Raw genomic sequence first — 67,199 nt, 5'->3', positions numbered from 1 at the left:
GTTGAGGATCTTATCTTGAGATTTCAACATCTCTGCTGAGTTAGCTATTTTGATCTTAAGTATACTCCTACTGAGGATAGTGGATAAATTCTTGGATGGTCTTGCCGAAAGCTTATAAAGAATTTCGTCATGGATTGCAAGAAAGAGCTGATTATGCATCTCTTCGTATAGATGGTGTTATATCCACATTAAGAAACAGAGAAATGAAGGATAAGGCAAAGGATCTCCAAGACAACTTCACACAAGATCCATCTCTTTATCATGCCACTATGAAGAATCCTACAGCTGATATTAATGCATTCTTTTCTGGGGTTGGTTCTTCTGGCACGAAAGAGGGTCCTAATTGTGTTAGGATGGAGATGATTCTGCAGGTTTCATGGCTTCTGATGCTGGTTTCAAGGCTCGAAAGACAAAGAGAATGCCAAGCCTGGAAATTGTCGTTTGGTAACATTTCATCTACTTCTGCTGGTTACAAGTCTATGCCTATGGATATGAAATCTGCTGAGGGAAGGATGAATGTTTTGCCGCAATGTGTGCTGCAATGAAGCTTTTGTTGCTGGGAGGATCACGGATCCAGCACTCATTGATGAAGATTGACCAAATAGATCCAGATGATGTTGAAGAAATGGATCTGAAATGGAATTTGGCGATGATCACCAGGAGAGTGCAAAGGTTTATGCAGCGAACAGGTCGACATATTGGGGGTACTCAGGGCTTTGACAAGTCAAAGGTTAAGTGCTATATTGCGATGGCTTTGGACATTTTGCCAAGAATGTCAACGACCAAAGAGAGATGTCAACATTACCCCTACCCGTCAAGATAGAGGTGGTAATCGTCCTTTTAATCAGAATGCAAGTAGAGCTCTCTTGTTGACTGAAGATACTACTGGAAATAGCAATGACAAGGCTATCGTAGCTGCTCAACCTGATGGTTCTTATGTCTGGAATCTTCCACAGGATGAGACTAATAATGCTTATTTGGCCGAAATAGTTGATGATATGGCTCAATAGCAGATTCTGTTGAGGATTTCTTGGACACCTCAGTTTACCACAGTGATGAGCCTGTATGAAAATGCTCAAAGCTCGAACTTGGAATCTTCTACTCAGGTATATGACACTGATTCTGAGTCGGATGAAGAGGTTGAGGTTGCTGATACGAAAGATTCTGGAGAGGTGAACGCTGCTGAGAACAAAGACGATTCTGCTACTGAAAAGGTTGAAAAGACGATTGAAGAGCAGATGAAGGAGTATGAAATTCCAGCAGGCATGAGTGTGGATGACTTTGTCGCGTACATGGCAGACTGCAAAGAAGCAGATCAACAGGTATCTTATTCTCTTCGTACTATTGTTCATGTTTGCAAAATTGTAATCGAATGTTTGATGAAATTGAACAAAAGAATGAACGAATTAAGCATTTAGAATCTGTTGTTAATGCTGCTCATGAAGAAAGAGATAAATGATTAAAAAGATTTAACTGTCACTGATAGAGAAAAATTTTTAAAGGATAGGATTAAATCTTTAGAGTCTGACATTAATGCTATGAAAGACAAAGTTAAACATGCTTGGCTGTAGAAAGAGTAGTGGTGAAGCTTATGCATTATTAGCTAAAAAGTGTGCTACTATTGAGAAAGAACTGGCTGATGCTAGAATAGAAATAGTGGACTTACAAGCTAAGGTTGATTCAGCTAGACATGATGAGCTTTTGATGCATATGCAAAAATTTGGGGACTCTCCATCTACGAGTTCTGACTCTGCTAAGGTTTCTTACAATAGCATGCCTCCTCCTTTCAACAATAATTATACTCCTGTAGAACCTAATATCCCGGAAGTCCTACTTCAACCTAGTGTTGATGTTGGTAAATCTCAAGACTCGTCTCCTAAGCCTACTTTGACTGAGGAGACAGCAGCATCTAAAGGAGTTTCTTCTCAACCTACCAAGGAAGAGAAATTGAAAGGTGTCGTCCTAGATTCGTCCACTTCTTATGGTCAAAAAGACAGTATTACTCACTTTACACTTCGTAAGAGTAGTAGGGTCTACACTGAGTTAGAATTTCCGTTATCATCATTGACCCTAAGAGGATTGATAAAGTCTGGGATGTTGATATTAAGGATATGAAGCGATTAAGTCAGTTGCGTCAAACTCCTTTACCTAAGCAGTCTAGGGATAGTCAATCTGAAGATGAATTAGTTGTTAATGTCGAAGCAACTAAGGCTTTGAAGCATATCTTAATGCCTGCTCGAAAGAAGTCCCCAAGTAAGTCTAGGATATCACCGACCAAACGAGACCATAAGGATAGTAGAAAACAAGTAAATCAGTGGACAATAGTGAATCTGTAAGTACCAATAATAAGGTAGATACAAAGAAAAAACTAAGGTCCTCTCTTGCTTTGCTTGTCATGAAAAAGGTCATGTTTACAGTGTATGTCCTAATCGACCTCGGAGATTGGGTTCTCCTTCAAAGGTTTCCACCTCGGAAGGAAAAAGGGGGTTGGGTAATGATAAACAGGTTTATAAGGCTAAAGAAGTTCAATCTTCCACAAAACCGTTTACTATACCTCAACGACGTGAATCTCCACCAAAAGGTTCTTCTCCTATGGGACAAAGATTCACTACCCTCAGTGGGAGTTCGAGTCGGTCACAAACATCTCCAAGTCGTAATTCATTTATAACCGACTTCACTCGAGTGTTAGACCCTCTTTTGGCCTTCATTCCCAAGACCTTCTCCAACGAGCGGTCAGACGTCTTCTCCAGTGAGAAGACAAGTTGAGAATCAAGTCACACCCACGGCTTCTAGCAATGGATATTGGACTGAACTGATTCTCAAGGATGAGAAGGGACGACCCAAACCTATGAAGGTTGGGTCCCCAATGATAACTAATATTTCTCATTTTATGTGCAGGGAGTTCCTAGGAAACCTATTCATTTGTGGTACCTTGACAGTGGATGCTCCAGGCACATGACAGGGGACAAGAAGCTCTTGTCCAATTATACTGGTATAAATGGGTCATATGTTAGTTTTGCTGGTTCCAAGGGCGGCAACATCACCGGTCAAGGAGATGTCGTCAATGGACAACTAACTCTAGAAAGAGTTAACTATGTGGAACAACTTACTCACAATCTAATGAGTGTCTCACAGATCTGTGATAAGGGCAACAATGTTCATTTCACAGAAAAGGAGGCATACATCTTGAAGCCGGGTTTTGTTATTCCAGAAGAATGGATTATGCTCAAAGCTCCTAGGAAGAGAGACATCTATGGTTTATTTTAGGTGTTGATAATCCAAAGGAGCCCTTTGTTTGTTGAGCAAGGCAAATGAGTCTGAATCTCTCCTATGGCATCGTAGAATGGGACATATCAACTTTCGGAAGATGAATGAACTTATCAGTCTTGGGTTAGTTGATGGTGTGCCTGTTAAGAAGTTTGGGATGGAAGATAAGTGTGTACCGTGTTTGAAAGGGAAGCAACATAAGAATCCGCATAAATCCAAAGTACTCAACTCTATTTCCAAACCATTCGAATTACTTCATATGGATCTCTTTGGTCCTGTGAACAAACGAAGCATTGGAGGGATGTCTTACTGTTTAGTGATCACTGATGATTACTCGAGGTACTCATGGGTATTTTTTCTGAAGACCAAGGATGAGACTGCCGAACGATTTATGGATTTTGTCAAGCAAGTTGAGAATGTCCATGGAGTCAAAGTTAAGAGAATCAGGAGTGACAATGGTACTGAGTTCAAGAATAATACTATTACTGTATTTTGCTTGACCAAAGGAATTCAACATCAGTACAGTGCACCATATGAGCCACAACAGAATGGAGTGGCTGAACGGAAGAACAGGACGTTAATTGAGACAGCCAGGACGATGCTTGCTGATTCAGGGCTTCCTATTACTTTCTGGGGAGAGGCAGTGAATACAGCTTGTCACATTCTGAATCGGGTTTTGACAGTTAAACGGTTTAAGAAGACTAGTTATGAACTATTGCACAACAAAAAGCCCAATTTACAGAATGTTGAGCCTTTCGGTGTTCCGTGCACTTTTCTTAAAACTCTTCCTCAGGGAAATTTGAACCTAAATCTGAGGAGGGTTTCTTTTTGGGCTATGTTCCAAGTACACCGATTAGGCGAGTGTACAATCAGAAGACTGGCAAAGTAGATCTTGGTACAAATGTCGTAATTGTCAGTCACAAACCTGCTGTACACCTTGGTCCTGCTAATCATTTTGATTATGATGGTGTCTTCACTTCTTTTCGTGGTCCTGTTTCTTTTGCAGGTGTTCCAACAGTGGAGGATGTCGTTACTCTTCATGATCCTTTGGATGGTGGACCGGTTTCTGGTTCTTCTTCTGGTTCCTCACCAATAGTTGAGCCTACCTCTGAATCTGGAGAATCTAGTGGGACAAAAGTAGCAGATTCAACCTTAGAGCCTGCTCCTATAGTTCCTACTGATCCTTTGCATGTACCTCTACCTGATTCTCCTTTCTATGATACTGATGACACGGAAGGTGAAACTCAGGAGGAGCCTAACACTCCAGATTACAAAACTCCAGAGCAACATGTGCAGACGAATTTGGGAGATGATCTTTCTGTCGATAAGGTTCCTCAAACCAGAGTCCACAAGGATCATCCAGTCAAGCAAATCATTGGTGATGCTTCTGCCTCTGTTCGCACGAGGAATCAATCTAAGAAACCGTCGTGTATGTTTGCTGAAGTTAAGGATACTGGGGCAATTACTTGGTACTTGTATTACTGCTTTATCTCTCAGGTTGAGCCTAAGAATGTTGGAATGGCTCTTAAGGAACCGTCATGGGTTGAGGCGATGCAAGAAGAATTGGCTCAGTTTCGGAAGCTTGAGGTATGGAAGTTAGTTGACTTACCTCCGGGTGAATCTCCTTTAACAACGCGTTGGGTTTTTCGTTGTAAACGCGATGACAGAGGTGTAGTCACTCGAAATAAGGCTCGATTGGTGGTTAGAGGATTTGAGCAACAAGAAGGTTTTGATTACGATGAGACATTTGCACCTGTAGCTAGACTTGAAGCTATTCGATTATTTCTGGCATATGCTAGTTATAAGGGTATTAAGGTGTATCAGCTTGATGTAAAGAGTGCCTTCTTGTATGGTGATATTAAAGAAGAAGTGTATGTCGAACAACCTGCCGGGTTTGAGGATCCAGACTTTCCTAATAAAGTATATCGTCTCGATAAGGCTTTATATGGTTTACATCAGGCTCCTCGATCGTGGTATGAAAAATTGTCAACACATTTGAAGGAAAGTGGTTTTACCAGAGGTTCTATAGACAGCACGTTGTTTATTAAATGGAAAGGGAAGGACTACTTGCTTGTACAGGTCTATGTCGATGACATCATTTTTGGTTCATCTGATGACAAAATGTGCAAGGAATTTGAACAGAGCATGAAGGCTCAGTTTGAGATGAGTGCTATGGGGGAATTGGATCAACTAAAAGATGGTTTCTTTATACATCAGACCAAGTATGTTAAAGATTTGCTTACTCGGTTTCGCATGTCTGATGCTAAGGATGCTGTTACTCCCATTAAGACTAATCATGGGTTGTGTCCTGATAAGCCTAATGATCCATCTGTCGATGCCACTCAATATCGAGCTATCATTGGATCCTTGATGTATCTGACAGCCTCACGTCCAGATATTACCTTTGCTGTTTCTATGTGTGCTAGATATCAGGCTAATCCGAAAGAGTCTCACTTGAAAGCTGCAAAAAGAATCCTTCGTTATGTGAAAGCCAAGCCTCGTCTAGGTCTTTGGTATCCCATGTATGGTTCTTTTGACTTTGTAGCTTATACTGATTCGGATTATGGTGGTGACAACTCGGATAGGAAATCAACGTCAGGTGGATGTCAGCTTTTAGGGGGGAGAATTGTATCGTGGCAGTGCAAAAAGCAGACATCTGTTGCACAGTCATCCTGTGAAGCAGAGTACATTGCTGCTGGATATTGCTGTTCTCAGGTGCTTTGGATACAGCAACAACTGCGCGATTATGGTATGAATATCTCTAATACTCCTATTTGTATTGATAATAAGTCTGCCATAGATATTACCAAGAATCCGAAAAACTTTAAAGTCACCAAGCACATAGATATAAAGTATCATTTCATACGTGACTGTTTTGAGAAAAAGCTTATTCATTTAGAAAAGGTTATTACTGATGATAATCTTGCTGATTTATACACTAAAGCTTTTGATGGACCTCGTCTTGAGTTGTTATTTCAACTCAATGGTATGAAGAATGCCGAGTAGTTTCTCTCAAAGAACTTAAATGTATTTTTCGTGTCTTTGTAGTATAAGTTGTACATAGATAGTGTCATAAAAATACAAAAAGAGTTGTCTTAGTATAAGTTTGTATATATCTAGTGTCAAGAAAAATTCAAAAACATTGAAAAATCGAAAATCCAAAAAAAAAAAAAAAAAAAATATGAATAAAGTAAGGTTACTGCGCTAAATGAGTAGAAGTGACGATACTTTAGCTTTTAAGCCTGCTTAATCGTAATATAACTGCTTAGTTCAGTGATTACAATTTGGGATATATCGGTAGACACAAAGTACCAAGGTTTCCTTCAATCTGAACTTAAATTATATAATGTTCTTGTGGGAAACATATTCAGATATATGGCTGAGATTGCTTGCTTTTCAGTAATGAATTGATCTAGTCCTTAAATTTTGTGAAAGATCTAGCATTACTATAAGATTTGTTCAATGAATAGGCACGAACCTCTACCAATCATGAACATAAAAGTAAATGTGATATTGTTATGCAAATCAATTATATGCAAATTAAGGGGCTAATGTGGTCTTTGAGATTCGGACAAGTATGTCCTCGGGGTATCTTTGTATACCTAGCCTACCTAAAGCTTCCAACTTGGGATAGGTTGTCAGAAAGTTCGCTACATGGATCTCATAGAAAATCACGGGTTCCTTATAAATCATGAAATGCAGAAGCATATATGTGAAATCACAAAGTAATTCAATTCAGTTATCCACAAAGTGTCTCATGATTGGTTAAGGATGTTCTTGAATATATTGAATATTTTTATCTTAGTGCTTGTATCGATTACGAAAGTATATCTGAATGTGGGTTACATAAGTTCGCAAACTATTCAAATGGCATATTAGGCTACTCGGGTTACATGGTGACTGTCCTTGGCCAGGGTATGTCGAAAGTGTCATAACTCAATGGAAACTGGATGTACCGAGTGTTTAAGAGGACAAACATACCGGTAATCGCTGTTGGGTCACGGTTCAGAACTTATAATAAGAGAATTATTTCTCACTCGCAGGCTTATGTAACATGCTATACTGATCTAATCAGCAGTAATCATGCTTAATGTGAATAATGTATAAAGTCTAGTTAATTAGAATTTAGATTAGTTTATTATTCTGCAATTTTTATTCTGTGTTATTTTTCTTTTTAATTGAGTCAAAATAGTATTTTTATAAGTTCTTATTCCACGAGAGATCCTATTCAAATTCTGAGTATATTTTTGCTGAATTCCTTCATGTGAATTTTAATGAGGTTGTGTAGACTGTTCACAAAGAAGATTTTCTAATATGGACAATAATTTGTTTAAAGTTTAGAAAAAGATCTTTTCAAGTGTAATGTGAAATGTCAAAGTCATTTGAAATCTCATGATTTTCACTTGTCACCAAATTATTAATCGGTTTGTTTAAATTTGTGTGGTGACATTTTAGGGTTTGACAAGAAATGACCTCCCTTGATCTTTTGTTAGATTTTTAGTTATTTCATATTTGTTAACCCTGATTGAGTATGATTGTAACTTGAATTTTCTGCATTATACTGTTTTGTTCTCAATGCGTTGATGAGTTTTGTGGTAAGTGTGCAGTGTTCAGGTTAAGAAGATAACGTTGGAATGCTGACTTCTGTTACTGCATTGTTATTTACATGGATGATATCATTACGATAAGATCCTTGGTGTGTAGTGATAATATTTGTGATGCAGATTAGAGCATGTGAAGGATGAATACATGAACTGGTTTTTGAAATGGTTATTTATTTATGATTCATGTATTTAATGAAAATAATCAAATTTGATATTAATTTCCTTTGAATTTCATGCTGTGATTTATGACATACTTTTGGAAACTTTACTAAGTTCTTCAGTGAATTTTTGTTGGATAGTTCATTGTTTGTTAAGTTTTGTAGACGGCATTTAGTATGGGACTTAAGTGTTTCAAGATGGTTTGCTGTCATGCATATCTATGATCCAAGGAAGTTCTCGGTGTCATAATCATACTGGTAATGAGGTTCATATTTAAATTGATTATTTTCAGGATAGCGTTTAAACCATGGGTTTTCATTCAAGATTATAATGTTCCGTTATCTACTTACATTATGATTGTGAATTTGGGTGCTAAGCCAGTTTTTAGTACAAGGCATGAACAAGTTGCTATCTAACGAGTTTTTGCTATGTACAGATTGTGATAAAGGGTTGTGTTTTGGAAGATTGCTTGGATGAAACTCTGAAATTTTTGCTGAACTACGAAATACTTTAGATTTGTTCTTACGAAGATAACTGCTATCTTCTTTCGACACACCTTTGTTCAAACGAAGTTTATCTTCGTTTGGCTAACTTCGTTTGTGAAGTTATGCCCGACCCATAGTTGGCCCATTGTTAGTTCCATATATAAAGGGGTTTTTCTTCGTTATTTCTTTATCAAACGAAAAATACTCTCATTTTCGAGCAAAACCCTAAAAAAAAAAAACACAAACTTTTTTCTCACTTTAATTCGTTTTCTTGATTCATTGTCCAAACTGAGATCTAAGTAAGTTTTTAATGTTCTTTTCATTCACGAATATGATTCAGGTTCCATGTATCTTCGATTTGATTTGTGTTGATTATGTTTATAAAATTGTTGTAATCACTCACCTGGTTTGATCAAACGAATTTAGACTTGTGTGAACGAATTTAGACTTTAGTTCAAAACGAATTTAGATGTGTGCACATGGACTTAGATTTTGAATTGAACGAATTTAACTTGGGTAGAAACGAAGTTACTTTTATGCCTTACGAACTTAGACCCAAGTTGATGAGGAATGAATTTAGCTTAACACCCTTAGGTTTATTCAAACGAACTTAGACTTCGTTTATAGGTTACGAACTTAGAAGATAAGTTTTATAACTTACGAACTTGCATGTACAGTTTAGTCTTAACAAACTTAAACTTCGTTAGGTGTTAATTTAGGTTTAATTCTTACGAACTTAAGACCTATTTTCGTTTAGTTATTATTTACGAATTTAGCTTCTATCTTCGTTCTGTCTACTTAACGAATTTATTGGTTATCTTCGTTCAGACTTGTTTTGCGAAATTAAGGATTAGGGTTTTTCACATTAGGGTTTTTTCAAATTAGAGTTTTTCAATTTTGCAATCCATTTATCATGATTATTTATATTTGTTTCGATATTGTGATTGGTTTTGCAGAAATGGCTCTCACTCCTCGTCAATTTGTGAAAAAGCACAATCTTGCACTGAACTTAGATCCAGATCAACATAATTGCGAACATTTTCATGAAATGTTCAACTACATTGCTCGCTCGCGATTATTTTTTGCTTTTTGTGATTCGCCGAGACTGATTCAGCTGTATATTAATTCCTTCTGGTCTACTGCTCATGAAGTTATGGTTGATGGCCAAGGTTTTGTACGAGCAACTGTTGAAGGCACAACATTTGATTTCAATGCTGAGTCGCTCCGCACTATTTTGCATCTAGGAGTAGAACCAGACGTAGAAGAAGAGGAAGATGTTGAAATGACTTACGAGTTCGACCTCCTTCTTCGCTGCTTTCAGAGAATGGGATTTGTTGGCCAGGTCAAACTTCCTTTTGACAAGAGTGGTTTTCAGGGAAGATGGAGGTATCTGGCGTATGCATTGCTCGTCTGTTTGAGCAATCGCAAGGCTGGCTTTGATCAACTATCTGCACAGATTGCGTCGCAGATGGTTGCTTTGGTATATAATCGCCCTTATCCTTTCTCCCGATATTTTTATCAAGAGTTTGTTGATCAGATTAATGCTAGGGGGAGAAAGCGATTTCTTCTGTATCCTCGATTTGTGATGGCTATAGTTAGACATTTTTGTCCAGACTTAGAATATGACCAAGGTCCTCGCTACGTTCTTCATGCTTGGCCTTCGCGTCTTTTTGCTGATCTAGCGGCAAATACGAGTAATGTGGCTGGTCTCCATGATCCACCACTTTTTGGTCACCTGATTAATCCAAACTATCAATCTCGTCTTGAGAATGATATGTTTGTGGATGTTGCTGATGACGATTCTGATTCTGGTTCTTCAGCGAGTTCTGTTGATGGTGTTGAGAGTTCTGGGGATGAGTCTACTGGTTCGGATGTTGGAAATGATGATGATGATGTTGCTAGTTCCGACGGTTCTGCTGCTACAACTGCGACAGACACAGATGATTCTGCTGCTGCTGAATGTCGAACTAAGATGATTCATGATATTGCGGCTGCTTCTGAAAGCGATCATTCGCATCAGTCGTTTGATCAAGCGGGTGTTTTGTTTCATAGAGAACGCAGAAGCAAAGCTTGTCACGCTGTTCCAGTAATTTCAGATTCCGCTAACTCAATTCCTGCTGCTGAGATTGATCCTGATGTTGCAGCTCAGCATGATTCTGAATTGAGAGAAATCTTTGAAGATATGGAAGACCCTGTGAACAGAGCAAGTTCGGTTACTCCAGTGAAGAGGCAAGGGAGTATTGATCTTCAATATACCAGAATTAAGCGTCGACGTGTTGTTGAAGCTTATCTGTAGCAATGCCTGATCCTCAAAGACCGACTGCTGCTGTTGCTCCTGTTCTTGGTCGTCGTGTTGATCTGTTGGAGACCAGGGTTCGCACTTTGGAGTCTGAACTCACTGAGCCTCGCGCTGCCTTAACATTTTTGATCAACTGGGTCAAGAATCAAGGGGGAGAAGTTCCTGAAGAAGTTTGCAGATTGTCAGCGGTTCAACCACGACGTCAGAATGACGATGATGATGCTGATAATGCTGCTGAAAGGAATGTTTCTCGCCCAGTTGAAGATAGAGGAAAGGGTGCAGCGATCGAGGGGGAGACAGGAGGTGATACTTCTCAGCAAGGTGCTTCTAGTTCTGGTGTTGGTCCTTCTGGTGCTCCTCGTGCTGGTCCTTCTGGTGCTCCTCGTGATTCAGGTTTCTAATTTTGTCTATGATAAAGATCGTTAGATATAATGTATAATTGATTGTGTGTAATAAGTTATGACATTTTATGTAATGAAAATGTAATTTATCTTATTTTAATACAAGTACATTTCATCTTTATTATAATTATCATGATTATTCTTTTATTCTGGTGTTCATTTTGTGTAAATTTAAATAGATGATCCAGATTATACAGATTTATTCTTTGATGGTGATGAGCTCGAGGAAGGCGAATTTGTCCCTGAACCAAATCTAGATATATTCAAGAAGCCTTATGGGTTTGACGAAGTATGGGACTCAATTCCTGAAGATTCGTTGATTGATGAGAATAGAGTGCTGGATCAGCAGAGATCAGATGTTAGAGAAAGAATGCTTCAAGTCCCATTCAGCAGCCTAACTCCAGTTCTACATTTTGTTGTGTATGCTAAGAATGGTGATGTGTCGATTCCATCTGAATATGAGATTAATGTGACAAGACCATTCAATTCAAATGATTTTCCAGTTTCTCTCAGAGATGATGATTCATTACATATTGTTGATCGACGTGTTCCCGAGAAAAGAGTAAATGATTGGATAGTACATAGGGAAACGTGGAAACCGAATTTGTATTGGACTCATATCTCAGATAAAGATGCTGCAAAGTACAAGACAATCATCTGGAGTTGGTTTTATGATGATGAATTGAAGTTGTTTGTGCTTAAAAGACCAGAGGGTTGTCAGTACTTAGCATGGTGTGAGAGACATTTCAGAAGTTTGTGTGAAGAAGATTTACATGAGCTTGGAAATAACTGGATTATCAATCCAAGCGATGATGGCTTAGCTGATGTGGTTGGTAAGAATCTCAGAAAAGATTTCTGGTTAAGGAAGAATATGAAAGATTCTGATAAACCACAGTTTAAGATCGAGCCAAGATCGAAGAAAAGAGTGGTCAAACCAGATAAAACAGTTGAGTTTGTTCAACATGATATTAAATGCATGATCAAGGTCCCTGCCAAGAAATGGGCACAAGATGTCTTGGACAAGATGGATAATTGGGAAATTGATCGAAATTCTGGTGAAGCCAAGATGTATGCAGATTCAAAGAAGCAGATTTTGTTGAGAAGAGTTTATGATCCGATGCAGCTTGTGAACTTCTCGAGAAATGATCTGAGAAAGCTGTACGATACAGAGTGTTCGTTTTTGCCATTTTGGAAGCATGAAGAAAGTAGATATCGTAAGATACTTCAGCTCTGCTTACATGAAGATATTCATGCAAATAGCAAAAGATTGTTGTTTGATGAATGATCAGATTTTGAAGACTAAGAAATCGAAGGTGCTGCTGTCAAGGGGGAGTTTGTTGATGTACGTTGATGTGACAACAGCAACTTAGATTTGATATGTCGTTTAGATTGAGACATTATGTTAATTTATGTCGTATCTATATATGTAATTGATAGATTATGGACTTTATGTTACGGTAATGATCGATTACATGTTTTGGTGTTATATATATGTGTGTTATGTATGATGTTTGTTGTGTGATATACAAGTACAAACATAATATGTGTTAGGATTCCTTAAGATGAAATACTTAGGAATATAACTAAGTCTTGTATCTAACGAAGATAAGGTATATCTTCGTTAGAGGCAAACGAAGATAAACTTCGTTTGGTACAAACGAAGATTAACTTCGTTACATGGGCTGGGCAGCTAAGTTCGTAAGAACAAAGCCCAGCAAGCCCAGTTCGAATCAAAACATATATATACGAATGAATACTCTAAAATAATCATCACGTTCGACATACAAGTACACCAGACACCTAAGTTCGTTCTATATCTTATAGAAACGAAGATAGCATAATACGGCTGATTATTTACTTGATAATTAGCGATATACCAGTTTACTAATCAAACTAGTTATCTCGTGAGGATTCCGCACTCACGACATAATCATAGACGATCTCGAGAGCGATCTATAGCTATCGAGGGACTCACACCATGTGATCATTCTGTTTAGATTTATTATATATCTGTAATATCTGAAGCATTTTATGTGCAGGATGATGACACTTCGTGGTGGACAAATTCAGGAGCAACATGTCATGTGTGCAAGGATCTTCGATGGTTCAAGGACTTTAAACCAATTGAAGATGGATCTTTATTGAAGATGGGCAATGTTGCTACTGAACCTGTTAAAGGAATAGGATTTGTTCTATTAATATTTACTTCTGGAAACTCTTTACTCATACATAATGTTCTATATGTACCTGGAATTCGTAAGAACTTAGTATCTGGTATTGTATTGAATAATTGTGGATACAAGCAGGTCATTGAAAGTGACAAGTATATCTTGTCAAAACATGGAACCTTTATTGGATTTGGATATTTGAATGGAATGTTTAAATTAAATTTGGATGTTTCTTCTTTTGATAATTCTATTTGCATGACTTCTACCGTCTCTAGCAATAATTTTAGCAAATCAGAATTATGGCATGCTAGACTAGGACATGTACATTACAAGAGATTACTTGACATGTCAAAAATGAGTCTAATACCTTCTTTTGATGTTAATAATGAAAGGTGTAAAACTTGCATGTTGACTAAGATTACTAGACAACCTTTCACTAAAAACGTCACTAGAGATACAAAGGTATTAGAACTCGTTCATAGTGACTTGTGTGATTTCCATTCTACTCCATCACTTGGTAATAAAAAGTATGTGGTTACTTTTATTGATGATGCTACTAGATATTGCTATGTTTATTTGTGTCACTCAAAAGATGAAGCTCTTGATAAATTTAAAATTTACAAAGAGGAGGTAGAGCTTTATCATGGTGTGAAGATTAAAACCCTTCGCACTGATAGGGGAGGCGAGTACTATGATCCAGTGTATTTTTAGTCCACTGGAATTGTACATCAGACCACAGCTCCTTACACTCCACAGCAAAATGGTATATCTGAAAGGAAGAATAGGACATTAAAAGAAATGGTTAACTCCATGTTATGCTATTCCGGCCTTAGTGAAGGTTTTTGGGGTGAGGCTATGTTGACAGCCTGTCATTTATTGAATAGAGTTCCTAACAAGAACAGCAAGGTAACCCCTTATGAACTTTGGCATAAAAAGATCCCAAATCTAAGTTATCTTAGAGTTTGGGGCTGTAGAGCAGTGGTGAGACTGACTGACCCTAAAATTGATACCATTGGTCAAAGAGGTATAGATTGTATCTTCATTGGTTATCCTGAAAATTCTGTTTGTTATAGGTTCTATGTCATAGAACCTAATGACTATGTATCCGTGCACTCTATTGTTGAGTTAAGGGATGCTGATTTTGGGAATAAGGATAGGTTCACATCTTTACCTAGACCTGGAGACACAGTGGCAAGTTCTAGTGGCACTAGTGGAAATGAACAAGTGACTGAAGCACCTCCTGAGCCTAGGAGGAGTGAAAGAGCGCGAAAACCCAAGTCATATGGGGATGATTTCCAATTGTATTTGGTGGAAGGATCAAGGAATGGAATTGACTTTCAATATCAATATTGCTTTAATGTTGATGATGATCCTAAGACCTACAGTGAAGCTATGGCTTCAAGGGATGCTGCATTTTGGAAAGAGGCAATCCAAGATGAGATTGACTCTATTATGCACAATAACACTTGGAAATTGGCTGATTTACCACCTGGGTGTAAGCCTTTAGGTAGTAAATGGATCTTCAAAAGGAAGATGAAGGTGGATGGAAGCATAGACAAGTATAAAGCTAGATTGGTGATCCAAGGCTTTAGACAAAAGGCAGGTATTGATTACTTTGACACCTATGCTCCTGTTGCTAAGATTACCACCATTAGGTTATTGTTAGCACTTGCTGCTATACATAATCTTGTAATTCACCAAATGGATGTTAAGACTGCCTTTCTAAATGGTGAATTGGATGAAGAGATTTACATGAAACAACCTGAAGGATTTGTCATGCCTGGTAATGAACATAAGGTTTGTAAGTTAGTGAAATCTCTTTATGGTCTGAAGCAAGCCCCTAAGCAATGGCATCAGAAGTTTGATGAGGTGGTGTTGTCTAATGGTTTTACATTAAACCAAGCAGACAAGTGTGTCTATAGCAAATTTGACACTTTTGGTAAAGGAGTGATCATCTGCTTGTATGTTGATGACATGTTGATTTTTGGTACTCACCAAGATCAAGTTGATAAAACTAAGGAATTCCTGTCATCAAAGTTTGATATGAAAGACATGGGGGAGGCTGATGTGATTCTTGGAATTAAGATCATACGTGGAGAACATGGTATTACTATCTCTCAATCTCATTACATTGAGAAGATATTGGATAAATTCAATCACAAAGATAGTTCTCCAATGAGTACTCCTATGGATCCTACTCTAAAACTCGTGCCTAACAAGGGAGTTGCAGTGAATCCACTTGAATATTCAAAGGCTATTGGATCTCTCATGTATGCCATGGTTAGTACTAGGCCTGATATAGCCTTTGCTGTTGGAAAGCTGAGTAGGTACACTCACAATCCTGGTTTGATTCATTGGCAAGCGATTAATCGAGTATTTAGATACTTGAAAGGAACCAAGGATTTTGGTTTGACTTATACTGAATTTCCTTCTGTTCTTGAAGGTTATTCAGATGCAAGTTGGATTACTAATTTGGAAGATCACTCTTCCACAAGTGGCTGGGTATTCCTTCTTGGTGGTGGTGCTATATGTTGGGCATCAAAGAAACAAACTTGCATCACTAATTCGACAATGGAATCTGAGTTTGTGGCATTAGCAGCAGCTGGTAAAGAAGCTGAATGGCTAAGAAATTTGATATATGAAATTCCATTGTGGCCTAAACCGATATCACCCATATCTATCAGATGTGATAGTGCAGCCACATTGGCTAAGGCATACAGTCAAGTATATAATGGAAAGTCTAGACACTTAAGTGTTAGACACAGCATGGTACGTGAGTTAATCACTGATGGTGTGATATCTGTGGTGTTTGTGAAAACACAACACAATCTAGCCGACCATTTAACCAAAGCGTTGAATAGAGATCTCGTGAATAAGTCGGCTATAGGGGTGGGATTAAAGTCCGTCAGAAATCTCTGAGCATTGAGATACCCAATTCCCATCTAGTATGACGCTAGATGCTGAATTCAATGTGGAAGGCTTAATGTTTAGAGATTGGAACACATTTAAAGATTCATCCCAAGGTATGTGTTCGGACCTGCAAGATAAGAAGGTTGAATGTTTATATTCTTAATAGCTCTTTTGACAAATTGCATATGCAGGTGCAAGATTATAGGAGCTACCTATGTGAGCATGAAGTTTAGCCGCTTCAAAAAGCTGGGACTTGGCTTTGACATGCTTATGAAGGATAGGGACATAGGCTAGTAAAACATATGTCAAGATAGAAGTACTATGTGTGTAAACTTTTGTGTACATTATCTTCGTGTATTCAATAGAGTTCCCATGGTTCAATCGTTACGACACCATGAAATTCGAATATTCGGAATTTGTAATGTACTAATGTGAAATTCAATCGTTACGACATTTCATTTATGCAAAAGTTTGAATGTTTGAGATGGTTGTTAGTTAATCATGGATTACACTAAAATAGGGGAGGATTGTTGGATATTTTAGTGTAATTAGGTTAACTTGTTTGATCAGTATTGTCATAATAATACATCATATAGGATTGGTGTGCGGAGTGCACGCCTATTTGAATTTATTATGACCTTAGGGGCGAAGCCCCTAAGGTACGGGGGTCCGGGGGCAGCGCCCCTGGCGGGGTCCAAGGGGCAGAGCCCCTGGCTGGGGTCCGACATATTGCTATATTGAAAATCCCTCCGAAAATTTAATTTTCGGAACTTGAGGGACCAAATGTGGCAACTCGAAATTCCTAGCAATAACTGCCCTTTTGTTGATAAAAGGATATCCCGTAACAAGATTTCTGATCATTCTCTTTTCTTCTTTCTTTCTTTCTGGTTCTTTTCTCTCAAATAAAAAACACACAGAACGTTCTTAATTCTCTGAATTGTATCCGATTGAATAGTTTGGGTGAACCGCCAAATTAATTCAATCTGAAAGTGATTACACGCCTTTCAGAGTTTGATTATATCCGGTTATCTGTTCGTTATTCACGAATTTCCCCTAGATAATATAACCAACTTTTGAGAAGAAAAAAAAACACCTACCAAATAGTGACGCGGCCAAAACTTATACAAATGTACTTACATCAAATCAAAATTACATCAATCCTACCATGATATCGAAAAATCTTTTTAATGTTGATGTTTTCCGTTAGTGAAACTTTTTTCATTTTGAACTTTCTATATGCTTCAACAAGTCACCAAAACAATACCTCTCATCTTCTTTCTCGTCCTTACATGTTTATAAAGTCCAAACAGATCAGGGATTGAGAATAACAAAACTTGAGGTGACTTACACCAACAGCTTAATAGTTGCCAAATTGCCATAGAAATCTCACATGAGCATAACAAGTGATCCACCTACTCGTTTCCCTATTACACAGGCCACACTTCCACGAATCAAAGTGACCATTACGCTTCTTCATAACCAAGAGAGTTGAGATACAGTCCATCCTCACTCTCCACATATATATTTTTATTTTTAGATCATGAATAATCAACATGTAATTCTTTATATATTTTTTTTTATCTGCCTTTTTCCAAATGTTAAACTTAAAAATATCTAAAGATGTTATATGCGATTAAATGTGTCATAATCAAATCAACCGAATATGATAGTGTATTGTAATTTACTTAGATTTCAAAATCATGGTATTGTTTATCACAACCTTCTTATATAATATCATAACAGAATCAAAAGCCATAAATGCATATCAAGTTCAACATAAAGACATCTAAACATAAAGCATTAAGATGCTCATTTGTATTACATATGTTCTCCCATGTAACTATCACATGACAAAAAAAAACATATTTAAGCATCAACCTGGCTTTCATTGTTAGCTTCATTGACATCTCTTTCATCAGATTTGAGGGTAGTTATCTGAATTACAAAAAATCAACCTCAATAAAAGGTTTGCATAAAAGAATAAGATGTGTCACTTATGAGTGAATCAAAGAGAATGGAAATGTAATAGAGAATGAATATAGTGGGAAAGAGAATGAGTATTTGGAAAGAGAATGGATACCGTCGTTTGGTACAAGCAGAGAATGGAAATATATAAAAAAAAATACAAAATTTTAAATAATAATTAAATTTAATACATATAACATCACTAAATCAAAAAACAAAAAAAAACAAAAATTCAATTCCCATCCATTCTCTGCATTTTATAGAGAATTGAGGGAATGAAATCGATTCCTACTTCTCGATTCTCTTTCTTTTTCTCCATTGCAAACAAACATGAGAAGTCTTTCTCATTTCATTTCTACCATTTCCATTCCATTGTAATAAACACCCCCTTATATAACATATATTCTCCCATATTAGCCATCACATAAAAAAAATCATATGCAAGTTGCAACTTACTTTTCAAATGGATTGATATTTCCTTATTCAAATTTGAGATTGGTTATTTGAATCACAAAAAGTCAAATTCAATAAAAGATTAATTTAAAATTAGAGATTTTGTTAAGCATATTCCTTAAATTTACAATCAACATGTAATAAAATGTTATTATAAAAAAATATATGTCGCTTAGAAATGATCTTCAGAAGCGAAGTACAACAATTTATTTTAACCATAAATTTGACCTTATGTTCTAAAGTCAATGAAACAAGAGAAAAAGAAAAGAAGAGGAATCAATCTTGTGTTCTCAAGTTTTATTAATTTCTAAGAAAACTTACAGTAATGTGCGAACATTTTACCTCCTTATATGGTATATTGTAATAAAATTCTATTTTCATTATCAATATAAATGTTCATCTTTTTGGTCATTAGTATTTGTTCGGGAACAAACAAAAAAAAAAACCCTATATGAGTAATTCAATTTGTTATGATTTTCATATTTTCTTCACTGAATTCATGCATATCATCTTGAATTCTTGATCTACTTTCGACTTTAAGTAAAATATGACATAAATAGTTGCAAGATTATATTTTGAGAAAGGAAAATAATTAATCCGTTTAAAAAAACTTGTTTAAACAAGACCTTGTTACCAATTTTTAACAAAAAACTATTGGAAAAAAAATTGTTTGAACCATCATCCGTAAAAGAAACGCATAAGCGACATCTCTTGTATGCGGCGATTAAATATCAATTAAAACTGTTACCAAAAATTTTTTGATCCATTATCGCGTAAATATATAACTAAGACATTTTTATTGAAATATATGAAATTAAAATCTAATCAATTTCATAGGCAATTAGATATCAATTCAAACAATGCTAAAATAGAAACTATAAAAGAAATTACCGATATTTAACACTTACGTCAAAACTAAAGAATGAGTCGGCTTCCAATCGCATTGCTAAAACTTTAGCGCACTGATTACAATATCTGGGAATATCTTTTCTTTTATGAATCCACGGTGAAAAGAACGAATTATCGTAGTTCAAAAATGAAGTAAGTTGTGATAAGTTCACTGTAGACTTTGGACGCCGATCACCTCTACGGTTGCCATTTATGAAATTCTTGGCCATGTCGGAAAATAATGTAATTGGTGAGTTAAGAATATTTATTATGTATATTTATATCATTATATGTATATTTGTGTGTTGGGAAAAAATAATTTGAAACCAACTAAAAAAAGTCCAAAAAAGGACCATTGATTTTCGTAACTTATACACCACCATCATCATCTACTACGATATATAAATTTTTTTGTAAAAACGCTAAGACTTTCCGGCGGCGAACCCACAGAAAAATCATGTGTAAGTTACACATGTGTAAGTAACTTACACATGTGTAAGTTACTTACACATGATTTTCTGATGGGCCCGTCGCCGGAAAGTCTTAGTGTTTTTACAAAAAAGTCTTGTATATCGTAGTAGATGATGATGGTGTACAAAAATCAATGGTCCTAGTTGGTCCTAAAATAAGAGGTGGTCTCAAAATATCTCAACCCTTTGTGTGTGTGTATATATATATATGACAAACGTAAATATCGGATTGTCTCATGCCTAAATTTCTCACATTTGTTTAATATCTTTTTATAAAATTTATAAATGAATTGAGTCTCATGTTTTTCGTAGATTAAAAAATATTAAGCTGTGAGAATTTTCTAGGCTTAAGTTAGAAAAAACTTTATATTCACCTCCTCTATATAGGAAACCGTTATTTCTCTTTTCTGTTTTTTTTACAATAATAACCACAAGCACTCTTAAATTGTGTATCGAGGGTTTGATTCTCATCCCAGCAAAGGTTGGAGGGCATTTTTTACCATTTAGGTAGAAACTGGAAGCAACCTCTTTACTTAGGTAGAGGTAAGGTCTGCCTACATCTTAACCTCCCCCATACACCGTCAAGGTATTGGGGCTCAAAACCCGCGGAAGGCGGCACTGGGCAGTTACTTTTTTTTACTCTTAAATTATGTATTGAATCACATATTTTTAAAAGTTGATTCACATGTGAAACGTTATAAAAACATGAACAACTTCATTTACAAATTATAAAAGACTATTTTGAAGGTTTTGAAAGAATTCTTTTTTCCTATAATATACATTTATATAATGTTTCACGTGTAGGAATTCTCACCGCCTTTTTTCTATAGCAAAAAGTTATCGAAATGAAGAAAGTACCCTTACATATATTTTTTTTATTAAATCAAAAGAATTTATTTTTTCTGAACAACTTTACAAATTTACTTATTTGTTTTTAATCAATTGAACTACATCATACTTTCCTCGCTATATATATATATTGAAAAGTTATTTTGAGAATCTTTTTTTTGTGAGAACCTTTGAGAACTTTTCAAAACAAACCCAATTGACGATTATTCTTTACATGAAAATTGTTTTTTGATTGTTTTCTGAATAATTTATTTGTAATTTTTAAGTTTATAATTGTATGGAGACATGGATTATCATCCGTTATACAATTATGTGAAGATTTGGATTCTTGATCACATGTGCACGAATATTGCTATGATTACATGTAATTGACTTGCATACATTTGATCATAGCAATATTCGTGTACATGTGATCATGAATCCAAATCTCCACATAATTGTATAACGGATGATAATCCATGCTCCACACAATTATAAACTTCAAAATTACACATAAGTTATTCAGAAAACAATCAAAAAACAATTTTCATGTAAAGAACAATCATCGGTTGGGCTTAATTTGAAAAGTTCTCAAAGATTCTCAAAAAAAAAAGGGTTCTCAAAATAACTTTACCCAATATTTATATATATATATATATATACTGTTACTTTGATTTTTATTGTTATTTTTTTTAAGTCTATCATTCCTCACCATCTTTTCCATCAAAAATTTTTAAAGGAAAATGATGGGTACAGTAGGTTATACCCAAGCTTATGTACTACACACACAAAAAAAAAAAATTAACATTTACATTTTAACTCTTAAATTTATATATGTATCATAAATGCCCTTTGATTTTTATGTTGTTGTACCCATTATACGTACACATTTATGCCCAATTTTTTAATACCCAAAATCAATAATGACTTTATACTTTTACTAAGAGTTTAAATATACTTTAAAAAAAAAAGTTTAAATATGACCCATTTCTTTCTTCATAAAACAAGTTTTGAGAAATGCTAGAAGGAGAAACAAATTCAAACAAATATTATGTATCAACAATAGAAGATGAAAAAGAAACATGAAAAAATAAAAAAGATTAGAACATAATTGGTCCATCTCATATGACAAATCAATTTGTAAACATGTTTTTGTAATAGACGAGGATTCTGTAAAGTTGTTTCGTGACATTTTAACTCTTAAATTAATACCAATGGTCAAGATTTAAAAAATCACCTATGAATTTTAATCTTTGATTTACAAGAAATGTTAGATCTACAAACAATTTACAAATAAATGGTTACAAACACATTTTTATGTGATGTGGACTAATTATCAAAGAGAGAAAAAGAAAAAAGAGAAAACATAACTTGATTTAATTGGTTGAAAATTTGTTTGTAAGTTATTTGTCAACTTAGCATTTCATCGTGACAACTCAGTTTGTAAACATGTGTTTTTAACTAATTTGTTTTTTTTATATCATTTTTCAACAAATTTATTCTAAATGCATATGTGTCAGTTAACTTTGAAGAACTATAAATACATTGTGATGTTTTGTCACATGTATATGTTTGTGTATTTATTTTTTAAGTTTTAATTTAAGTTTCATATATGGAAAACAATTTAGGTTTTATTTAGTTTAAGCCTTGATTACCCTATAAAAATCGCAAATAACGGTTTCGCTATACTGTCAACAATGACGCGACCTAACTCTTGATGATACAACAAAGTATGGCCTTTTCGTTTCTTTTGGTTATATATCTTATATTCTGTTTTCAACATGTTTGTGAACTAAATTTACTTTGTTTTTATTATTATTATTTTTTTATCTTAGTACAATTAATTATACATAAGCTGGTTATTTTGTTATTTTAATTCTTCATTTTTAATTATTTGTATCCAATATTAATTGGTTTTGTAAATTATTGTCGTATATGTGTTTCATTACATCATTTTAATGTGAAAGAATCACTAATAAGGACCGATCAAACCAATTTTAATGTTCCACCAAGGTACCCGTACTGGGAGGTGTGGTTGTGCATTGTATGTAATAAACTTTCATATCCGAAACATTTATGTATCCGACCGATAAAACTTATAAGTTACAACTTATATGGTTTTCACATCACTTGGATACATACATATATACAAGTAAAAGTTTATTACATACTATGCACAAGATTTAAGATACGATTTGTGTAAAATTGATTACATATTGATCCCTTTAATAAGAACGAGAGATAGTGCACGCGCGTTGCAGCGGTAAGATGGTGGGGTGGTAGATAATAGGAGGTGATAAGGCATAGAGTGTGATAGCCAAATGTCTTAGCCGTACGCCCTCGAATTTGAAAATTCGTCGAAAGTATATCGAATGACATCTTTAATGAAAGATTACGAAATTTTAAGAACACCCACACAATTTTTATAATTTATCGATGTACGATTTTTGAGATAAAAGATCTTGAATAAATTAGAAGAATAAAATGATTTATGGAGGAGAGAAAAAAAAATGAGTGGTTGAGATTTGAGAAGAGAGAGAAAAATGAGTAGTTAACATTTAAGGGTATTATAGGTATATTAGGTAGAGATGTTTAAATTAGTGAATAAAAAAGAGGGGCAATTTAGGTACTTCAATTCATCTTTTGAGAATTTCAAAAAAAAGGGGTCCTCCTTTATAATATAGTACGGAGCAAGTACCCGCGCGTTGCGGCGGTGAGATGGTGGGGTGATACCTAGGTCATAGAGTATGATAGGTTATAGGGGGTGTTTGGTATAATGGAATGAAAAGGGGAGAAAGAGAATAGAAAAGACTTCCCTTGTTTGTTTGCGACGAATAAATGGAATGAGAAATGAGAAAGAGAAATCAATTCCATTCTCTCCATTCTCTACAAATTGTTGAGAATATGGAATTTTTTTTTAAGATGTTATATGTAATAAATGTATTATTATTTAAAATTTATTTTTTTTATATATATTCATTCTCTGTGGCTACCAAACAACGTAATCCATTCTCTTTCCAAATACTCATTCTCACTATTTCTATTCTCTATTACATTTCCATTCTCTATGATTCCCTCCTACCAAACACTCTCCTAGGAGTTGATATGTCATAGAGTATGATAGTCAAATGTCTTAGCAGTACGGGCTCCACCCTTTGATTTAAAAATTTGTCGAAAGTATATCGAATGACATCTCTAATGAAAGAACATGAAATTTTAAGAACACCCATACAATTTTTATAATTTATCGATGTATGGTTTTTGAGATAAAAGATTTTGAATGAATTGGAGGAATAAATGATTTATGGATGAGAGAGAAAAAAGATGATTGGTTGATATGTGAGGAGAGAGAAAGAGTATTATAGTTATTTTTGATAAATATAGAATAGATAGGAGGGACATTTTGGGGAAGTACTTAAAATCAATATTGAAAATTTCAAGTTCAATGTTAAAAATCTAGGGAAAATCTGCTTTATAATATAACGAGAGCAAGTACCCGCGCGTTGTGGCGGTGAGATAATGGTGGTGATACCTAGGTCATAGAATGTGATAGGTTATAGGAGTTGATATGTCATAGAGTATGATAGTCAAATCCCTTAGCTGTACGGGCTCCGTCCTCGGATTTAAAAATTTGTCGAAAGTATATCGAATTACATCTCTAATGAAAGAGCATGAAATTTTAAGAACACCCATACAATTTTTATAATTTATCGATGTACGGTTTTTGAGATAAAAGATTTTAAATGAATTGGAGGAATAAATGATTTATGGAGGAGAGAGAAAAAAGATGATTGGTTGAGATTTGAGGAGAGAGAAAGAGTATTATAGTTAGTTTAGGTAAATATATAATAGATAGGAGGGACATTTTAGGAAAGTAATTAAAATCAATATTAAAAATTTCAAGTTCAATATTAAAAATCTAGGAGAAATCTGCTTTATAATATAGTATAGATATAGATATAGATATAGATTAGATAATCAAGCCAACGGCTGAGATTAACACATACCAGATTACCAGTATACCACACAACAAGCTAGGTAACACCAGATTCAATTTTCCCATCTTAGATAAAAGATCTGCCGTTCGAAAATAAAAAATAAAAAATCTAAAGAGAAAAGATCCTGTGCTTCTCCATCCACCATTACTATACATACATACCCATAAAACCTAACTTTTTAATTTTATTTTAATTGCCACCTCAGCAATCGCCGGCAATGAATCTCACCTGACCACTTAGATCACTGCCGTACGTTCCAAGGTATTTAATTTATTTTTTATTTTCTATGAATTTATGGTTTTCTTTTCTAGTGTACTTTTATCATATGATTGTTTTAGTTTACTGTACTGTTTGTTCTGTTTCAAGACATTTTCGTATCTGCTTACATTTTACATTTTTAAATATAATATGTGTATATAAATATATAATGTTTTTATACCTGAACTTAAATACATTAATTTCTGTATCAAGTTATTAGTAGTATTTTTTTTTTGGACCCAAATGGGTCAACAAGCAAATGTAGTACTAAAGAGTAACATGGTTAAAGCGTACAAATGAAAAATATAAGTTGTTATTGGTTCAAAAAGTTGAATTATTTTGTTCAGAAATTTAAGTTATATTTTTTTGCATTTTGCAGAGATAATTTCAACAAGGATTTTTGGTTAAACACAATGGTATGTTTCTTAGTAGTTTTTTGCTTTTAAGTTATTATATGATTCTTTTGTTGCAATGTGTGTATGCATTATATAAGATGTTTGAATGCAATGTTGAGTTGGTGACAATTTGTGTGTATTTAGTGATACTCATAGCAAAAGTTAGCTGGACACAACAGTTTTATGGTTTACACAATTCTGCACTGTCTTGTTTACATTTTGTTGTGTGCGGTTGCATTTTGCTGTGTATATATTACATCAATACATCTCGTTTGCTGTTTACTACATCAAAGCTGGAGAGCATGGTTACAGCTTGCAGTATGCAGCCGAAATCTAGTAACAGTTCTATGAGATTATGCATAAATATACCTTAGTGTCATATGTTATACATAAATGTAACATTTTTATATAAAAGTTATCATGTTTAGAAGCAGGGATTTTTGGTTAGCAGATGGCTCCAATGAGACAATGGAAAACGAGATGAGCAAAATAGCATGTTTGCTTGTTCATGCTAAGAAACCTTTCATTGTATTGGTTCCTAAAGTTAGATTCAAAAGTTTGTTTACTTTGCAGTTCATTATATATTTTTGCACTAATACAATATGTCTGCTTTTTCTTAGCTTATCGAGGATTATTAGTTAACACGATGGTGTGTGTTTTTAGTGTATGCCTTTTATATATCCGAATTGATAACAGTATGAAACTAGGTCAAAATAATAATCTTTAGTGCTAAATTATGCATGAATGAATGTATGTTGTTGTTAAGGTGTGCTTGTATTTCTTGTTTAGGCTGCAGTATGTGTCCCGGTTTTAGTAATACAGTAGTTGTTTGAACATATTGTGAATTTTGGTGATACTTTCCAGTTGATGTAGTCATATTTTCTTGTGATTATTTCTGTACAGTCTTTCCATGACAAGGGATTTTGGATGGGGAAAGGGAATGATCATATAACTGAGGGGGATGCCCTATTTAGTAACTCATCCAGAGTAGAATCAAAACGATCCCACCAATGGTTTGCCGATGCAACTGAAGCCGAGTTGTTCCCTAACAAAAGACAAGCCTTGGAATCTCCAAATGGCAAATCAATTTCTGGAGTTCCAACATCTCATTTATCTTGGGACAGTGTTTCTCCTCTCCAGTCTTCCGCAAATCAGTTTATTGAACGCCTATTGGGATCTCCTGTTCAGATTGATAATGGACACGTGAATAAAAAGATAGGCGATGATCAAATTGGTAACAGGTCTTCAGTTTCTTTATCTATGTCTTATACTCTAGAAGACCCTGATACATGTGTGAACTATGGTGGAATTCGTAAAATTAAAGTTAATCAGGTTAAAGAGACTGATAGTAGTGTGAGTGCATTAAACGAGACCAATTTCATGTCAATGGGGCCTAACTATGGCAATGATGATGGAAATGTAACTTTAATGGGTCATTCTTATAGTGGATATGACCCTACACACAGGCCAGCAGGTTCTACCGATGGTAAAGACGATGAAAATTCCATATCAATTGCCAATGCCATATCTTTTGATGGTTTTCAGGATGAACCTGAGATTGAGCCATTAGCAAGGCCAGTTAATGGTTATTATGTGAAACCCATGAACAACTTATCATTTGATCAATCTACAGTCAAGACATTGCAGTCTTCTGAGATTAAGGAGTTGGATGCATCCAATGCAGTTGTGGTTAGAAATGCACCTCTCGGGGCCAAATCAAAGAGTAAATCAGAACCAAAACCAGCTAAAAAGGAAGCCCCTAATAGTTTCCCTTCAAATGTTAGAAGTTTGATGGCTACTGGTATACTTGATGGCGTCCCTGTCAAATATGTTTCAACTTCAAGGGAGGTAAACATCTTTGCATAATAACGGTTTCTTTTGCATTATATTTATACACTATGTTCCAAATGAATCATTCTTACTCACGGTATGGTATGGTTTGGTTGTAACAAAAAGTATGATGATTATAAGAGTGAAAGAGTAGAATCGTTCATTGTTTCTTTTTTCTTTGTTTTCTTTATAATTTGTTGTTTTTTCTTATATTATGAACTTTTTTGCATAAACAGGAACTCGGAGGAATTATAAAAGGGTCTGGCTACTTGTGTGGCTGTCAATCATGTAATCACTCTAAGGTAAGCCTTTTCTTGCATCTTGGGCCATTAAACGTATCTATAATGTCTATAGATCTTGCACATATAGCTTTGGGATCATGAAACTGTTCCATATCTATAATTTAATGTTACGTCAACCAAAGAATATGTTAATTATAGGGGTTTTCTTTGGCATATGTATTACGCTTTAGGAATAGCTAGTGTAAAATTGCTATTACATCGACTATCATGATGGTAATATCTACTCATTTACTTATAAACAAGTCAATTTGGGTTGTGTGTCTTATCTCCAACTTTTTAAAATGGATTAAACTACGAAGTAACGGGTTGTACATCTCAAATGGGTTTAATGGATTGTAAGTCATTCAATGAGTATTCAAATGTAAAAATACCTCCAAAGCTCTATTAAAAAGTGATTCCTTGTGTAATAATATGCTTTTCGTGATAATATTAAGCTCATTATTTACATAATATTCAGAAAAGTTGGTAGAAAATGTGTTTGTTGTTCGCCCAAGTCCCAACTAGGCCTGACCCATTTCGACCTGCAGTTGTAAATTAATCACTGTAGCTTGTTACCAAACCCACCCGTTTTGCCCATTCTGCCACCTCTCCTGACTATGAACATAGTTATGTTGATAATACTGATTTGTTTTTGGTCAGTCATTAAATGCTTACGAGTTTGAGCGTCATGCTGGTTGCAAAACAAAGCACCCAAATAATCACATATACTTCGAGAGCGGGAAGACAATATATCAAATAGTCCAAGAGTTGAGGAACACCTCTGAGAATTTATTATTTGATTCAATTCAGACTGTAACTGGTTCCCCAATTAATCAGAAAGCATTCCGCAGTTGGAAAGGTAAACTCATTTTAATTTCAGCACATCCTTATTTCTTCAGTATAAGGATTTGCAAATTTCTGTTTCTTATGTTCCGTTTTCATTGTTCAGCATCTTTCCAAGCAGCTACTCGTGAACTTCAACGGATTTATGGGAAGGATGAACTGAATATATAGCAACAATTTTTGGTAATAGGTTTATGTTAAGTATAAGATTGTCTTTTCGGTGTGCTTAATGCTTTGCTAAAGGAAGATTGTCTTTTCGGTGTACATGATTGTGTATAGGATTGTGATAGGATCTGATATTCAAATACTAAATCTTCATATAAAGAGTGTTGATCAAGGGAGACTGTTAAAGATGTTGCAACTTACTAAGAATTGGTTATTAGAAATATAATATACCAAGATATTCATACCATATCCAAAACCTTGGATGTGTCGTTGCTAACTAATTTTTGGGATCATAATAGTAATTGGTTTGAGTTGTCAAATTCAAATGTGATTTATTAAATATTTAAGCAGCAGGGCCAGGTGATAGTATGTTGAGACAATGTTAAGTTTACAGAATTTGGGTCTTGAAGCAAACATTTGTCATCAGCCGTTCCTTTATGTCCAAAAAGTAGTTTACATGAAGAATCCCACTTCTATACAGATTGGTCACCCACATATCGTTTTTTTCCCCCCTGATTGTTTCAAGAAAATATCTGTTTTGGGAGGTGCTTGTGTCCATTGATGCAAAAAGAGTTGGGCAGCAATGACTCTATGGGGACATCTCTCTCGCATACAAAAAGTAGTTGGCATGTGAGGATCTTAATCCAACGCTGACCTGATTTATCAACCGAGAAGCAGACCACACTGACAGTTCATTCTTTCTATTTTTCTGGAATGAAATGCAATGAAGTAGAGAGAGAAGCAAGAAACTCCATGATTATTGAACCAATTACCATCTTAAAATTTCCTAACAAGTGCACTTCAAATTGCTATTAGACAAAAAGAAATACAAATACCAAATGGAAAATGTCCTCTTATCCCGAATTAAAATAGATGTGAAACAAAGAAAGAAAAAAACTCGATGATGTTTCACATAACACAAAGTTTGAATAAAATAGCGCTGATAAGTCGGGCAGCGCCATCATCATACCGTCTATGTTTCACTTGGTATTTTTTTCCACCAAGGCTGTGTTTCTATATCACGAGCCAACCACATGCAGAGCAGCACCTCTGAAGCATTCCGTGTTTGTTTAACCGCAACAAGCTGATTTCTGTGCACCTTGACCATTCGCCCCTCCACCATCTGGTTGATTAATCTTGATCGTGGATGGCTGTGATTAATATGACCAACTTGTCAATACAAAACATAAATATCTGATGTAAGATCCTTGTTAAATATAAGTGCAGCATTCTCCATTATTTCAAAAGGTATTATTCAAGCTTATATACTGATAATCCTCACATACTGAGGTTTTTTTTTTTTTTGGACAGCGAGCTTCAGACTAGTACCATTTTAAATCATATGTAGGAGGAACAGTCATTAAGATTCCTATTATCTTTGTTATTCTTGAGGGTATTTTAGGCATTCGAGTAACAAAAATAGCATTTTCCCTGAACTGTCCAAAAAAGTTGCATAAACCTTTTTTGCAGATAATTCAAATTTTGTGAACATCCACCAAGACTATTGAATAAACCTTTTGCATATAATGATAAACAGAAGCAAATTTGATAAAGTACCTCAGCCTTGGAGTCGGTGTCTGCAAGCCTTTGCTTGATATCTGTAGCTATTGAAAAGAAAACTTCCTCCACATTTAGGTTTGTTTTTGCACTCTGTAAAAACACAGGTTATTGTTCTTCATTAGATTATCCAAGTATAACAGGCTCACTGGCATCTACACTATCTTGAAAAACTAATTTGTAGAGGTGGCAAATTCCGAACCTTTAACATATAAATAAGTCTATAAAGTTTACAGTGTATCACTACCAGGTCAGCGGGTAGACCAGAACAAAAAAAAGCTTTAAAATATGAGACAGGATTCATACTGGTCAAGATTCACCCGAAGTGTGATTTAAAGCCTTAAACCTCCTAAATCATTTTATAAATAAAACTAGGTTCTTAATGAAATAATGTAGTTATGTGATCATATAGAACACAATAACTATTTTAAAAAAAACTTGTGTTTCGTGACAACCGAGCCCGTTTTGACGAGACAAAAAGTCACCTATGACAACCAGAAGTTCTGTCATCGGAAGAAGTTCTATCTCACCCACCCACTTTTTGCCACCTCTGGCTCCAGTAATTTGTGATAAAGAAAGAATCATGTAACTGAAATACTTACAGTTTCAAAAAACTTAATGCCATACTCATCAGCTAGTGCTTGGCCCTTCGCGGTAGGCACAGCCTACAAAATATTGTGACAGTATCAGAACCTTCAAATCACTCGTGGCCCATATCTGTGGGGACTTTAAATATAGTAAACTAAAAGCATAAATAAAATATTAAACATCACAATGAATGATGACTCAAGCATCAGGTTCAAAATCTACAACATACCCTCTTGCTCTCATCCATATCAGCTTTGTTTCCAACAAGGATCTTGTTGACATTGTCAGAGGCGTGTTGTTCGATGTTGCGAATCCAGTTTCTGATGTCTGACAACAGAAAGCAATATGGGAAACAATAATCGATTACCCAATCAAGGATAAGATGGAAAAAGAGGAACAATAAGCTAATATATAAATGTTAATAGAACAGGGAAGAAAATCTCACTGTTGAATGATGATTCATCAGTAACATCGTACACCAACAAAATTCCCATAGCTCCCCTATAGTAAGCTGGAGTTTTAAAGAGCATAAGTATTATGTAAATCAGCTTAATCTTTTACGTGACCAATGTTATCATTCTATCCGATATAGGAGGAAAATGCAGAAATAAGAGGAAAACAATCGTTGCACAAGTTTTCAGCTACAAGAACTCAAACTTTATGTTGTTAAGCCTATATTAAACAGTTATTACAAACTACTATCCTACTCCATGTAAGATATCACTGAAACATGATAATTTTGCAAGAAAGTTCAACAAACATCACTTCTTTAATATTTATCTTATGAATACTATATGCTAGTAGCATATTTTGGCCTGCATGTAATTTATGAAGCAATTTAATATTATCTACTCATAAAAAATGTGAATAATACGGTCATACCAGTTGTGATTGTCCGAAATCGCTCTTGACCAGCAGTGTCCCAAATTTGGAGTTTGATCCTTTTTCCATCAAGTTCAATGGTTCTTATCTTAAAATCGATACTGTAATAAAAGAAAAGAAAAAAAAGCAATGTCAATAATGCTAACTTTTGGTGTAAAAAATAACATGTTCATGCAGAAAAGACGAATCATCTACCCAATGGTAGTGATAAAACTTGTAGTGAAAGAACCATCAGAAAAACGCAAAAGAAGGCAACTCTTCCCCACACCTGCAAAAGGGAAAGACTGAAATTATCACTTCACACTGTAGAGCTCAGAATATTTATCTTACAAAATTACTAGCATCATTGATATTACAATGTAATATATATATATATATATATATATATGGAAAAGTGAATATAAGGCTGTCCGGCACCTAAGCTTAGGTGTGGAACCCCTCACATACTAATTTGTTAATATTTGTTGGATTTTAATTAAATCACATGGCCCCCATGAATTTTATGGATTAAAAAAACAATATGTGAGTGTTCCACACCTAAGCTTAGGTACCTAACAGCCTTATATTCCCATCCCCCATATATATATATATATATATATATATTATATGGGAAAAGTGAGTATGGGTTGTCCCCCATCTAAGCTTAGATGGGGAACCCCTCACATACAAATATTTTAATATTTGTTTGAATTTTAAATAAATACATGGCCCCCCATGATTTTTATGATTATAAAAACCAAATGTGAGGGGTTCCCCATCTAAGCTTAGATGGGGGACAACCCCATACTCACTTCCCCCATTTATATATATAATACACATATACATCATGCTGACCAAAAACAAAGCTGCAGCAGATATGTTAACAAGTAGTTCCAGAACAAACAGTATTACAGTTTTTCTTTTCCAAAACTCACATTGCTATCATGTTTTCATATTGTTAAAAGTTCCGCCTTTGGCTCATAAAAGATACAGATGCTGAATACCAGCATTTGTAAGTTTCAAAAGAATCACTCGACAGCCTTAGCTACACCGAAACATATGTTTAGGACACTCTATTCCTAGACCCTAAGAGTCTATCTGCCCCACTGATGTGCTCACTTATGAGAGAAAGTTACAAAATAAAAATAACAATATTTCATGTCTTTCTCTTCATATAGTTATGGAAATTTTTATCCAAGCTCTTATTATAGCCAATGTAATTTAAAAGGGATCCTCGATTCCTTGATGAAGCGGCAAGCCTTGGACTCGTGATCTCAACAATACATGTGAAAAATTTTGATTTAGTATGCAGCTGGAACCTACATTGATCAGTCTGTTTTCTCTATGTATTTCACACCATTTCTACATAAGCTGTATTTGGATCAATCTTGTTGTTTTCAGGGCTAAAGCTTATGATGTTTGGTTCACAAAACTTTTAGAAGCTTAATAAAAAAAAGAGCACCAAAACGTTTTAAAAAAGTAGCTTCAGCATATGAGAAAGTAAATTACATATACACAACCGAAATTTTAACTTTTCGTGTAAATTTATAACAACTTAACTAGTTGTATTTCAAATTTTCAGTTAGATTAAGTTCCAGCTCCGTCAACTTTTTAAAAAACATTTATATAACAAATTCCTCGGCAAAAAGCTACCAGCTTCAGCTACAAGCCCTAACTCCAGCTCATTTTTCCAAACGTTCTGACTAATATTTCATCTCATTCTACGCTCCACTAAACGAAAAACTTCTCTTGCATCAACTTTTCTAAAATTCCCCCAATCAAAATGCTTCATCGCCCTATAACTCAAAAACTTAAGCATTGCGAGTAATCAGTAATATCTACCGTAAAATAAATATTAGAATCAAAATATGATTACAATTCGGATAATTATATAGACGCAGAAAAACGACATTCATTATCGTATAAACGTAACAAATTAATATATACAACTAAACTAATCGTATTTAATCATTGCTTTCAATTCATTTCTAATTAAACATTTAAACTATTATCATTTCATAACATATAACTTCCATAACCTAATCAACACCATTTCATTTCATCTTAAATAAGCAAATAAATAAAATCAATACCTAGATCCATACAGAATAGATAAATTATTCCCAATTTTTTTCAAATTTATTATTCCATTCCAATAAAATAGAAAAAAAATGATATATAGTTATATACATATACATATATAGATATATAGATACATAAATAAACAATAAAATTAGGTTAAATAAAAAATTGCTAACCGCTATCGCCAATCAAAAGGAGCTTAATAAGATAATCATAATCTGCACGAGCTCTAGCCGGTGGAGCAGCTCGTGGAGCGGCCATTGATTTCAATTACAACAATGATCGGAAAATATAATTATTATTATTATTATAATTTATCTTTGGATATTGATTAAAAATAATTTTTTTGGGAAATAATAATTAATAACAATAATTTGGGGGTAAGAAATTAGGGGAAAAAACGGTTTGTTTGGGCTAAAATGCGCTGGTCAGATGATGCCCTGCGCAAATTAGCGGAAATTTTATGAAAATGAGAGAGTGTGAATAAAATGAATGGGGAAGAAAGGTTCCGGTATTGACGCGCACTGCTATATATTAACTGTGTGTGTGTCTGTGAGCCTCCACGCATTTCAGGTGATTAACAACTTTCAATTAATTTATTTCTTTTTTCAAGTTATTGTAACTGTTTTTTTCTTCTAATTTAAAAATTTTCTTCTAATTTAAAAATAAAATATATATATATATATATGAATTTTAACCTGATTTAACTAATAAAAACTGATTTTTATGACATTGTATTGTCATCTTCCAATAAAATTTCAATCTGATAAAATATAAAGAAGTTATTTCAGACTTGAAGGTGTATGTCTATATGATAAATATTTAATCAATCAACTTATTATAAAGTAAATAAGTAAGTAACTATTTAGTGTCGCCTTTTGTGGGTTTTGAGCCCTATTTAGGCAGACCTTACCTCTACCTAAGTAGAGAGACTGTTTCCAGTTTCTACCTAAATGGTAGAAAAGGCTCTCCAACCTTTGCATGGGATGAGAATCGAACCTATGATCTCTGTCTCCAGAGGCAAGGGTGTTTACCACTGATCCAACCTTTATGTGAAATTATTTTAATATGACACATGTATCTATTCTATACCCCTTTATAAAGATTATTCATCCTTTTAAAAATAGAAAGTGTTATACAATAGTTACATATGAAAGTAAGAAATTGTCCTTAATAAACAACCATTATGGAAAAGGTTATTAGAGATTACCAAATTTGCTTTTAATAAATTAATTTATACTCCAAACCCTTATCTAATTTACATTTTAAGTTCTTATCTTATAAAATATTTCCACTATTATCTTTACATCAACTTACACCACTCGACATCAATTGTCGATGTCATCACCACTCGTCACCAACATCACTAAACCACCGTCGCCATTACCGTCGTTGCATTGCGCGAGTACTATGCTCGTTAATATTTTATATAAAATAAAATAAGTTAATTTCATTAACTGCACATTAATATGTATCATGCCACCTAAAGAAACAAATCAACTATGCTTACTTTTAAATAATAAAACCATCTATAATATGAATTATCATTAAAAAAAATTGAAACTCGTTTCCATATTTTGAAGAAGTCTTTCAAAGCCTTGCCTCTCTAGAAACAACTTGGTCAAGACTCAACTCAAGACACATATAATATGAAACCAAATGGAATGTGCACCTTCAATTAGAATAATCAAATGTCAGCGTAAACTATTTTTCATTGTGTTGGATGGCTCAATAATTGCGTTCGTTATGTTAGTACCTACTATATTTAGACCCATGTCAAATGCTGGATACGGGGCTTATGACATTATTAATATTAGATTTTTATACATTTAACTCATACGTAAATTGAGATATACACTGGAAATTGTTGTTATTAGCTGACACATACCGATGTAATTGTTTATCGTAGTCATCCCACAAGGCACGTGCTACAATAGTTGTTTTATTACTTTTTTTTAAATTAGTTGTACACTTATACATAACTTATATAACTCTTAATTTGAATGACAATTATAACTGTGAATTTTAATCACAAAATTAATACATAAAAAAAAATTACTTTATTGATTGAAAGATAATATGAATGTTGAATAAATTTCATATTGGTTAGGATTTAAAATTCAATTAAGATAATCATATGGAGTTTATATATATTAAATATTGAATATTTATCTTTATATAGTTTATAATTATCTAATCTAATCTAATGTTATATACATTGAACATGGAATGAACAATAATGTACTCGACATTTATATATTAATAATTTTTAATATGTTTTGATTACTTATATCTCTAAATATATATTTATTTATACAATAAAAGTTAAAATTGAAAAATTAAAAAATTTAAGAACCATGATTAGTCAATAAATTATTAGAACAATTGTCTTTTAGTATAATAAAAAATTTTCATAGTGTTCATATACATTTTATCTTAATATCCATTTATCAAAATGAACATCATGAAAAAACTTACTAATAATAACAGTCATATGGAGGAGGTTTTTATTTTTTTTAAAGTCATTTGGAGAGAGCATATTTTTCACTCGAATCAGTACATGCACAGGTAGAACTTGAACAGCTGAACGCTTCACTTGGAGACCCAAAATTACTTTTTATTTTGAATAATCTCAAACTCGGCTCGTCTCGAACGTGCGTTGAAGTTGAGTTCACTTCAAGTGATTCTAAAAGTAAAAACAATGGCGTAAGTAAGTGATGAATTAACAAACAAAAAGTAAACTTCTAAAGAAAAAGTGAATGTGGATCAAAATTGATGTTTGCAGTATATGCTTCCAAGATTCTACTCCCACTAAACACATTCCTTTAAAGTTAATCAAACCTTTCATTGCTTAACTCCATATTTTATCACCAAAATAAGACTCCAGTGGAGTTTGACACCATCGTCAGCTGTGGTTAGTGGCGGAAGGGGGTCATGGTGAATTAGTGATCAAGTTATCTGGTGGTCGATGAAGTTGTGAGACTACGTTGACCACATGGGCAGCTACACAATCTTTGGCATAATGGGGTACAACAAAAAGAGATAGTTTAATGTTGTGGTCTTTAATTCAAATTAAAAGGTAGATAGTATAAGAAGCACAAGTATCTTTGAAGTGCATGGAAGCGACAAAGTAGAGATGCTGTTTTTAATTTTGGTTTTCTTTTAGTTTACTTTCAATACAATTTATTCAGTCTGTATCATTGGATAAAGTTATGGCTGTCTATGTCTTACTACTACGCATTTAACAGGATTGGATTTTGCTGTCATATTTTGAATGCATTTACGCTGTAAAATATCTGCCTTTCTACATGCTCATTCAGCCAGTCATGACTGAAGTGAAAGAAGTTCATTATGACTAAGTAATCGTTTTGTTATTCCATTTTGTACACTTCACCTTATGATACTTTTCGGTCCATTACAGATAGAATGTAACTGCATTGTAAGAATTGTATTATGTGATAGTTTAATCCATAGTTGTGTGAAAATCAGGTTAGTAAGTTAACTAGTTATGAAATGTCAAATATATACTTTCCCATTCATTTTTATATCAAATTATTAGGTCAATTGTCTTTGGCAGATAAGTTACACCATAAAACTTACATTAAGGTTGCAAATATGATGTAAAACATATTTACTGTTTTACTTGCTAATTTCTCAAAATAAATCATCAATGTTAATTCAAATGATTTAGAAGTGTTTAGTTAAATCAGCTATGTCTATAAGACTTGACTGAATAATTATATAAAGCTGCTTAAAAATAGACACCACAAGTAAATAAGAAGTCTTCAATATAAAAAGGTAACAGATACTTGATCCAAAAGAGGGGTGATAAATGATGATGGCAGATATATGAAACCTAAGATAGAAAAAATGTCTTCAACATGACAACTTCAAAAGATAAACCAAACCAGAACCACAATCTCCCTTTAACAAAAATCCAATCTCGAACAGATAAACACAAATGTCATTCAAGCCCTAGCCTAAAATAGCATTAGATCAACATCTCGAGATTTAATAGAAGAACCCAAGAACTTTGCCACCCACATTCTTCCTCCTTGCTTCCTCGTGGTCCATGATACCAGCTGATGTAGTCAAAACTATGTACCCGAACTGCATTCAAGTGTGCAAGGAAAAATGTTATAATCAAAATAAAATTCAAATAATATCTAACCGATCCAAAAAAAGAAAGATGAGCAACGGATAACTAGCTTAAGTGTACATATATGTTTATAGAAGAGGGGTTTTGGCCTTTTGGGCAGCCCAGCCAGTACTAAATAATTGCCCATATAGACCAAATCTGTAACTAAACCTATCCAACATGCTCATTATAAAATCTCAAACAAAGTTTGCAAATCCAACCTGTCTGGAAGGTAAAAGTCTAGCGGTCCATGGTTCAATCTCCTTGACGCCGACATCAAATCGAGGACTAATGACCCCGCACTTGTTTAAGCGTCCATTCAGTTCGACAACGATCTTTCCTGACCTGTGGTCATCAACGTACTCAAACTCACCAATGTAACCTGCAAAGTTAACATACAAGCGCGTCATTTGTTTGTGCATTTCATCAATATGCAGAAGTGACAAAACAAATGGAACATTTTTACAAAAGTAAAAAAGGAGAGCAAACCATGCTTTTGCATGACCATGAGAAACTTGATGATCACTTTTGAAGAAGGCCTGATCATAACTTGTCTCTTTCCCCTCTTTTCAGCGTTGTACATGCTCTTAAGAGCATCGTTAAGAACACTAACTCTCACCATTCTCACAAAATCTAGATGCTGCAAGCAAGAGACACAAAATACAATAAACAAAAAAAACTAGACAGTTTCATATATGCAGCAATACATTTAACGTTTAAGAGGAAACACTTCAACTAAACAAAGCAATACCCAAAACTAACCGACAATCTAAAAACAAACTTTGACGAGTCGTAGCACATTAAATCACCATTCAAACTCTATAATCAATAATGTCATTAAATACGTTCACATTTTTACTATAAATGTGTCGCACCATGAATTTCTTCAAGAAAACTCTCTGTACAAATATTTAAAGTTAATTCATTACTATTCATCCTAGAACAAAAATAAGTGCAACCATATCTATATTTTAAAAGGGGTGAAGTGCTATAAAAGCGGTATCAGTTTTAATAGCATGACAACTTACACGATTACCACATCAACACAAACGACTAATTTATCCTGATCAAAGAAGCCACCGGATACATACAATTACAATAATCAAAAGTTAGGTAGCTACAATTCTACCATTTTGACAAAGTTCAGTGCTTTTTTATATATATACAATTTACCTAAAAAACCATTGCATGTATACAAAAACTTGATACTATTTAATATATCATATACTGTTTACGCAATGGAAAAAGACACCAGATATATATTATAAAAAGTAAAAAAAAAATATGATCCATACAACATACTTACATAGATTATATTTTCAAGAAAATTATATACATTTAAAAATATTTTTTTAACCTTTTTATATGTATAATAAAATAAAACCAAACATAATATTTCATCATTTCTAAGACTTAATCAGATTTTAAGCTCATAAATAGAAGATACAACAAATAAAAAAATCAATAAATTATCATAAACTAACTCATCTATTATATATATATATAACACTACTTTCAGCCGCAATAACATAATGAACAGGATCAAGCAATAAGTAGCAAAAACAGATCAATAAATCTTTAGAGTCAACTATTCTAACATTTGATTGATACAAACTATAGATACAGATTATAAGTGATACAAATGTTATATATATGTATGTTTGATTGATTATGAGAAATTAGGGTTTTACCTGTAAGAGCAAAGAAACGGCAGCGGCGATTGCAGTGAGTGAGCAAGGGATATACGCAAAGACTGAAAATATTTTAGGGTTTCGGTTTTTATAGAATGTATTGTAAGTTTACTTTTCAGTCCCTCACCTATCGCCACTTTTCATAAGTTACACACTTATGTTAATGTTGCTTTATGGAGTGGCCTAGTGGGTGAAAAGTTTGTAAACTTGTAATGGGTCACATTTTATTCCTTTCCTCTTGTAAATAACCAAACGTTTTAGACTATCTAAAGCGAGGCTTCCATTTAAAGCCCTTTTAGGGGCATTTCGTGACATATGACAGTCCAATTATCAAAGAGCTTTCTCTCAATTTTTGTTGGAGCAAGACTTTAAAAAAGAAAGCCATCTTTGTGGGCCAAGTTTGTCTTTAAAAAAAATGGACAAAACAATTACGTGAAAGACAAATTTGAAATATGTAGTCGCTTCCAAAATGTTGACGGAGGCCAGCTAAGAAAACACTTAAAAATTTGACCAATCACACAATAACAACTCAATGGAAAAAAAAGGACAAGCATGACACTTATTCACTCCAATACGTTTTGACTAAAAACACGCCCCTTTTCACCCGTCCCATTCTTCACGCCCTACCCTCTTTCTCTCTCCATAACTCCCCTCGGGGCAATGTTCTGAGACGTTCCGGAACCAAAAAAGTGAAAAATGACGACTTGCTCTGGAGAGCCTTAGTGGATTGAAATCTGAAAAACATGTTTTTTTTTCTTCACAAATATGTTATACAAATAAGTTAGTACTTAAAAAAAAAAAAATTAATGATTCTTGAGTCTATATTTTATTTTTGTATACATTGTACAACCGGTTTAATAGTATTAGTGAGTTAGGCACAAGCTTAAAGCTCACTAACTATTAAGGCACCCAAAACTAGAATTATACTTTTTAGTTATTAAAGGTTAATATTTTATAATTAGGTTTTCTTTATTTAAGAATGTTCAACAACCTTTTCTTCTTAGTCATAGTCAAGCAAAATTTCGCCTTTATTAAGGCTTCGAAGTTCTTTTGACTAAACGAAGTTAAAACTAAAGTTTCGGAACTGAAGTTTGCAACTTAGGTTCTTCGATTTGTTCAGATGAGAAACGAGAGATAAGAAAACATCTTAATTTGATTACGATTATAGGAAACCTCAAATAGACCAAGATCCGATTTCAGGTCTCAAAAGCACACATATGAAATGGCCGATCATGAATTCTATGAGAAGTTTTCAAGACACGTATAGCCAGACCGCTTTGTTGTTCCGCTTCTTGCTCTAGAAAAACTTGTCGGAAATCGCCAATAGGCTTGCTTGGTCTGAATTAACCTATTCACAATTAGGGTACAATAACCTTGATCCCTTCCCAACACTTTTCACCTCCGCTCCCTCAAGAGAGAGAGAGAGAGAGAGATCAGAGAGCCAGCTGCAAATACCATGAAGGAGCAGTTGAGCAAAAGAGTCATAACACCGCTGCTTACCAATAATAATGTGGTGTTGCCGCCCATAAATAATGCTTATGACGTCATAGACACCTTAGTGCCCGGGGAAAATGAGAAAGAAACTTCTTTCATTCCTCGACAACTAGGTCTTTTCGACTCTTAGCTTTCTAGGGGAGAACCTTTCTAGGCCTTTTACCTCCTTTACTACTTGAACTATCAAGCCTTGTCTTAGTCAACCAAGTAAAACAGAAAGATGGATAAAAGATTAAATCCTTCGGTAGGCTAATCTTCGAAGTTCTTTAGGTTTCTTGAAAATGTAAGTTCCATTACTCTCTTAGATCTCCGAAGAATCTCAAGACTCCACCGTAATTATGAGAATTGAATTTATTAAAGATGATTATCTCTCATTTTCAATTCTATATCTCTCGTTTTTTATTATCGATCTTTTGTTTTCTATTGCTTTCAGTAATCTTTTAGCTCTTCCATTTGTTGCTTTCTATATGTTTACAATAATTATCTTATACGCACTGATGTTTTATTGCTTTGTTTTACTTTAAAATTATATTTGATTGGTATTGATAGTAGTGTACATAAGAATAGGCATTAGTATCTACATAAGTGTAAATATATATTAACATTTTCTTTGCTTTTTTTCCTGTCAGGTAGCTATTGAACTACCTTTCACATTGGAGGTAGTAATATGTTTCTTTGTTTTCTTTTCATAGGGGACTAGTGGAAGCAGTAATAGTTGTACTTAAAACATGGGTTTACTTTCGAAATTGATTAAGTAAATATTTGGTTTCTCTGTTGCATATTTATACTACCTATATAAACAAACTACCCCGTCATTCATTTAACTCTCTACATTTGAATTACCTAATATACCCTCTATATTTAAACTAACTCCACACACATTATCCCTGAAAAATTTGAAATTACGCTAAATTAAAAAAACTCATAATTACCTAAAACCCCTATTATTATAAAATCCCCATTAACTCTAAAATTATTGTTGAATGTATTGGTATGGATAAGAAAAAACATCTTAATTATCATAGATTATATTACAAAATGTTTAAACAATAATTAGCTTTTTATAACTCACGAAATTACGAACCAATTATGTCATTTGTATATTCGTATTAAATTTTAATCTTTGACTATTTATTTTTTTTAATTGTCTTGGTCTCCTCCCATACATTTGTAAGTGGTTATTTTTCATGGTTAGTGTTTGCACTTCATTATTTTTTGCACCTAATCCGCGACTTATTTTTAGAATGATATATACGGTTAGATCCTGCATTGACGCATCTCATAAAAGTAAACTGAACGCTATAAATCGTTACGGTGTCTAAAGTGTAATAGACCGTCGTCACTGCAACACACGGGCACCACTCTAGTAATATTAAAACTAAGCAGTAAACCTGCAAAATGTATGCCAAGATATATAGGTTAACATGTATGATGATTGTTTAAAAAATATGGTACAAAATGTAATTGTTGCTAGGTAAATTTTATTCTATCTTTAAGCACCATAAGAAAATAAAGATTTTGTTGCATAAACAATCGTTAATTTGTACTTAATAAATTAGTCCCCTAAAATTAATGTCGCTTAAGGCCCCCAAAACTTAAGCCGACACCGGATAAATTGCATAGACAATTACCATTCACGTATAACGAAATGCTTTTTCTTTTTTGACTTTTATTTGATTTTGTGATGTTAAACATGTGGTAGTATAAAAAAAACGAGTTGGTCACATATCATTGCCATTATACATGTCATCTCAGTCCAAAATCATAGAACAACTTATGCCACAAACATGTTCACGCTTTAGTCGAATCCAAAACTTGGATTTACATTGGATCTAACCGTAGTCGCTCTATCTATTCTGTAAAGAGAACTTGATTTAAAATTAGGTTTGAATAGGAGTGTGCCATGTTTTTTTTTTTTAACGGTAAATTTGGACTCAGTTGCATACCTCTTCATATACCTAGCTCCAATTTCAGAGGAAACCCATTATGGGAAAACCCCTGTCTCAATTCCTAGGAGTGTTTTTGCTCACACCAGGATTTAAACTCAAAATCTCTCAGTCTCAGGCTCCACCATATACCAACTTATATACCCAACTCCGAGAGAAATATGCCGTGTTGCCATCAGTAAGATTCACTGCTCCAACTCTTATTAAAATGTCAACGTTTGCTTTTATCTTACAACTATATCAATTGAACCCCAAGTTTTTTTTTTTTACCTTAAAAAATGATCCTAATCACAACTATTTACATGACTTATTTATTCGTTATTATCTTTTAACCAATATATCGCGACAATAGCCAATTTTCGTTGCGAACGTACCAAATAGCCAAGGTTTTTTGGATTATCACAAAATAGCCACCAAAATAGCAACAAAAAATGAAAATCGCAACAAAAAACGCGAAATCGCAACAAAAAATGCCAAAATCGCAAGAAAAAATGGAAATCGCGAACTGCGAACTGCGCTTTCACGTTTTTTGTTGCGATTTCGTGTTTTTTGTTGCGATTTCGTGTTTTTTGTTGCGATTTTCATTTTTTGTTGCGATTTTGTTGACTATTTTGTGATAATCCAAAAAACCTTGGCTATTTTGATAAGATCGCAATGAAAATTGGCTATTGTCGCGATTTTCTCTGTATCTAATCAACTAATCCCAAGGTGACCACTGACCACCAGCTTTGGGGGTAGCTAGGAGTCGTCACAAGTAAACCTCGGTGGTCACAGGTCACAAGAGATATACAAGTAGATTTCTAGAATGATAGTTGTATTATATCTTTGCTCTGCTTATGCCAACTTAATGTTACACGGGGAAAAAGAATAAAAAAAAAAATTCTGTACAAGACTATTGTAGCTTTAATCCCGTGAAACAAATATACGTACTTGTAAATCAACATCCAGTCCATCTTTGATCATTTCAGGACACAGTTAGCAAAGAACTAATGATAGAATCTGATGTTGCACACTTTACTTATTATTATCTGTTAAATCTGCTAAAAGTGTGTTAAACTTGTCTTAATATAGAAAGAGACCTAACCGAAAATACCTTGGCTTTCCCTATCTTCCTTACTTACTTTTCTGGTCTCGAGTAGATCAGACCAGAGAAGTTTGGAGGACTACTCGAGGCTAACTTTAAAGCTCAGTGTATTAGTCATAACCCCAACTTCTACAAACTATTGTCCAGCGCATTTTTTAAACATGACCCATGCAACTGCAAACTCACATCAAAGTACAAGAGACTGATGCTAAAGAATTCTCGAGTTTACTAACCTCGTGTGTTTAACAAACAGGTTGCTGCCAAATTCCTATGTGCTACTTGTGGCTATTTGATCCGTTACAGTACTAGAACTTCTAACCTGGTATTTTTATCCTTTGTTATCTCTATTTAAGATTTCCAAGTATCTATTGGAAAGTGGATGTGTGATAAGCCTTTATTTTAGTTCTTCCAACAAATAAGTACTATAACCTGAAAGATCCCCATTACCTACGCAGAAGAGCCGAGTTACCTGTTTCCTTGCAGGTGTTGAAAAGCATCACAAGTCTTCTGCAACATGATGCATCAGGTATCTACAGTTTAGCTGTTATTCTTGTTAAGAGGCGCTAACTAATTGAAGCTTTTAAAAAGAGAGGTGAAGGCAAACTTAACTTTTCAGCACCTTTTCCACTTTAAGAACCAAGTATTTTTATTTGACCGGCAGAGCAATTTTATTAACAAGAAAAATAAGGTTACAAAAGGAGAGGGCTCCAGGAAGGAGTCACAAACAGCAGACAGTCAGACACTATCCCCCAACTATGTACGTACATGGTATCAAAATTCAAAAAGAAAAAAAAATGCAAATAAATGCTAGCAAGCAGAGACAATCAAACAAGTAGATAGCTTTAACATCAGCAATGAGTAAAAAAACTTCGTTTTAACTTATACTTTACATACTGCTAACACTTGTCATAGGTCAACCATGAGTTTGTATCTACATTTCCAAATGCTGCTTTTCAGTTTAATCACCAAACTTGGTGACATACACATCAATCAAAGAGGCCTAATGGACTGTGTAGCTGGCAAGAGCAAAGAAATGGGAAACCAAACGCATCACTGAATTTTGATGCCAAGCCTAAGAATTTAAAAGCAAATCTATCTATTCCTTTGTGCGGATTGAAGCAGTTATTTCCTACTTAATAGTCTACTCTGCAATTGAAACTCCAGATTTTGAAGCAACTTTCTCTAGGAACCATTTCCTTATTCTAGTCGAATTGCTCTTTTCCTTGACTCTCCAGACACAAATATATTATTCAATTGTGGTGATAAGCAAATAATATCAATAAATCATTTTAATGAAACTCATGTTACAATTATATTCCATATATGTAATACCTTTTATTTTAACAACAAATGTTAGTTGTTAGCAGTCAGTTATCGCCAGATAATAACTAACCACCATTGTCTGGATTTGAATTCAGGACCTCCAGAGAGGCAAAGCCTCCCACATCTTTTGGACCACTAGACCAAGAGCTCATTGGTTCAATATATGCAATACCTACGAAGATTTTCGCACCACATCTAGCCCCTAGTTGAGGTTTGCTACCACTGCACTCACAGAAGAATTGGCTACTTGGTTTTGCTTTGTTCAGCTCCTACTAATCCTTGATGTGCGGTCATCAACATACTCAAAATCACCAATATACCTGCATAATTTAGTATAAAAGCATGTCATGTACCAGACAAATTTTAGTTGTGTATCAATTGTCATAGAAGGGCAAGGGCTAATGTTACAACTATTTAAAAATAAACAGACAAGAGCAAACCATGTCTTTAAATAAGAAGAAAACTTGATGATCACTTTTGAAGAAGGCCTAACCATACCTAATTCTTCCACCTTTTCCTGCCAAAATCAAGATGCCACATGATCAGGCCCAGATATCAAAATAAAAGATGATAGAAGAGATTTTTAAAGATGCAATAATACATACGACCTTTAATGTGACGCCATCCGACACTCGAGTCAAACAAATGCAGTGGCAGCAACATGCAAATCAGCTTAGAATTGATCTTGTATTGAACAAGAAACCAATTTTGTATTCTAGCTCCAACCAAGTCACTGAATATTTCAAAGTACAACTTAATTCGCTCTGGTGCACCATCTATTTCTTTGGAACACCACATGCATCATTTTTAATGCTAGTGTACAACAAATTGCAGCCTAAGGATAAGATGAATAGAATCCAACTCCAGGAATAACTTTATAATTGATAGCACCATGTACTACTATATCTTGAATAATAAGTGTGCTCCAATTCCTAAGGCGTATATAACAAATTAGTGGGAGTGGTCAATATAAAAAAGCTAAAACCTTGAGAAAACTGCACCTAAAAGAAGTGTCGCTAAGAGAAACCGATTCAATGCATTGCAATGAGGATAAATTATTCCATTATAAACAAATCAATCACTTAATAAACGTTGAAACAACATTTAGTTACAATTCACAGCTTCTAATCAAAATCATATATTGCCTAAGAAAGCATCAAATGATTGGCAAACAAAGACGATAGAAAAAGCAATTATCAGTAATGTTGGAGCTGTGTGCAAATGATTATGAGAGAAAACTATGGCATCCTAAAACAACTGCGATAAGTGCCCTAAGTGAGAAAGGGATACATAGACAAAATTTAACCCCGAAACTGTTCAAGGACTTTCAACAGACTGTAGGTCTCAGAGTCTGGCATAGCCCCTCCAAGAATCATGCGTTTTAGAATATTTGGATCATAAATCTTTGCCTTCACATAACCCTTAATTAAGGTATTGTAAACAAAAGTGTACTTAGCATAGTTCGCTTTCTTCAATTCATCAAAAAATTTCTCTACATTCTCAACATCACCACTTTCTGCAAAAAGATCGACTAATGAATATGTAGTTTCTAACCATGGAGATGACCTTTTCACACTCATGCTTGTTGTAAGATCCATACCCAACTCTAATGTCCTTAAAGCTTCCATCTTTAACCCTGATTTCAAGCAACCAACGGCAAGATGTCTGAAAGTTATTGAATTAGCTTTGCAGCCATATTTCTCCATCTCCCTATACAACCCGGTCGCTTTGCTAACATGACCATGTCTGCAATATACAGATATCAAAGAATTGAAATGATTGGTTGACTTCAACTCTTCCTTTGACTTCAATTCTGACCAAAGATCTTCAGCTCGACTTATATCTCCAATCTTGCCAAAAGCTTCGATTGCAAGCACGTAGCTTTTAGATTTAACATGGGGTTGTTCTTGGACAAATCTCCAAATTCTGTCTAGATCCTTAGATTTTTTTAAGTACCCATACAATATAATGAGTATATCCAGTGTTGACCAGTTATTCCCGGTCATTGACTTCTCAATAGCTTCGACATACATCTCACATGCAGTGTCTAACCTGGCCACGGCGTGTGCAGTAGCAATAATACAATAAGTTATCTCATTTGGCTCGGTATTTGCACGGTTCATGTCAGCAAACACCTTCATAAGCCCTTCAATATTGTGTTGGTCAGCTTCCATTTTCAAAAGAATGTTGTAAGTGGAGACATGTCGGGGCACCTTATCAGCTTTCATTTGAGTAAGAATTTTGGGAATAGATTTCCTTCGGGTAGGGGAAGAATGGAGGATTATTAATCGGTTAAAAACCATGTAAGAGATGGAGTGACCAAGTTCCCTCATTTTTTTCATGTAAGCTAATGATAATCGTATCATGCCTTTATCTAAGCAAGCAATTACAAGATTGTTGTATAGTAACTCGTCTTGAAACTCAGAAGGGATATGAGAAAATAGTTTCTCGCCTTGTGAGATTCCATGAAGTTTAGCAGTGAATTCCAAGAGATACGAGTAATCTAGTTGGTTTGGCATGTAGGGCCTTTCCCTAATCACCCATTCCATCACCTATAATAGATTTAAAGGTACTCAAGCTCAGAATTCATAAACATGGAAAGAACAAAAAAGGGCCTTAATACTCATGTAAATTCTTATCAGCAAACAGCACAATACACAATATGAAAGTGATATTTCAATGATTTTGCAGTTACAATTACTCTTTTTTAATAGTAACAAATCCATTTCAGAACATCAAGTTCAGTGCTAGATTTTATATAGGACTTCTTTGAAAACTGTATACGCGTCAGCAGGGGTATGAAATATTAATACTTAAAGTTATACTCTCATAAAGTATACAATCCAGATACAGGTAGGGATAGAGATGTTATTAAAGTAAATTAAAATTATCAAATTTATGCGGCAATGAGAAATGTTGACCTTGCCACATAAATTTCAATCACTAAAATCATATTAGCTACGTCAGTCCATCTTGAGAGAGCATAATCTTTCGTTCCATTTTTACTTATTTTAGAAATCTTCCACTTAAACTACTAATAATATCATCCTAAAGAATTCCCAATATTACATTCTAAAGAAACATGCTATATACAATTAAATATAGACAAATGCTCATATCTATTGTAATTGTATATATCCAATTATCCAGTGATAAATTTTTGTTAACATATCAAACTACATAGATGTCATGTGGCAACTTATATAACTGTCACATAACAGCTTATTTGTAATATTTCATAAAATATTATGATTTTTTAAAATGCACTAGGTCTACATGTTTTATAAACCTGATCTTATTTGTTCCGCCCCGATACTGCATATGTACAAAATTTATATTTAAAAATTGGGTACGCACAATATAGGCATTCTAAATTGGATAGATAAAATCGAATTTAGATGACTAAAGTTATAAATTCACAAACATTGATCAAAAAAAAAAAAACTACAACAATTCAAGCATAACATTCAGTCAGGCATTTCAACAAACAGGTTGCAGGCATTACCTCAAGTGCACGTTTATTAAACTTCTTTTTACGCAACCGATTAATGGCATGAAAAATATCGCCTCGATGAACCGGAAACCCATCGCCCATCCAGCTTTGAAATGCAAACCCAACTGGGTCTCCTTTAGCCAGCTTCTCTATCCTCCCACATAAGCTTTTTGGTACTTCCTCTGGTGTTGATTCTGAACCATTCTGTTTGTTTTCATTATGTGTTGGCTGAGTACAGAAAAGATAGGGTTTGGAAGTAGAGACCGAAAGTGTTCGACGAAATGCCTGAATGAAATGACGCCTGAAGAAGGGGACTGGTGCTTGCATAATTTATACTTTTCGTAGGGAGGTAGTGGGAGTTAGTCTTTATAAAGTTCGTAGAGATTTTAAAAAAAAAAATGAAAAAAAAAAAAAAGAAAGAAAGTAAAATGAGCTCTGAGGGCATTAAAAAATTATACTTTTTCATATTAAAATCCACTCCTTAAATTTTATGATAAATGTATAACTATTTATTGCAGCTTAATGAAAGCCTTAAGACTTCATTTAACAAAACCCAAAATGAAAATAAAAAAATAAAAAATTGCTTATCGCCTAATTTACGGTAACTTTAATGTAAATTATTTTGATGTCTAGTAAAATCCAAAAAAGGAAGGGTAAACTAACCGGGTATGGTAAAAATAATTTGTTCAAATACTTGGAAGACAGAGATTTTTAAGAGAACTCTATTTAAAGAAACTAGTTTGGTGCCCGCGCGTTGTAGCAGAACCCGTTAAAAAGCGGTCGTTAAATGTGGCGATTCGTGGATATAACCATCTACGGCGACGGCGACGACTTGGTTATGTGTTTTTTAGGATGTATACTTTTGTTTGTGAATATGTGTTTCTAGGATGTGTGGGTTTTTTGTTTTTGTGGAAAGGTAATTTTGAAATTTCAAAGATAAGGCAAGGGTATTTTGAGAAAAAAATATGCTTAATGTTATTCTTTTTATAAGGGAGTATAGATATAGATTAATAGCAAGTCAAACAAAAGAATTGAATCATGTAAATATGTATTAAGATAAGAAATACAGTAAACAATCAAATTACTTAAAGTTTATCCATCAATTATCAAGTAATTATATATCAAGTAATTTGAAGATGACCAAAGGCACGGTGTTATTGAGTCAGAAGGATAGAAGATAGACACGGTGTAATTTGTACGTCTATTCCATTCAGAAAATAACTATCTTGAATATGGGAAGGACCAAGTAGAAAAATAACTTGCCGAAGACTCCTTGTTGCCTTGGAAACATGTATCTTTTAGGTTAATTGATCACAAATACATACTACTGTTTGTAGTTGATTTGTATCAAATATATATCAAAAAGCAGAATAGCAAGTGCCTGAAACAACCACACATAAAAATGAGTACATAAACCAGTAACCTGCCATACTACAGTGCCACAAATTCGCAAGCTGAATGCCCGCAATCCTCAAAGGGACTAGAACTTTCACGCACAAACACAGGTCATTAGACAATTTGCCGGAAAGGCATTGAGTGATGCAGATTTCATAGAATCACAGTGTTCAATTCCCATCATTCATATCATGTTACAAAATCAAAGAGGTTGCTACAATCAGGAGAAACACCAACTTCATAATGCTACCCGACGATCGGGGTTATTCATTTTAAAGAAACAATAATTCTTGTGATATATAGTTTAGGATTTAGCCCCTCCCTTTGCAAGGTCCTCCAATGCCTTAGAGATTTGGGCCTCTGACATCCCTTCCAAGCGAATACCTCTCTCAACGCCCATGTCTGTACACCAATCAAGAGCTATGTAAAATACAAGGATTAAACCAAACTGATGCAACATTCAATGATAATTAACACATTAATAACAGTTTGTCAGATATCCATAGCCATTCAGCATGGACAAACCTAAAATTTGTAATGGATGACAATGTGCAGATAAGCGATTCTAACTCGGAACCTTTTCCAGGTAGAAAAGGAAGAAAAATGTTTATGTGAATGACTAGATGATATAATACCAATATAGTGAGGTAATCCTACAATTATGGTCGACTCCTTGAGCTTAGAAGACAGTAGGGAACATATGTAACCAGCCACCGATGACCGGGGTTATAGACTATAACTTATTACGAGATACCACATTTTGAACAAAAATACTTGTGCTTTGCAAGCACAAGGTTCTTTTGGAAATCTTCCTCTTTCGAGTCATTAGTTGCTTTGATATGAAGTGCAAGTACAATAGTAAGGATATTCGCTCAAATACTATCTTTATCATGAAGCTTACTTCTCTATTATCCAAAAACTACTTCAGACACATCATATATCTGATTTAGTTATTTGAAAATTAGTGTGGAGCTGGGCTTGCATTAACCGAGTTTCCTTGAGAGCCTAAACAGTATCAGGTGGTACATTTGGTATGCAAATTATGTGTTTTCTTTTGGCTGGGTGGGCCAATCCACCAACTTTAAGTTGAAGCAATCTGTTTTACCCACCGAACTATGGGAGATGCCCTACTAGTCGTGGATCACAATATCACATACACAATACAGGTCCACATAAACCAGGAAGAGGCACGTTTGTTGGACTCGGATAGCCAATAACTACAAGAATAAACAAGAATCCAAGTGCAATCATAAAACCAAGAGGTACAAGAAATTCATTGAAGATAGGTTTTGAAAAGAAGTCAAAATTCTGTGTAGCTTTGAATACTTCTGATTTGTCTCGTAAAGAAACCTCTACTGATCAGTGAAGCTCTTTGTCACACTCGAATAATGGGAAAGATAAAAAAAATCAAATGAAGCTATCCATGACATGGTCTATGTGTCAAATAGCCATGTCTAACAAAAGTCCATCAAAAGAAAAGTAATGTGGTGAGTGGTTATAGCACCATTCCTAATTTCATGCATGACATGGTTGGTTTGTACAAAACCATTATAGTCCCATGCATGAATGAAAGGACCCATGATCCCATGTTGGTACAAATGCTAATGACGTACAACATTGAGAACAACCTCCCATTCTTTTTTTGTGTACTTGTGTGGTGATTAGAAAAGGAATTGGAAAGAAGGAAAGAACGATTTCGAAGGAGGTTCCTCTGTTTTCTTTTTTTTTTTCATTCTGAAATGAAAATGAAAGGTGGACGGTTTTGTTGTAATACAAGGCAGATGCCTCTCAAAAAAGGAGAGGAAACCTCTCAATATAAAGAAGGAAAGAAATAAGGTCTTCCATGTCTTGGTTACTAGATGGTAAAATAAAGAAGGAAAGAAATAAGGAGAGAAAATTCTTTGAAAAATATCTTGTCTTTTCTCATCGTCTTCGCCTCTGTCTTAGATTATTTTCATCCGTTTAAACTTTAAAGACGCCGTCTTTGTAAAATCTTTGAATGGATCATTTACCCTAACTAATGAAGCACAACAGAGTAGAAGAGCTAGAAAAGGACACGAACTAGGGATCCAATTTATTACTTACAAAACAAAGCGAGGAGGGTAGGAGGCATGTCATTTTCTGGATTGATGTCAATGATAATCCTTATACTTTCTTGAAAGCATTGACGTCTACAGATGCGGCTCTTTAAAAGTTAGCAATAGCGGATGCAATAAATTCCATCATGGGCAATCATAACTTGTACTTGAAAGTTAGCAAAACTCCTAGAAAACGTGAGCCTCGTGGGATCCAGAAGAGTACCTTAAAAAGAGCTTTAAACTAGACAGTACAACAATGACCTTTAAAGAATTAGTTGCTAAAGACTTCACGCAAAATGAGGACCTAGATCATTTCGTTAAATACGTTTGGGTCACTAGAGTAGCTCTATAAAAATACTCATGGCGATTTTAAGCCATTATAGGCCTGTACATTAGATTTATAGGAAGACAACCATTTTATAAGGATACCTAATTAGCAAGGGTTAAATGGAGCAACCTTAAAGTTTTTTACACCAACACAGGAGAACAAAGTGTTGTAGACTTGTTTAAGTACTTGAATGGGATAATACTAAAATTCATGCTCCAATATAATGGTCGTGAAATAACTCAATAAGCTCCTTCCGTGACCCATATACATAATATACATCTGATTAGTATTTACTGAGCTACTGGAATCATCTGATAAAGCTACAAGAAATCTGTATCGAGCAGCAACAACCCACATTTACATCAACTATGGTAGCATCAGAAAATGTGGTGTGGTAAATCATAGTTTAGCGATTTCAAAATTTCCAAGTGTGTTTAACAACCTTCTAGTCAAAGATCAGAGATACTTGAGACACTTTCAGCAATCCCTATCTCCTTTATTAAAGTCAATCTCATATTATAGTCCAGCATGTACACTTTGTTGTGTATGCATCATTCGCTTGCACTTCATAAGCAGTCAAAACAAACGCAAGTGCAAAAAGCTCCGATAGCAAACGTACAAAGTACGTCGACACACGTCATCCATCCCCAATGGGTGTTTTACCTTTTAAAAATCCCACTACAAGTTCTTATTACTACATCAGCAAATTAAAGATGTTCACTCATACACAACATTTCCATCGCACGCACACAACCTACCAAGTTCTTACTCAGTTACACTCACTTAAACGAGACTAAAAGTTTTACAAAACCTCAACGTAAACTCCACCAACAATAGTTCAGCAAGTCAGCTTTATATCTAACTTCTCTTAGTATCCCGTTTAAGTTCAATCACGCTAAACCGAGTGACATAAGCATCAAAAACGCGGCAGCTTAAAAACCTACGTAACTAAAAACCTAAACCTATAAGAAGGTGAAACTAAATCCTAACTTTACAACTTAAGTAATAGGCACATCAAACTTATATCAATATATCATTTCAGTTGATACTAAAGTACTAATTATATACCAATAATGCAATAATAATAACGAAAAAGGTATCGAATATAATCGAACCGTATCGTGCCCAAAGCTGAGGTTCGGTGCCGCTGCATTCGCGGATAAGAATCGGCAGCTTAGGGTTTGCTTTCTTCAGCTCCTTGTAATTCTTTTCAACAAATGATCTGTTGTAATAAATTATAATTATCAAGGATAGATTTGATTTGGGGCGGAAATAAACTAGAAACCCTAAAAAAATTGAGATTACGGAAATGAAATGATGATTATTGATTAATTAGATTAATACCTAGTGGAGGAGCTGGCAGGTGAAGTTTGGCAAAAGAGGAGACGAAGTTCTTTGATATTTTTGGAAAGTTGTCCGATGCGTGACGCCATTTTGAGATGTCTCCGGGGTGGCGTTGCTAAAGATTGATTTGCAAAATGTTCTAACGGTAGTTCCGATTATGAATCAGGACCGCCACGTCAATAACTCATTAACTTGGTGGAGGATGGTTATTTATTTTATTTACATACTATATACTAGATAGATTTTAGAGCCTTGTGACCATGTCTAGCAGGCTGTGTCCAATACTGGATACGGGGCTTACGATATTATTAATATTAGATATTCATACATTTAAGTCATAAAAGTTTATAATTTTGATGATATACGATTCAAGTGTTATACTTTACAAATTGTGGTACAATAATCACAGGTTTGTCACTGTCATTATTAGCTGAGATAAAATTATTTGTCATAGTCATTACACAAGACACATGGTACAATAACTCCTTTATTATAGAACTTTTTGAAACCAGTTGTACTCATAATATGATATTATTATATATGATAAATAAGAATTAAAATATAAACATACCAAGTATATGTCTTTAATCATGATGTGGGCTCATAACACGAATAAATTTATTTTCAATCACCTGTCCTATGATAATTAGATAACAATTAATATTTTTTTCATATTCTTTGATAACAATTAGGGTTCATGATTTGAGTGGTAATTGTAACTTTAAACATTAATATGCAAAACTAATATATAAAAAGAGAGAAAATTTTGTAACTTTTTTATTGAGAGATAAAATGAATCTTGAATGGAGTTCACATTAATTTAGATTTAGTATTCAGTAACAATCTGTTGTAAACCGTGCTTTGTTGATCGTCTCATGTTCTGAGATTTTTATTGTGTTTAAGATAAGGATGTTGTATTTCGTTATCTGTTATTGTGTTTGGGATAAATATCTAAAGTTCATATTATGTTTATATTAAATATTAATATTTATAATTTATAAAAATGTAATCTAATATATTATTAAATTGGACGACATTATCAATATTGTATTGGATACAAATGTACGACATTTACATGTATCAATTTATAATATTTTCTTATAAGTAATATTTATCTTTAATCATGTAGTCGATATTGATATTTATATGTGTAAATCTATATTTATTTTTATATAATCAAAAGTTAAGAAAAGTCAAAATTAGAAATTTTAAAAAAATCGGGAGATGTGATTACATATATTGTTTACTCCGTATAACATTTTATAGATAAGATAAATTATTAAATAAATAAATTTAAATGTAAAAAGTACAAGTAAAAAAAATTTTAAAAGAATATATTTCTATATTATTGAACACATATATTGTATTTTAACTTTTGAAATAATTTGTTGTAGATATTATTTCATATGTTAGATATTTTTAAATTAATTATATGATTAAAATTTTTTAAAAAATCTTCTCAAGTTGATAGCTAAAAATAAATATATATTAAATATTCAGGGCTAAAAAGTATAAATTATTGATGGATAACAAAACAACATAAATCTAAATGATTAATTTGTTTTTTTTTTAAATTTCTCAAATTGATAGCTAAAAATAAATATAAATTAAATATTCAGATAAAAAGTGTAAATTATTGATGGATAACAAAAAAATGTAAATTTAAATGATTATTTTTATAAAAAAAAAACTTCTCAAGTTGATAGCTAAAAATAAATATAAATTAAATATTCAGATAAAAAGTGTAAATTATTGATGGATAACAAAAAAATGTAAATTTAAATGATTATTTTTATAAAAAAAAAGTTTCTCAAGTTGATAGCTAAAAATAAATATAAATTAGATATTCAAGGGTAAAAAATATAAATTGTTGATTAGAAAATAAAAAAATGTAAATTAATGAGAATTTTTTTACAAATATAATATAATAATATATTTCGATAATGATTATTATAATTTTTAATTTATAATTAAATTAAATGATGACATAAGCGAAAGTCAATTTGATAAAATTAAGCGATTTGATTGGTCAATAAATCATTAGTTCAACTGTCTTATAGTATATATTAAGATTAAGATCCAGTGTGTCATGCATGGATTAATTCATAATATTTATATTTATTATTTCATTTATGAGTAAACAAATAAAATGATCAATTGCTTCTGGAATAATATCCTCTCATATCATGATAGCTAAGGTTCCAACACTAACTATCATGTCTTACCAGTGATAACAAAAGTTATAACATATAATCGGGAAAAACAAAGCTTGAAAGCATATAACAAATCTAAATTTTAATATTATGAAATGTTTAATATATTCACTATCACATAATTCATCATAAATCATGTTACCGGATCCTGTATTTTTTTTCAAATAAGTTTATTTTTAGTTGAATTGTATGATGATAAAGAAAAAAACAAAACCATTTTGTTTGTAATAATGTCACTAATTAATTCGAATGATAAGATGATAATATTTAATGAAACAAAAAAAATCCAACTTTAAATAATAATTGTGAAAAGTTGGGAAACAGAATCTTTTACCTTGACAATTTGTCGTATTATGTTCATACATTTTATGCTGCTATATACGTTCAATAGTTGCTAGAGTTTATGTACTGTGCTAAAGTATTGTTAGGTCGTACGTTTGCTACTCTTCTCTACTCTCAAGGTAGTCATACCCAGCGGACAGGTATATCGTCTTATCATGTTCGCGACAGACAGGTATAAACACTTTACCCTTTGACGGCTTTTACATCTTGATGGCCAGAGGTCCTTATGGAAGCAGTCTCTCTACCTTTGGGTAGAAATAAGACTGTCTACAGCTCACCTCCCCCAAACCCCGTGATGTGTGAAATCTAGTTTAATAATTTGTAACAAGACCTACCGCTAACTGACTACAACACACTTACGGACAGTGTACCTGTTCGTATGTAATATAGTTAACTGGAAAGACCATGATCGAACATAAGGATTGAATATTGCACTTAAGGTTGCAAAAATGTAAATCAATATAAGGTTTGGTTTGTGACCGAGTTGTCACTTTGCGTTTAGAAAAGTTAGTTTTATGAAATTAAAGCAAGTTAGTAATTCTAAGGAATTAATCGAAAATGGTTTTAGTGTAAACAATAATTAAAAAGCCATCTATGTCGAATCCGCTACACAAAAAGTCTAGGTTGCATATAGGTTAAGCTCATTAATGTTGGTGATAATAATCGTGACAAGACAACAACACAAACGGGTGCACTACTTTTGTAAAATCGACTAAATCACCTAATCAACTCAATTCCTTGCAACAAATGGTACCACCAACCCTATTACAATTCCTTGAACTAACTAGTTTGTTTGATTATTTAAATAACAATTTTATCTTTGTGAAAGAAACGTGGTACCACCTACCGTTAAATCCACTTAACAAAATAATTTCTATTAGACTTGTATTCTTTACTATCATACCATAACCTAGCAAAAGTTATTCATAGACAAACAACTAAAATAATACTTGCATTTAACTAGTACCACTATCGAAGAACACAAATTTAAGTAGAAGAAATCACTTCATTAAGATCTTGACAAAATGTTAAGTAAAACCAACTTAAATTCAAAATATTATGCAACCATAACTAATTGTTTCACTTCATCTTCATAGATGTATAAAGATTTAGCTACTCATAATGTTAAGAGCTAAAGATTGAAATAAAAAGGAAGACATAATGTACCAAATATGAAGTAATAATCCAAATCAATGTTACAATCGAGCTATAATAAGTAACAATAGCCAAGAATAATCTTGAAGTCTTCAAATGATGTTGGGGTAGTGAAAAACCCTTGAAAACCTTAGAAATAAGGCTGGAAATAAAGTGTGTATCCAAGATTAGGGTTAGGGTGGAGTGGTGGATGGTATTTATACCCCAAGAGAGAGAAAATAGTGATGTCAGTTCGATCTCGCGCCGCTAGAACCTTTCCTCGCGCCGCTAGGAGCATTTTTGAGCAATTCTGATCAACGAACATCAAAACTCGCGCCGCTAGGACCCTAGCTAGCATCGCTCTTCATTGGCTCGCGCCACAAGATTAACACCTCACGCCACGAGATTGTCCAGGATTCGCCATTTCAGCTTCGTTCTTGACCTCACTTCATCCGTTAGTGCATATGGACCATTCCTAAGTCTTTTTCTACCATTTGTAAGTGAAATACCTACCTTAGACCTGAAATCACTAGCAAATACCATAAAGCCCCACAAAACATGTATAAACAGCTATCAAACGTGTCTAAAACGTCCAAATTGTATGAGGGAAACATGTATACTTTGCGACATATCACCCCGCTCAGGAATTGACTACAGTTGTTGTTGTTCTTGAATGGAAGCTCAAAAGTTTAAAGTATAAAAATTATATTTAGGGTTTATTAAAAGTTACTTAAGTTATTTTTATAGAGTTTAATTTAGAATTTGATTAGGAAGAAAATTACTAGAACACAACATTCATTACAAATACTAAGTTCAATATATTAATAATTGTATATATTTAATATATTTTTTATTAGTAAAATAATAGATAATTTAAGTTATAGATATCTTAGTTTAAATACAAATAAATTAGATTAAAATAAATAATTTATTAAATAGTTGTTTTTAATGAATATGTTTAAATGGACACTTGTCGCTTTAATACAGCACCACATGTCGATAAAAGAATGCTATAATTCTGTTTTAGTTTATTGGTAGATATTTATTTATTAAAAACAATGGATTATGTGAGAATAGATGTAAAAGAAATACAAGTTTTAAATCAATAAACTAAAATTAAGTATAACATCATTAAAATAAAAATAAATTTTATTTTCATTATGTGTAGATAATGGAGAGAATGTAAGGCTCTATTTGATTGTAGAAAACGTTTTAGTGGTTTTTCATTTTTAATTTTTTAGAAAATGAGAAGGGTTTTTATTTTATAGAAAACAAATAAAAATTTTGAAAACGTGTTCTATTTAGAAAATTAAAAAATATGTTAGGGATGTGAGAGGAAGGGTGGGGGTGGGGGGTGGGGGGATGGAAAATGAAAATGGAAAACAGAAAACAAGGAAAAAATGTTTTCAATTGAAAAGTGAAAAATATTGTTTTCTATTTTTTTGAAAAATATTCTTTGAAAACTATGATTAGAGATGCGTTTTCTATTTTTTTTTCCATATTTTCTAGGAAATCAAAAATGGAAAACAAGGGTTGTTTTCCACAACCAAACGCACCCTAAACGATTCTCACTTCTCTATTCCCGACTTCATTCTCCGATGCAACCAAACAAGAAAGGTCTTTCTTATTCTCTTTCTCTCATTTCTATTTTATTGTACCAAACATCCCCATCACTAAACCATCTTGATCTTATTAAAATATAGGGTTTTTTTTATATATTTTTTATCTCTACTTACGATACTAGCATGGTACCCGCGCGTTGCAGCAAATACCATTAACACTACTTTTGATGTAGTGGTTAACAAAAACGGTAGAATTGGGTGATCAATTGATCGTCCATTCATCCGAAATTTGTTTTCATATGCAAGACTTGCTGTTTACCAGCATGTTGCCTTAGAACATTGAGAATTGAGAACCCTTACTGCTTCATTGAATTGTTCAATGTGGTGAATAAGTGTAGAATTAATAATTCAAGGTGGCTATTTACTAAAACTTTGACATAAACACAAGAAGGCTTTTATATTAATATCATATAATATAGAACATATAATGAATTATATTTCCATATGGGAACTCGCTTGCATTAACGGATTAGCATATTTAAATCCCAATGGTAAGAAATCTTTTCTTTTCAAAGCTACTAAGTGCAAGTCATTGCAACAATCTTCGCTTGCTTAATCACTTCATCTTGTAGCTCAGTGAACTATTGACTATGGCCACTCAAATGCCAATCATTCTTCAAGCTCATACAAGACGGTTTTGAGCTGCTTGAAACAACCTTTAGCAGCACATGTCTTCTTCAAATAACTTGCTGCTGAAAACAGGTTGTGGGGTGTTGTAGAAATATTCAGTGAAGGGGAACTGATCTTTAACAAATGCAGATGTTGGTTTTTTTCATTTTAGAATAAAGTACAGAAGGAACAAAAAGAAACCAAATCTACCTTCTATTAGTATAGTGGGGGTGTTTGGGTTAGCTTATTTTCATGGCATTTTTGCTTATGAAAGTAAAATAAGTTACTTTTTAGTGTTTGTATGGGCTTATTTGCTTAGACTTATTGGCTTATATAAGCCATTTTTGAGAAGCCATATTTGCCAAGCTTTTTAGCTTATTTCCCTTCATTTTCCTTTCAAAAGCCATAAGCTAATCCAAACACTACAAAAAAACTTATAAACTTAAAGCAAAAAAGCCATAAGCTACTTATATTTTATAAGCATAAGCCATTTTATAAAAGCTAGGCCAAACACCCCCTATGAGTTTTAATCTACGGGATACAATACAACCAAACTCTAATTCAATTTATTATATCGAATCAAACATCATATGGGCATTCTATGTATGTAACGGGTCACTTTATATTTTCATCATTTCCTCCGTTCCCAATGTATGAAGTGATATAGAAGTGTTGTTAAAAAATTATTGAATCCACAGATAATAACCCGTATGTATGGTATCACAAGCGAGTGTATAAGTGATGAAAATTTGTATAACAACTTACCCAAACGAACTAGAGTAATAACAACATAGTAGCCCAATTTCATATGTTGTTTAGCTCAAGATTAATATTATTGAACCGGATGGTGGACGTAAATAAAACGTAAACCGATACGGATCCCTGTTCAGCCTATGGGAAAAAAGTTTCAAGAGGTCATTTCCTAGACTTAGAAAATATGAAAAGGAACATCTTATAACAGAGAACGAATTATCGTTGTGACAATGGTGATAGTGAAATAAAAAGTAAGTAAGTAACTGCTCAGTGCCCTCTTCCGCGGGTTTTGAGCCCCAATACCTCGACGGTGTATGGGGGAGGTTAAGATGTAGGCAGACCTTACCTCTACCTAAGTAGAGAGGCTGCTTCCAGTTTCTACCTAAATGGTAGAAAAGGCCCTCCAACCTTTGCATGGGATGAGGATTGAACCTATGACCTCTATTTCGAAACCATAAAGTCGGTATTTATTAACTACTAGTTACTGCAGATACAAATGTAATACAGTAAAAAATTACTCCATTCATGAAACAAGTATATCGCAACATACACACAGACATATATATATATATATAACACCTGAAGCAGAATATGCTAAAGAATTTAAAAGCGCGCGCACACACACACATATATATATAAGAGATATAAAAAGAAGCAGAAATTGCAATCATTATTATTATTATGAAGAAATCAAATATAAGATAATTTGAAGGAGATGATATATGTATACACTAACCTTTAACTTGAGTTGATTGGGGGCCTAATGAATTAACAACGGAGGATCGAGGAGAAAGGTAAAAAAAAGAATTCTTGGTTGTATACAAAGATAGAGGAATTTTTTTTATTATTATTTTACAATAGAGGAATTGATGAGAGAGTAGGAAAGGATGAGAAAAGGGGAGAGGGAAGATTCTCGTTACGTATACAGAGCACCGAGAAAGAAAGATAAATTGTAGAGGATGGAGTACGGAGTACCCTATTTACTATTTACGAATTACAATTTAGACATCCATGGTTTTTATTTTAATTTAACTAGAATGTTACCCGCGTATTGGGGTGCCCGTTGAGTTAGTGACGGTGAGACGGTGGGTTCATAGGTCATAGATTTTATTTAATTTTAAATAAAAAATTTTAACATTGAAAACTTTTATTTTTATTGATTAACTAGGAAATGTATATCTCGCATTGCGGGATTTCAGTTATCGTGTTTGCGTTTGTTGTTGATGTGGTTTCATATTCGGTTAAAAAAAAGTTTAGGAAAAAAAATTAACAATCACTTAAAAATCAAAGACAACAACAAAAACACTATATCATAAATATGTTTTATTACAATGTTTGTCGTATCCAATTTATATGTATTTAAGAACAATACCACTGTCACGCCGTAAAATATTCGATATGAAACATATAGGTTTGTTTGCCCAATAAAGTCAAAAATAAAAAATATAGAAAGAGAAAAAAAACTAAGGGTAAAAAAATTCAAAATGAATGTGAGAGTAATGCCCAAAAGTTTGTGACGTGAAAATATATAAAAGTTTCTAATACATTAGTTGAGAACATAAAAGAAATAAAAACTCCGGAAAAATCAAGAAATACAAATAAAAAAAAACGGTATCTGATATGCAAAATTCGAATAGTGATGCGAGGTGTAAGATGAACGAATGGAACAGTGTCAGCGTGTAACAACCTTCAATTTACGACTAGAACAATTTACTTAGACTTATCTAGGTATCTATTCCTAGAGGTTCATTAAGAGAATTGACCTTCTAGACATTTAAAGATATAGTGGCAATTGCCCTCTAGTACAAAAAAATACCCATAGATGATTAGCTATCTTATAAATGTCAAACACAATAATTATGATCAATCAGGTCAATCTAAAAGAATAAATAACAACTGAAACAACATATAACAACACCAAATAATTCAACATATCAAACAACAATAATTTACGTTGGGAGTTCACAAAATATAACATGTATATTGATGATTATGGTGAGATCATAAAACCATAAATTTATATACATGGCTTTAAAGTAAAGAAAGGCATAGTTCCAACTTTAGAGTGGAAGGCTAGACAAGTAAGGAAGGAAAGGCTTCCAAGGTTGGAAGGCTAGACAAGTAAGGAAGGAAAGGCTTCCAAGCTTAGAAGGCTAGACAAGTAAGGAAGGAAAGACTTTCAACCTTAGAGTGGAAGGCTAGACAAGTAAGAAAGGAAAGGCTTCCAAGGTTGGAATGCTAGACAAGTAAGGAAGGAAAGGCTTCCAAGGTTGGAAGGCTAGACAAGTAAGGAAGGAAAGGTTTCCAAGGTTAGAAGGCTAGACAAGTAAAGAAGGAAAGGCTTCCAAGCTTAGAAGGCTAGACAAGTAAGGAAGGAAAAGCTTCCAAGGTTAGAAGGCTAGACAAGTAAGGAAGGAAAGGCTTCCAACCTTAGAGTGGAAGCCAAGAAAGCTTAAAGCTAGACCCACGAGGCTTGGAGTAGGTCCTAGCCTAACCTTCAGCGAAGCTTAAAGGGTTGAGAAAGGAACACCAGCAAAGCGTTAAGGCTTAAGGGAAGACCGGAAGACTAACACCTAGACGAGGTGCCATGTTGTCACACTAGAAGACTGACAAGCCTTCAATCTTAGTGAAGCCTCTAGAATATTCTATTCTTTGAACTCATGTTGGACTTTAATACCAAGGCCCATTTTTTACAAGCCCAAATCACGAGGTTACCCTAATTTGACTGCCTATAAATAGGCCTCATAATCATCAGAGTGGATGGATTCTACATTCTATTCATAACCAACTCATCACACATTTATATACAACATTCTCTGCATATCTACAGTATCTATTCATCATCATCAATCAATCATCATATTACGTTTAATATCCTCCATATATCGATACATCTCTATGGGAAAATCATCATACACCTTAGATTCGCCAAGAATTTATTAGGTTTGCACTACTTTGTAGGAGTTCATGATGATTTTCTTGGTTAAATCCTTTATTTGATTGAGCTCTACTTTTCATGCTCAAACATTGGTGCCATTCGTGAATTTACTTATCACTGATGGTTTTTTGTGTTCTTACAAAGAAAAAATCATCTTTTTTCTTGTTTATTTCTTGTTTGTTTCTTAGATGGCTAAAGAATTCACCCCTATTTCTAAAATTATATCTTCTGGGTTGGGGAAGGGTGTTGATGGAGAAGAATCTCCAGTAATCAATTTGGAAACTTCTGAGATCTCTAATGTTCAAGATATCTTTGGTGAAGAATATCCAAATTATGGTTCTGGATCTAGTGAGGTGATAACAAATGCAACTAATGTTGTTTCTGGTGGTGGATCTAGGTTGCCACCCAAGGTAAGCTTGGCATCTAGCCTTGGGTCTGGTAGTGTTAGTGTGAGACCATTTTTCTCCACACCTTCACCTTCTATATCTCCCTATGTATCTTTGTTTTCAACACCCCCACCTGACACATCTCCCATCACTTTCCATAATGAAGTTGTTGGTGGACGAGATGAAAAAGCAAAGGCCAGTCGAACCTGCTCCTGAACCAGTCAACCCGACAAAAGAGTTGTTAAAAATGCTAAAAATTGCAGCGGGGGAAGGGGCTGATGAGTAAGCAAGGGTGGCCACAGTGCCAAAGTTTGCAACAAAGTCAAGGTTTTGTGATTGGGTGGCAAACTATGCCTTCCCAAACGGGCAAAAGGTCCCCACTATCGTTGGCACTTACGATGGTACTAGGGACCCAGAAGATAATCTCGCAATCTATGGTCAGGCGGTACTAATTGAAAAGTGGGTGGAGCCCGTGGCATGCCACTTATTCCCAGACACCTTACAAGGTTATGCCTTAGAGTGGTTCACCAAGCTTCCTGAGAAGAGCATCAAAGACTATGATGATTTAAAGCAGAAGTTCATAGCTCAGTTTGTCCAACAGAAGAAGCGTCAGAGAAGTCACTTGAAAGCTCACCTAATTAAACAGAGAGAAAGCGAGTCACTAAGGAATTTTATCACAAGATACACCAAGGAATGCCAGAAGATATCGGGTCTCCCTGAAAGCCAACAAGTCTCAGGTTTCACCTTGGCAATGCTCCCTGGCGAACTCCAGGATGAACTAAGCAAGAGAATCCCATTGACATTTCAAGAAGCTATTGATAAGGCATTCGACTTCATTCACTCCAAAGAGACTGCCTCACTAGTGAGAGGTGTCACAAAGAAAGATAAATCTGGGGGAGGATTGGCTAGTGAAGAGTGGAGTCGACATGACCAAAGACGAGAGGAACGTCGAGAGGATCGTCTGGATGAGCGTCGGAAGAAAAGGTTTGGACCATACATCAAAGATGCATCAATTATTAACTTAATTAAATGCCCTAGAGAAATTTTGAACACTGAGACAGTGTGTGCTACTTTCAAACCTCCCTCACCAATGGCCTTCAAGTCTGGGAAGAAGAACATGAATCAATATTGTGAATTCCATGAGGACCACGTACATGATACTAATGCATGTAGACAACTAAAGTGGGAGATCAAGAGGGCATTGGATGAGGGGAAGCTTGAGCACTTAGTCCCGGGAGCTAAGCAGGCATAGAAGACCTTTGCATGGCAAAGGAAGGTGGTAGAGGAGGATGATGATCCAGGAGAGCCTGAGAGCCATGTATACATGGTCCATGAATAAGACAAATGACAAGACTCTAAGTTAGTATGGGTCCCAGTCCCCCTCCTTTGAGAATCATCCTTCCCCCTTCTCTAAAGCATCTTGATTAAGCTACGTCAAGAGTTATTACTTTATTTTTAAGTATTTCCATGTCATTTTACTTCAACTATTGCTATGTTTGTTGGTCTGATCATGTATCCCAACCTTATCATTAATATCATCTTCTTTTCCAAAATAATTGGTCAACAAATTGTTGTAAGTGTATTTTGGCTCTGAGACAAGTTAGAAGGGTAATCCAAATGAAAATTCCAGAAGTCTAAGTGCTGAGATGGAAGAAAGAATTCCTAACCAACTTCTGACACAGATTATAAAAAGCCAAGTGCTTGTATAGGCAAGAAAGACAAACCAAGTGCCTAAACGCTAAGACATACCTAATATGTATGAGTGAAAAATTCAAAAAGGATAAAAGCTACAAAGCAATCCATAGCTAACATTTAAAACAATTTTCATCTCCCTCACCCATAAGGATAGATACCTCTCACAAGAAAAAGATAGATAAAGAAATACAAAATGAACGTTTAAGCTAAGCTTAGCTAGCACTCAATTTTTTTTTATTTTTTCCCATCTATTGAATGAGAGTAGAGTGAGGGTCTCACAAAATGTGAGTCCCGAAGTGTAACAAGCCAAAACTGGGCACGGCTGAACACTAATAAAAATTTATTCATCTTTTTATTCATCGGATAAAAAGGTAGACACTTCTCATCCTTCTCATCGAGAAGTGATATTTTATTCATCTTTTTGTTCATTGGACAAGGTCAACACTTCTCATCGGGAAGTGATATTGGTGAAGGGATAACGAAGAAATTACTCCACCCACATCAGTTTTACGTCTTATTCATTCATTGGATGATAAGATAAGCGTTTCCTATTGGGAAGCGGCGCGCACATAAAATTTATTTATCTAAAAAGATAAAGGAAGTAACAATCCTCCCGAGTAACAAAGATTTTAAGACCCAGACATGAGCAAAGATAAAATAAAATACAGTTCAAAGTTTAATATCATCGCAAAGAATACTTTGCTATTGAGCTTGGAGGACATGAGCATATAATCCAACTAACGCAAGTACTTATACAAAGAGAGGTAAAAGAAGGTAAAACTGCCTCCCCTCTTCCTTTCAACTGTCAAAAGAAGAATCAAGAAACACAAAGATTCATATCAATATATAAATTATATTGAGAAATCGTTAAATTATATATATATATATAATAAAGCAAGCTTTATAAAGCTAAGTGTTCTTAAATAAGAAAAGATATGTCTAATGGGTAGGGGCTCAGGAAAAGACAATTATGAAAAAAAAGAATGTCGACCCTTTGCTTGGGAAAATCTTTTAGAAGTCTCAAATAATTAAAGCTAGCGAAGCTTCAACAAGTTTTAGATCGAAGTTTCAAAAGGAAGGGTCTCAACGATGCTACTCAGCTGGCGAGGCTTCAATACTTGTAAAGCCTGGAAGTGGGTCCCAGTTTAAGGGAAGTTTAAGGCTGGAAGGAGAGAGAGTCGAAGCTTGGAGTGGGGGCCCATTCCAACCTTCACCCAGGAAAAACTCTAGCGGACCTTAAGGAAAGGCAAAAGGCATCGACCTTTAAGCAAGGAGTCGGACCCATAAGAGGCCCTCGATATCACTCTCCAACGAAGCTTAGGAAGCGACAAAGAGGCTGGAAATGGGACCCACTCTAGCGAACCTTAAAAGGAAGAAAGAGAATTGAAGCTTAGACAGTTTAAGTTAATTAATACAAATATATATATAAGTAAGAGAA

General features: G+C 34.1%; 5 protein-coding genes and 1 long non-coding RNA gene across 6 annotated transcripts; 1 reads left to right on the top strand and 5 right to left on the bottom strand.

Moving 5' to 3' along the window:
- The first annotated feature begins 24,997 nt into the window (after positions 1–24,997).
- Positions 24,998–28,839, top strand: LOC122602687. The gene is made up of 6 exons (XM_043775274.1): positions 24,998–25,156; positions 25,533–25,569; positions 26,452–27,396; positions 27,615–27,680; positions 28,320–28,518; positions 28,609–28,839. The coding sequence occupies exons 2-6, from the start codon at positions 25,567–25,569 to the stop codon at positions 28,671–28,673; spliced, it is 1,278 nt and encodes a 425-aa protein (XP_043631209.1). The 5' UTR covers positions 24,998–25,156; positions 25,533–25,566; the 3' UTR covers positions 28,674–28,839.
- Positions 28,840–29,427: 588 nt separating this feature from the next.
- Positions 29,428–34,313, bottom strand: LOC122602688 (ras-related protein RABE1c-like). The gene is made up of 8 exons (XM_043775275.1): positions 33,932–34,313; positions 31,890–31,962; positions 31,695–31,795; positions 31,258–31,323; positions 31,042–31,139; positions 30,827–30,889; positions 30,225–30,317; positions 29,428–29,818 (listed from the first exon to the last, which is right to left on the bottom strand). The coding sequence occupies exons 1-8, from the start codon at positions 34,014–34,016 to the stop codon at positions 29,738–29,740; spliced, it is 660 nt and encodes a 219-aa protein (XP_043631210.1). The 5' UTR covers positions 34,017–34,313; the 3' UTR covers positions 29,428–29,737.
- Positions 34,314–37,526: 3,213 nt separating this feature from the next.
- LOC122603357 (40S ribosomal protein S15a) lies at positions 37,527–39,691 on the bottom strand. Its single transcript, XM_043776033.1, has 4 exons — positions 39,585–39,691; positions 38,383–38,533; positions 38,115–38,275; positions 37,527–37,865 (listed from the first exon to the last, which is right to left on the bottom strand). The coding sequence occupies exons 2-4, from the start codon at positions 38,513–38,515 to the stop codon at positions 37,767–37,769; spliced, it is 393 nt and encodes a 130-aa protein (XP_043631968.1). The 5' UTR covers positions 38,516–38,533; positions 39,585–39,691; the 3' UTR covers positions 37,527–37,766.
- Positions 39,692–45,371: 5,680 nt separating this feature from the next.
- Positions 45,372–46,033, bottom strand: LOC122606160. Its single transcript, XR_006324823.1, has 2 exons — positions 45,872–46,033; positions 45,372–45,751 (listed from the first exon to the last, which is right to left on the bottom strand). It is a non-coding gene; the product is annotated as an uncharacterized LOC122606160 (long non-coding RNA).
- Positions 46,034–46,486: 453 nt separating this feature from the next.
- On the bottom strand, positions 46,487–49,281 carry LOC122605602 (pentatricopeptide repeat-containing protein At1g07590, mitochondrial). Its single transcript, XM_043778562.1, has 2 exons — positions 48,937–49,281; positions 46,487–47,983 (listed from the first exon to the last, which is right to left on the bottom strand). Exons 1-2 carry the CDS (start codon positions 49,249–49,251, stop codon positions 46,733–46,735), a joined length of 1,566 nt encoding a protein of 521 aa, XP_043634497.1. The 5' UTR covers positions 49,252–49,281; the 3' UTR covers positions 46,487–46,732.
- Positions 49,282–50,433: 1,152 nt separating this feature from the next.
- On the bottom strand, positions 50,434–54,269 carry LOC122603929 (NADH dehydrogenase [ubiquinone] 1 alpha subcomplex subunit 2). The gene is made up of 3 exons (XM_043776786.1): positions 54,070–54,269; positions 53,841–53,947; positions 50,434–50,721 (listed from the first exon to the last, which is right to left on the bottom strand). Exons 1-3 carry the CDS (start codon positions 54,156–54,158, stop codon positions 50,624–50,626), a joined length of 294 nt encoding a protein of 97 aa, XP_043632721.1. The 5' UTR covers positions 54,159–54,269; the 3' UTR covers positions 50,434–50,623.
- Positions 54,270–67,199: the final 12,930 nt, after the last annotated feature.

Source organism: Erigeron canadensis, chromosome 6 (assembly GCF_010389155.1).
Source record: "Erigeron canadensis isolate Cc75 chromosome 6, C_canadensis_v1, whole genome shotgun sequence".
In the NCBI taxonomy this organism is placed as follows: domain Eukaryota; kingdom Viridiplantae; phylum Streptophyta; class Magnoliopsida; order Asterales; family Asteraceae; genus Erigeron; species Erigeron canadensis.
This window is presented reverse-complemented; position numbering and strand designations above follow the sequence as displayed.

What these genes read in the sequence shown, in the direction of transcription:
- LOC122602687 (XM_043775274.1), top strand. An exon ending in ATGTTTCAACTTCAAGGGAG is followed by an intron (nt 27,397 to 27,614) that starts GTAAACATCTTT and finishes TTGCATAAACAG; the next exon opens with GAACTCGGAGGAATTATAAA. An exon ending in AATCATGTAATCACTCTAAG is followed by an intron (nt 27,681 to 28,319) that starts GTAAGCCTTTTC and finishes GTTTTTGGTCAG; the next exon opens with TCATTAAATGCTTACGAGTT.
- LOC122602688 (XM_043775275.1), bottom strand. Translation starts at nt 34,016, where the DNA reads ATGGCCGCTCCACGAGCTGCTCCACCGGCTAGAGCTCGTGCAGATTAT. An exon ending in AGTTTTATCACTACCATTGG is followed by an intron (nt 31,796 to 31,889) that starts GTAGATGATTCG and finishes CTTTTATTACAG; the next exon opens with TATCGATTTTAAGATAAGAA. An exon ending in ATATGGATGAGAGCAAGAGG is followed by an intron (nt 30,890 to 31,041) that starts GTATGTTGTAGA and finishes AATATTTTGTAG; the next exon opens with GCTGTGCCTACCGCGAAGGG.
- LOC122603357 (XM_043776033.1), bottom strand. Translation starts at nt 38,515, where the DNA reads ATGGTGAGAGTTAGTGTTCTTAACGATGCTCTTAAGAGCATGTACAAC. An exon ending in CATGGTCATGCAAAAGCATG is followed by an intron (nt 38,276 to 38,382) that starts GTTTGCTCTCCT and finishes TTAACTTTGCAG; the next exon opens with GTTACATTGGTGAGTTTGAG. An exon ending in GACTTTTACCTTCCAGACAG is followed by an intron (nt 37,866 to 38,114) that starts GTTGGATTTGCA and finishes ACTTGAATGCAG; the next exon opens with TTCGGGTACATAGTTTTGAC.
- LOC122605602 (XM_043778562.1), bottom strand. Translation starts at nt 49,251, where the DNA reads ATGCAAGCACCAGTCCCCTTCTTCAGGCGTCATTTCATTCAGGCATTT. An exon ending in TTAATAAACGTGCACTTGAG is followed by an intron (nt 47,984 to 48,936) that starts GTAATGCCTGCA and finishes AATCTATTATAG; the next exon opens with GTGATGGAATGGGTGATTAG.
- LOC122603929 (XM_043776786.1), bottom strand. Translation starts at nt 54,158, where the DNA reads ATGGCGTCACGCATCGGACAACTTTCCAAAAATATCAAAGAACTTCGT. An exon ending in CCTGCCAGCTCCTCCACTAG is followed by an intron (nt 53,948 to 54,069) that starts GTATTAATCTAA and finishes TTATTACAACAG; the next exon opens with ATCATTTGTTGAAAAGAATT. An exon ending in TCAGCTTTGGGCACGATACG is followed by an intron (nt 50,722 to 53,840) that starts GTTCGATTATAT and finishes ATTGGTGTACAG; the next exon opens with ACATGGGCGTTGAGAGAGGT.